Below are 72089 nucleotides of genomic sequence, written 5' to 3'. Positions count from 1 at the left end.
TCCCCTCCCTTCTCCGCCCCCCCCCCAAAAAAAAACAACAACAAAACACTACATGAACAAAATGAGAAGCTTAACAATGAGATAGAAATCATAAAAATGGAACCTAACAAATTCTGGAGCTGAAGAAAACAATGAATGAAATTTAAAAATGCAATAGAAAAAAAAAGTGCAATAGAGAGCATCAATAGAATGGATCAAGCAGAAGAAAAAATCCAAGAAATAAAAGACTTTGAAATTATCCAGCCAGAGGAAAAAGCTTTTTTAATTAATGAAAAGAAAAAATAATAATAATTAATGAAAAGAGTGAAGAAAGCCTATGTGAATTATGGAATATCATCAAGAGAAGCAATCTGCAAATTACTGAGTCACAGAAGAGGAAAGGGAGAAAGAGGCAGAGTTTATTTAAAGAAATAATGGCTGAAAACATCCCAAATCTAGGGAGAGATTTGCCCATCCAAGCTCATGAAGCTCATAGGTCCCCAACTAAATTCAACTCTAAAGATCTTCTCCAAGACACATTGTAATAAAACTGGCAAAAATAAAAGACAAACAGAATCTAAAAAGTAGCAAACAGAAAGAAGCTTATCATTTATAAGGGAATCCCCTTATAAGTCTGTCAGATTTATAAGGGAATCCCCTTATAAGTCTGTCAGATTTATCCAAAGAAAAGACAACCAAATAGTTGTAACTATTTGTTACAACCCAGATGATCCAGATGATCCTTTTTTTTTTTAAAGATTTTATTATTTATTCATGAGAGACACACAGAGAGAGAAGCAGAGACACAGGCAGAGGGAGAAGCAGGCTCCATGCAGGGAGCCCGACGTGGGACTCGATCCTGGGTCTCCAGGATCATGCCCTGGGCTGAAGGCAGGTGCTCAACCACTGAGCCACCCAGGTGTCCCCAACCCAGATGATCCTTGAGGGCATTACGCTAAGTGAAATCAGTCAGACAGATAAAGATAAATAAATACTGCATGGAGTCACTTACGTGTTGAATCTAAAAAGCCAAACTCACAGAAATAGCAGAATAGTGGCTGCCAGGCATGGGTTAAGGGAAATGGGGAGATGTTGTTCAAAAGTCACAAACATCCAGCTAAAAGATGAATACATTCTGGAGATCTAGCACTGAGCATGGTGACTGTAGTTAACAACACCATAACATATACTTGAAAGTTGCTGAGGGAGTAAATCTTAAATGTTCTCATGGAAATGGGAAAAAAAAAAAAAAGTAATTATGTGAGGTGACAGAGGTGTTAATTAACCCTATTGTGGTAATCATTTCACCATACATGCATGTATCAAATCAGCAGAGTGTACACACCTTAAACCTACACAATGTTTGTGTTACTATAACTCAATAAAATTGAGGGGGGGGAAGAAAAAATATGTAGCTCTTGCAGATGCTATATTTTCAACTGCATGTGTTACAATATTTTGAAATAACTTTACATATTCTCCCTCAAAGATATGAACCCACTGAAATGGGAGAAGAAGTAGTATCACTTAGGGAAGAAAGAATTTACAGGAAACCATGTGAAGTTCGGATTACCTCTTATTACAGAACACACCTCTCCTTACAGAAGACTCCTTTCATTCAACATGCAGAAGATTATGACTGGAAGTCAAACTGGCATAACAAGTACGTGCAACCTCCCAAAATTTGCTATTTGTTAGGAATAACAAATATATGCCACCTTCCAAATTAGAAACCACAATAAGGGGCCCCTGGGGGTGCAACCAGTTAAGCATCTTACTCTCGGTTATGGTTCAGGTCACCATCTCAGGATCACAATCTCACCATCATGAAATTGAGCCCCGAGTTGGGCTCTACACTCTGCACAGAGTCTGCTTAAGACTCTGTCTCCCTCTTCTCCTGCCCCTCCCTCTGTGTTCTCTTTCTCTCTCTCTCTCCAATAAATAAATCTTCTTAAAAACTCAAAAAATAAAAATAAAAGCCACAGTAAAAGCAACATTTACTAAATAGCTCAGCTAATATGAATACATGGCAATATTTCAAAGATTATGTCTTTACACTTCTTTCTCATCTTTGACACGACTGTATCTTTATGATTAAAATACCAAACCATTTTTCTGTAATGAGTAGAAATGAGTCATAATAGCATCTTGAAAATTTTGGTAGCATATAGGCTACTGTCAGAAATTCCTTAGGCAAAGCTTTTGGGAGACTCTCTTGCATTTCATTGTCACAAAATCCATTATATCAGGACAGATCTCAGCTGCCTGAGTAACATCGATCTGAGGGTTATAATTTTGTCATAAAAATTTATTCTCGCATGAACTTAGCATAAAAGGTCTCCGTCCAGAAAATAGGAATTGAAATGGATATATTATCACTTGAACTGCTTTTTTGCTCACTTATCCTTCAATTACAAGCCTTAAGTTCACTGGTGTCAAGAGAGGTTAAACCAGAAAAAAAAAAAAATGTAAAACAATTTTTGAAATATGTAAGGGAAATTTGACAGTTAATGTTCCAAATGCATTATTATTGCTACAGTATCACTGAAGTGTGCGACTGGGTCATTTTACATTGTGGATTAAAAGCTTAAAAGACTATTCATGAAACAAAGAAAAATCCATATGTATCATTTCATATGTAAAAGAAATTGCAAGAACTCTGTTCTTCTTGTTTAAAGTCTCCAGTTTCTTTTTTTTTTTTTAAATCTCTGCTTTGCAAAACTTAAATTTCAAGAGGCAATTAAATTTTAATGGGGCAAAGACAGAAGAGGTGAGGAGGTAAGTTTTGAGAATTGCAATCATACTGGCAGTGATGATCATATGAAGAGTAACATTTGCACAGCACTAGATAATTTAAAAATTGCCCTCACATGCATGTCTGCATTTGATCACAGCAATTCTAGGAGTTGTGGGGAGGCTATCATTATCCCCATTTTATATATTAGAAACAATAGCTCCAAGTACTTAAGTGATTTGCATATATAAAGTAGCAAAATGAAACCAGATCTTCACACTTCAAAATTCAAATTCTTTTATTATACCACACTGTCCAATGATCATCACTTCTCTCAAAGGCAAAGAGGAAAAGAATTTAGCTAATTCCTGAGTCATCAATTTAGGTTCTAATTCTCAAACCTTGCTAAAGGCATATCATCTTAAGGACCCACTGGACACTTTTCTAGATGGTCTAGACCAGAGATTCTCACACTTGAACATGTACAGGAATCTCCTAGGAAGATTAAATACGGACTGTGAGGCCCCTCCACCAGAGTTTCTGAAACAACAGGTCTGGGGTGGAACACAACAATTTTCATTTTTAACAAGTTCCCAAGCCATGTTGATGTTGCTGGTCCAGAAGCCACACTTTCAAAACCACTGATAAAGAATAATTCTAAATTTTCCTTCTATTTTTCAATGATTAGGGGTTTTTTTTTCAATAATTTTAGTGATCTTTATTGAGCTATGTAGTTTATTTGCAAAAGTAATTTACTCATAGGTTTTGTCTTCAATTAAAATTGTAGGCAGACCAAACTGATGAAATTGGGATATTTCCATTTCAATTCTTATCTTCTATAAAAATGTCTGTAAAGGGATCCCTGGGTGGTGCAGTGGTTTAGCGCCTGCCTTTGGCCCAGGGTGCAATCCTGGAGACCCGGGATCGAATCCCACGTTGGGCTCCCGGTGCATGGAGCCTACTTCTCCCTCTGCCTGTGTCTCTGCCTCTCTCTCTCTCTGTGACTATCATAAATAAATTTTTTTAAAAAAATTTTAAATGTCTGTAAATAGCAAAACCAAGCATTTGAATAGTTACACATTTCAAATCCATTACACACTAAAATACTTCATTAATATACATTAATTAAACAAAGGATCCCTTCTTTAAAATTTTGTAGATTCTACAGATTTTAAGATAACTGGTTTTATTTTTTATTATTTATATTTTACACCAACGTATTGAATTTTTAAATGTTTTCAGTTTTTATGTTAAATGTCATACCCAAGTCCATTTTTAGAACATAAAAAATGTGACTTCCCCTGAGGCCCAGGTTCACTAGGGCTATATCCAACTAAGGAAACTCTGGTTTGGAAACCAGTGTAAGAATTCCTTTGGCAATAAGCAGTAGCTTTCTTAATAGTAAAACTGAGCAAATTCTGTGAGAAGTATTTGTAGAAGTATTTTTAGAGTTAAGAGCATTTGTTTCATGAAGACCAAGAGAAGGATTCCAGCTGATATGGTTCTCTCGCTGTCACATAAAAAGCTTAGACAGGGTAATGGGATAATATGAGGACTTTCTTATGTTCAGACATCCCTTGATGTTGCCATTTGACAAAGTTCACTTGTGTCCACTCCAATTAATTTTTTACAAAGGCAAAGAAATGAAGAAAGGTAAGGAACACCTGTCTGGCCATTTTGGCAGAAGACTAGAAAGAAAAGGGTCAAGAAGAAAAAAGTAGTAAAATCAGGTTTTTCCTGGCCCCTTCCACAAACTTACGTCCTCTACTAGAATTATATAAATATCCTGCCACTAAGCTTCATGTTAATCTAACTGCCCATTTCATTTAGTCTACAAAAAAGCAGATTTTGAGATGAGAAAGCAAGTCTTTCAGATGAGTCACCTTTGCTCAGACCTTAGACCAGGGAAGTTGCATAATTCGTACATGTCCAGTATATTCCTATTTACCCATTTTTTATGAACTTTATGGAAGTTAAATATCTTTTATTTTCTTATTCTAAACCAAATATGCTTCTGCTATACATTTTGAAAGACTACATAAGATTACAGCAAAAACATTTGATTATCATGCAAGGACTATGAAGTCACTCAAAGGCAGATTTGAATAGAAACTTCACTACTTATTAGCCACAGCCTATCTGAGAAATTCAGTTAATGATACCTATGTCATAAAATTATTGTGAAGACTTAAAAAGAACTGTATAAAACATAAGGGTGACCAACTCTTCCAGTTTGCTCAGAAATGAGGGGTTTCCCAGGACAAGAGATTTTCAGTACTAAAACCACTGAAAAACCCAGTCCTGGGAAAACTGGGACAATTGGTCACTGAGTTGCACTGAAACGTTTCTCAAGGGCTCCTCCTCTCCCCTGCCAGTTTTCTGAAAACTATTTTCACCAAAGAAAATATATATTAATATTTATTAGTAATCACTTTGCTATTAGGTGTTAAATACTTATGTAGGCTCTATCAGTTCAGTTCAAAATATTCTTTAAATGAACTCTTATAGCTAAATGCCATTTTCATCATTCCCATGTTGACAGACGCCAAAACAGAGACACAGAGCAGCTAAACGTCCTACGCAAGGTCATAGGGGTATAAACAGTACAGCAAGGCATTCAAACCCAAGCAGTCAGATTTTCAAGTGTGCACACTGAGCTCTTTCTACTTATTGTAGTCCTCAGACCAGTAGCCTCAGCATAACCTGAGACTTCGTGAAGGAAACTAAGGTCTAAGGTTGAACTAAAGTAGAACTTGCAACTCGAGAAGTAAATTTAAATACACTAAGTCAACTTGAAACTGAAACTCAAACAGTGCTTTCTTATAGCACAAGCTTGGGGGGGTGGTTTCCTCAAAATATACCTACTTAGAATATGACCAAGACTATACCATTTTTTCTAACATAAATGCATAACAAAGCAGGAAGGGGAGAGTACAAAATACCAAAGCATTTTGAAAAGAAACTCTGAGCTGATCTACTTTTTGTGCTGTTCAAGTTCCCGGCTTTCACGTAAAACTGAAAATAGGAGGGAAATCATAATTAGGAGGCTTACTTATGTTTAGCACGGATTTAGAGTTTTGAATATAAATATAAATTAACAAGTATTTAATGTTCTTTTCAAAAACAGGATCTTAGCAGTGATAGTCTATCAAGCACTCTTACCGAAAGCTGAAAGCACAGCAATAAAATCTCATTCCCGGCTGAAACCAGACACACAAAGTCAGAAGTGATGAAGTCATTATCGTTTGCTAGATTAAAAACACTCAGTCTCAATAACAACTGAGACCCAGTTCAAAATAACAGCTTCAGTCTATCAGAGTAAATATTTTATGTGCCAAAATATGTTGGGTACACAGTCTGTACCAAATTATGTGTTTAATTAGCTGCATTTCATCAGATGCCTTTATACCAAGGCTATCTCTTCTATATAACATAATTTTTTCCATATAAAGTGAATAAAATAGTCACTGGAAACAAATGCATTTAGGAAATAAGACCATAATTCTACCTTCAAAATTCCTCAGGTTTAAATCTAAACATTTTTCTCATTTTGTTTTTTTTAAATAATGCATAAATATATTATTTTTTCATTAAATTCAAATTGAATTCTTAAAACTTTAGCTTCAGGTATCACAACTGACAAAATAGGTTCTATTAGAAGGAGACTACATCTCTGAAACTCTGTGCCAGAGACTTTAATCATATTTTATTCTATCTCCCAACAAAGCTATAAAACAGAATAATTAACAACCATATAAAGGAGGAAACCAAGACTCAAAGAATCTAAGAGAATAACCCGTAATTTTCATCAGAGGGGCTGCTGCATCAGGATTTGAACCCAGGTCTGAGAACCAAGCACTATGCCTTCCAAAGGTGACCATAAGTCCTTGTGGTACACCATTCAAGGCCTATAGAGCTGAAAGTGAACTCTAACATGTGACAGTTTAAGAGCAACACAGATTCACAAGGAATGAAAAAATAAAAGGAAGGTTTAATATTCCACCTAGCCACCTTAGACTCCTGCCACTATAGCCCATGGTAAAATGTAACCAAAGTAAATGGTACTCTTCCCCAGTGATGAAAGGTGTTGGGGTAGGTATTCAATGGCTCTACAAAGTACAAGTTCACCTAGGAGCTGGTCAGCATCATCCAACAAGCCAGCAATCCCCCAGCAATTCCCCACCTGTGCTGCAGAACACAGGTGACACAATGGCTTGGACCCAAGTACATGGACCTAAGTTTGTCTGGCTGCCCCAATGAGCAAGTCAACTAGGTTTTCCTCTTTATAGGTTCTACTCCATCTATGGCTCTTATCCAGAGGTGCCAGGCATTCCAGAAACTGAGCTTTCCATACACAATGGTAAACCTCTTCAAGGACACTGCTAAATGTCAGTCACCCACCTCTTTGGCAAACATAGCATTTGAATCCACATTCAATCTCAATCCCACAATCAAGTTGCCTGCTTTTAAGGTCTATAGACTTCAACAACTTCCAACAATATTTGGTAATTAAAGAGGAATAAGATCACATTTTAAATGACATTTGCTTAGAAAGTCCAATCTCCAAAAAGAACATGTCCTAGGAGCCCTTATCAAAACTACTCCCCCTGGCACAGCAGTTTAGCGCCTGCCTTTGGCCCAGGGCATGATCTTGGAGACCCGGGATCGAATCCCATGTCGGGCTCCCAGTGCATGGAGCCTGCTTCTCCCTCTGCCTATGTCTCTGCCTCTCTCTCTCTCTCTCTCTCTCTCTGTGTGTGACTATCATAAATAAATAAAAATTTTTTTAAAAAATTTAAAAAAAAACTACTCCCCCAATTCAAATTTATTACTGAGACCTGGCCCCGTCATGGGGCCTTTCCTAAAGGTTCCAGGCCATCCAAGCTCTCCTCTGTCTCAACCACTCCAAGTTTGAGTTACTGCCTTGGTAAACTTCCCTTCATGGAGGGTTATTCCTGAGCATGCATCTATACTTCCTAAAATCAGCCACTACTGCATGGACTTCTTGTTATTCCCACAGCACCTAACACATTTATGACATAGTAAGGATAAAACCAATCCTGGCAGGCTGCTTCGGCAGGGCCTCCTGGGATGGCAACGCCTAGGTGGAGTGACCACAGTTCAGAATCTGATGTGCAGAAATGTGATGAGGATAAACGAGTTCTGCTAAATAAACACATGTCAACCAGATACACTAAGGTCTGACTTCCACATAAGATTGCCAACTTATTCATCTACTATGGGCTGATAGGGGTTTGGAAGGAAATGGAGAAAGCAGAGTAGATACACTTGAGGTACACATCCACCTCAAGTAGTTGTTATAGAGGCAGAAATACAAAAAGGCTGGGAAAATAAATCTCATAAAATCACACTGTCTCAACTTTATGCATTTTGGACTAGCAGGTAATGCAGGGAAAAAATAAAACTGGCATATGCTTCCCAGTAGCCAACTCTCAGTTTTCATCATTGCTCTTTCCCTTTATTCAAAACAATAAGGTGTCTCTACGATTCTATCTGAGAGAACCCTGGCAATTGGGGGTTGGGGGCAGTAAATGGCCCAAGGGTGAAATTAGTGGCCTTAGAGGTCACATGCTTTCAGAGAGTACTTTCCTTTTTTTAAGATTTTATTTATTTATTTTATTTGAGAGAGAGTATGCAAACATGAGCAGGGGGAAGGGCAAAGGGAGAAGGAGAAAGAGAAGCTCAAACAGACTCCATTCAGACCGCTGAGCCCAAGACACAAGGCTCAATCTGACAACCCTGAGATCACAACCTAAGCTGAAACCAAGAGTCAAATGCTTAACTGACTGAGTCACCTGGGCAGTCCTTTTTTTAAAAGATTTATACATTTATTTTAGAGAGAGCAAGCGAGGGAGGGGCAAAGGGAGAGAGAGAATCTTCAGCAGACTCCCCATTGAGCTTGAATGTCCCTCCTGAAGCGAAACTTGATCTCACGACCCTGAGATCATAACCTGAGCCAAAATCAAAAGTTGGACACTTAATTGACTAAGCTACTCAGGCACCCCCAGAGAGCACTTTCTAAATACGCTCTCTATATACCCACAACCTTATCTCAGGCTCTGCTTTTAGGTGAACTCAAACTAACAGGGAGATCAAGACAGGAGAAATTGCCAAGTCATCCAGAAGAGCTGAAAAAGAGGTTTCTGTGAATCATTTATGTACCACCAAAGATTATCCTTAAGACCCTAAATATCAATTTGTCAGAAATGTTTTGCTGACTATGAATAGAACTTACTTAATTGCCTGTAACCTGTGATTCAGTTGAGTAAATTAATAAAACCATTTGTTTGGTGAAATAGAAAATGCTAAAGAAACTCAAGTGCTGATACTATCACTACTAAAGATGCTAAAGATAACAACATCTTGACACAGGTTATAAAAAGCAGCCTAACCCTATAAAACTGCAAATAATTACCAATAACAAGATTATTTTTATATTTAATATTTTAATAGACTTTTTAAGATTTTTTAGAACGAGTTTAGTTTCATAGCAAAATTGAGCAGAAAACACAGAATTTCTATATACCCCTTGCTCTACACATGCACCACCAATATCTCACAACAGAGTATAATATTTATTACAATCAATGAATCAACACTTGACACATCTCTATCACTCAAAGTCCATATATATATTAAAGTTTCACTCTTGCTGTTATACATTCCATGGGTTTTAGATTTAATTTTAAATTGTAAAATGGTATACAAAAATGAGATCTTCCCCTAAGATGTCATAGTATGTGCTCAGAAAACAGACAGATGCCAACTGAACTAGCTAAAATTCTTGGGAATAGATACCTAGGAACCCTACACAATCCACTGATCAGTTCTTGATGCATTGCAGACATGTGTATCAAGAAGAAGAAAGAATAAGCTCATAGAGAAGTGCGGAACCTCATGGTCATTCCCACTGGCATGACTTAACCATTGTAAAGCCTTACACACCGAATCCACAAACTATTTAAGTACTGTTTGTAAACGGAATAGGAGTTGATACAAAATTAAGACAATCCCAGCCAAATTGGCAAAATGTTTGGTAGCAGCTTGGAAGAAAAGACAGTAGGTAATGATGGCATACTCTTTGAAGAAATGATCCACTACCAGTGCTCCCAATGCCTCCTGATGAATGGAAAACTGCACACCAAGGACTCTAAGTGGAAATAATGATTCAGAAGAGCAAAATTCTGAATATGAAGTTATTTCAGGACTAACAGTGGATTTATTGTGCTCATATTTATTTTTATGTATGTACAATTGTATGTGTACATGTCATAAAACCTATCTAAGTCTAAAAGAGCCTCTTCTAAAAATATGGAACAAAAATCTTAGGGGTAAAAACATTTTAATCTAATTAATTAGCTATTTTCCCTTTCTTAGCAACACAACTGATGGCATCTTAAATTCAATAAAATATGACAAGTGCTTACAAAATTATGGGAAGATCTAAGGGAGCCAAGGTTAGGGAAAACCACCACTGGCTTTCAGAGGTCAGAAGGTTTAAAGAATCACAGAAAACCTCTGATGATGATCTCAGCTGCTGGCAGCACCAAAGCAAGTGACTTATAAAGAACGTCCAAAACTCAAAATAAACCTCATGTCTGTCATTGCCCCTTACCTGCCTACCTGCTGACAGGTAGAGAGGCCCCCATGACAGAATGTGCTCTTATAAGAAGGCACTGGGGAGCTGGTTCCTTCTTTCTGCCTACCACTTGAGGGAACAGTGAGAAGGCAGCAAGCTAGACAGAGAGCTCTCACCAGAAGCCAATCATGCTGGCATCCTAATCTGAGGCTCCCAGCCTCCATCACTGTGAGAAATAACTTTCTGTTGTGTAAGCCACCCAGTCTATAAGATTTTGTTACGGTAGCCCAAGCTAACTTAATACACTAGCCTTCTCTCCTAAAATGAAGTGCAATCAGAAGCTTTAATATCATTTAAAGGATGGGGATGATGGCGAGTTAACAAGAGACAATCTGCACAACTGCATTGAGAATTATGATACATAGGATTATTATTCTCAGTTCTTCACTCACTTCTTTATAAAGTTACGCATCTACACTCTTTTCCACATGACCATGCAGTGCCTCCCACTGTGGGCAAAGTATATATCCCAACCTGCTGCAGTTCCACTTAGCCATGTGATTTGCATGGGACAATGGAATTTTAGTAGATGTGATGCAAGCATAAGTTTTAGATATGTTTGTGTGGTTTAGCCTGCCTACTTACATTTCAGTTGTCTACAAAAAGAAGACCATGGTCCCAGACAGCTACTGGCACTAGAGAAGCAGAAAGGAACCTAACCGACAGCCCAGAGCCAAGGCCAGGCAATCTTAGAACTCAGCTGAGCCACAGACAACCCACAGACATAAAAGGGAGAAAATGTTTATTATTGTAAACTCCCAAGATTTTGACATTGTTTACTATGCAGGAAAAATTACCACAAGGATCAAATATACATCTAAAACAGTGCTTGGCACGTATTAACCGTAATTATTTCAGGACTCTTGTAAATTATATAGCATGATGTAAGCAATATATGTAAGCAATATATTCAGAGTTTTTGTTTAAAAATAATAGCAGGTATGAATAGCAGGGCTACTCAATTTTCTATATCAAATTTTCAATTTGATTTTCTATATCAAATCATATCTAAGCTTGAGCACTAGACATTAGGATTGCCAACAAGTCTAATAGCTGTCCTTGTTCCATCCCCCATCCCTTTCTTGCATGATACAAAACCTTCAGGACTTATATGGTTCTAAACAGTGGGGGAGGGCCAGATTTTCAGACAACTTGTGGAAGTAAATGGACTTCAAAAAATATTTGTACCTTTCTGGGACACCTAAGACCTCAAACTATGTAAGTAATACATGCTGTCTATATTGCTAGAATTTGAGGGAGTAAATGTCACCCATTGTCTTAATTTATATTTATATTCCTAATTACTTAAATTAGAATTAGAATTAAGAGGATTTTACAGGGCTATTTGGAAGTAATAGTGGTTTAAAAAAAAAGGAGATGGTCTATCACCATTTTAATTTAATGTATCCTTAAAAAATGTAATCAGAGTAGTGTAAAAAGAAGAGGATTTGTCTTAAGTGATATACAACAAGTTTGTGCATATGCAATTAAGTATACATCAGAATAAGTATATAGAAAACCATTCAAAGAATAGCATCATTCTTTGAAGTGCAATTTGGCAATACTTATCAAGAGTCATAAAGTTTTTATATCCATGGACCTTGTAATCTCATTCTTAAAACAAATCTAAACCAATAAATCAAAAGACAAAAGATATATTTATAAAGATGTTATATTCACTCCTAATAGTGAAAAGTAAAAATAATCTAAACCTAAGAGAGCTTTAGTAAGTTTTGGTATATAATTTTTAAGAATGTTATGCAATATGTTAAAAATAAGCACTGTAGAATCATAAAAATAAACAAAAAGAATAAACCAAAATAATACATTCAAAATAATGTATGGTTAAAAAAAAAGCCTGAATCATTAAAAAAAAATGTGATTGCATGTGGCAAAAGTTTAGAAATGGAACACAAAGCGTTCGGGTATATTTTACATTCTACGTTTTTATTTATATTCTAAACACCTTTTATGAAAATGAAACCATGAGAAAAACTATGTTACTTTGTGCTGAAAAAAAAATGATGGTCCCTAAAAACAGTAGCAAAGGGTAGAAGGATCCATTTTCAGATCCGTCTAGGAAGGTGAACAGGCAATCGTTCTTGACTTTCACTCCCAAGACCAACCAAAGATACACCAAGAGAGGTATGAAAAATCCCTGAGATGAAGACGAAGGGCTATTTTGAACTGATGTGAGAGGGAAAGACTGGCTTCAGGGAGCACATGAGGCAGTCCAGGAAAGTAAAGAGAGGATAGAAAATAGAATAAAATAGAAAAGGTATTATTGGGATAAAGAATATCCATCCTACACCTATAGCAACTCAGACTTGGTCCAAGGGATCTCAAAAACAAAGGAAAATCAATGGCAGGAGTTACTGCGACATGGTGTGCAAAGCAAAGTAATGACTCCAGTTAAGTTGCTATGCTTAAGGAAGATCCCCACGTAAAGCTACTCTTTCCTGAGGAGCAAAGAGCAAAAGCCCTACATTAAGTCCTTTTTTTAGAGTGAGGAGAGACTGAGTTTTTCACTGCCTAGGCCTCATGCATATACCCTACTCCCACCCTCTGAGCTAATGGAAATGACGGAGGCAGGGGTCTGACCTTCCCCTACATGCTCTGCTTGACAGAATAACCCCGGGAAAAACAAACCCATAAGTCAAAAGGATAGATATTTGAGGAGTACAACTATCTGGATTTTCAGATTCTATCAGAAGCAAAAATACACACACCGATAACTTTAAATCAGCTTAATATTTTTTAAAGGAAAGAATGTATCAATAGGATTAAAGAATATATCATTAGGATTAAAGAATGCATCAATAGGATTAAAAATGTATTAAAAAGAGTGAAGCAGGTGTTTAAAGACAAGATTATAATGTTTGAAATAACACAAAAATGATATGCTTTAAAAATAACACTGCTCAGAAAAGAAGGGCAAAGAAATGAGAAATATAAAAGAAAATTCAGTAGGCATAAGGAATAGAAAGAGAAGTGCTAAAATCCAAATCACAGAAAGAGAAAAATTTGAAGAGGAGTAATATTTGAAGAAGCAATGTAGGTAAATGTTCAATTTTTTTTAAAGAGAACAGGACTAAGATGGAAATAGTCTATAAAGCGGTAAGAAAAAGAAAGAAAAATCAGCACCACATTATATTAAAATTTAAGAATAAGAAATAGAAAAAATTCTAAAACCTAACAAAAGGAGAAAAGCATATTGTACCAAAGAAGTAAGAATCAAATTATTCAGAAGCAACACTGCCCTAAAGACTAAGGAAGTAGAATTTCCAAACTATTAAAGAAAAAGAACTTAGAATTTAGAACTTTATACACAGCCCAAATATAAAACAAATCTAAAGCCTTGATAAACACATCTCAGGAATATAAAGCCTCAGAAGGTTTGCCACGCAAAGATCCATGATGAAAACAAGGTAAATAAAAGGACAAACGAGATGCTGCAAGTGATATGTGAATAAAAGAGATTAAATACCTTGGTCGCTATGCTAAAGTTGGTTGCTATATTAAAGAAAGGGTGAGAGGCATCTCTGGGTGGCTCAGCGGTTTGGTGCCTGCCTTCAGCCCAGGGTGTGATCCTGGAGTCCCTGGATCAAGTCCTACGTTGGGTTCCCTGCATGGAGCCTGCTTCTCCCCCTGGCTGTGTCTCTGCCTCTCTCTGTGTCTCTCATAAATAAATAAATTTTTAAAAAAGAGAGAGGGTGAGAAAGAAACCTATCATCAAAATAAAAGAGGAAACATAGCAGATTGAATTAAAATAAGATAAATTGATTAACATATTCTAAAAAGAGGAAATATATTTATAATAAACCCTACTTAAAAACTTAGATGCAGGGATCCCTGGGTTGCTCAGTGGTTGAGCGTCTGCCTTCAGCCCGGGTCGTGATCCTGGGGTCCCGGAATCAAGTCCCACACATCGGGCTCCCTGCATGGAGCCTGTTTCTCCCTCTGCCTGTGTCTCTGCCTCTCCCTGTGTTTCTCATGAATAAATAAATTAAATATTTTTAAAAAATAAATAAATAAAATAAAAATAAAAACTTAGATGATATCGGTATGTTGAGAGTTACATTCTCACAAGGTATTTAAGAACTCAAACTGTAGTCCACCAAGCTAGTTGATCTGTGAACTGTTCATCAGTTCTTAACAAGTTTCTTGCACTAAGGTGTGTACCAGTTGCATCACTAAAAACACTGCTTAGTCCAGATAACATGATTTTTACATACTTTCTCAATGAAGGGAGTGGTGCTTATTTTAAATTCTATCAGGAGGACCTTATCCTTATGGATCAGTAACAATTTTCAGATGAGCATTTTGAGTAGATACAGCTATTAATTTAAAGGAGAGAAGAAGAACTGGGTGAAAAGAAATAGAGAAAAAGAAAAAAAACAGAGAAATAGTAAGTTGAGATATTTTGAACTGGTCCAAATATATTAATAACTAGCATAAATAAATATTAATAAATTTTAAGAGATAAAGTCACAGTTTCGATTTTACAAAATCTAAAATATTCTGTTTATAAAACCTATTCCTAAAGCATAAGAACACACAAAAGTTAAAAATAAAATGATAGAAAAATAAATATGAAGCAAATACAACCAACCAAAAAAAAAGTTGCTACAGGTATTACTAACAATATATAGAATAAATATCAAAGTAAAATATATTATTAAGGACAGAAAATTCAGTTCACTACTTAATGCAATTACCCAAGAAGATAACGTAGTTTTAAATACATGGTTACTAATAAAATTGCCTGAAAATATATGAAGTAAATTTTATTGGAAATGCAAGGACAGAGTAATAAATCCACCATCATAGTAAGGGATTTCAGCACACCTCTTTCAATTATCAAAAAGTCAAATAGAGAAAAAAGACAGCAAAGATATATAAGATCTGAATGATATATTAAAAAATATAACCTAATAAACATCTGACACTTTGAATAAAAAGTCTCAAGTACAGATGACTATAAAAATTTATCATGAAAAAAAGTTTTTTTTAATTTATCATGAATTAGGCCATAAAGCCTCAACAATTTTACCAAAAAAAGTATACAATTAGACATTATTAGACATTAATAATACAAATATAAATTTTCAATTCCCATTTATTTGAAATTCATTTTTCAAGGCCCTGAGTCATTACTCATGGATTAAAATAAGGTCATAATGGAAATTTTAAAATACCTGGAACTGATTTAAATGGTTTTTAATTATTTACCAAAATTTGTGGGATGCAAGAAAAGCAGTGATTGGAGGGAAATTTATAGCCTTAAACAGGGAAATTTATAACCTTTATAGCCTATAAAATCAAAGGAAAAAATTGAAAGTCTTGAAATTAATGAATTAATTGTCCATCTTAAGAGATCAGAAAAGGAACAGGATAAAACTAAAGAAAATACAAGATAAGGGATCAATGAAAACATGGAGAAGACCAACAAAAGATAAAATGCCAAAATATAACTATTTGAAAAAACTAACAAAATAAGTAAACCTTAGCAAAACTAATCAAGATAAGTAGAGAAAAGTCACAAATGATTTCGGAAATAAAATAAGGCAATTATTACAGGAAAAATTGGAGTTAAAATGATTATAAAAGACTTCTACTTTCAAACAAGTTAGAGAATCAGGGACCAGAGTGACTCATCTGCCAGAAACAACTAAAAAAAAAAAAAAAAAAAAGGAAAATATACGGAACAATAGTTTTTAGATATTGGGGTCATTAACACAACAATTGACAGCAAGTGATGCCAGAGAGAGCAGGAAATTTGAGGGAAGCCCCACAATCACCCAGCGGCTTACTACCCGGGAGAGTTTTCGGACTTCAGCTCAGCAAGGGTCTGCTGTTACCTGTAACACAGTGCTAGTGGGCATGTAATTAGCGCAACCACTTTGTTAAAGAATTTAGCATTATATAGTGGAAGATTTACACACCTTAAGGACAGCTGGGCGGCTCAGTGGTTGAGCGTCTGCCTTCGGCCCAGGGTGTGATCCCGGGGACTCAGGATCGAGTCCTGCATCGGGCTCCCTGCATGGGGCCTGCTTCTCCCTCTGCCTGTGTCTCTGCCTCTTTCTCTCCGTCTCTCAGGAGTAAATAAATAAAATATTTACAAAAAATAATAATAATAATAATTACACAGCCTGCAGCCTAGCAATTCATTCAACTCCTATGTATATACCAATAGAAACTAGCGCCTGCGGATGACTTGGGTGGCTCAGCGGTTTAGCGCCTGCCTTCAGCCCAGGGTATTATCCCGGAGACCCAGGATCGAGTCCCCCATCGGGTTCCCTGCAGGGAGCCTGCTTCTCCCTCTGCCTCTCTCTGTGTCTCTCATGAATAAATAAATAAAGTCAAGAAAGAAAGAAAGAAGGAAAGGAAGAAAGGAAGGAAGAAAGAAAGATAGGACAAGACGTGTAAAACACCGCCCATGTAAAGCACTGTTCACAATAGCAAAAACCTGCAAACATCACAAATACCTCTCTGCAACATCTGCAAACATCCAGCAACCTGGATGGCTGAACCATGCTATACATGCACAGCAGACGGAATTAACCACACAGGGACTTGTTGCCATATAAGGATAACTCCTATCAATGTGATATTAATCTGGGGGGGGGGGGGGGAAGGCCCTAAAGAATAGATTGAACGTGATACTCTTCTTGTAAAGTTAAAAATAACTAAAATAAAGGCCATGTTAGAATAAGTAAAAACAGGGGCAGCTGGGTGACCCGGTGGGTTATAGCTTCCGACTCTTGGTTTAGGCTGAGCCCCACTGGCTGCTGGCTCAGCGGGAGCCCGCGGGGAGAGTAGCCCTCTGCCCTTGCCCCCACGTGCGGGGGCACATAAGCAGGCTCTTTCAACAAACAGATAAATCTTTAAAAGCAAAGAATAAAGCAAAAATACACTTTATCCACGTGAAAGGGAAAGCAGCTTCTTCCACTTCCAGGAGCATAGATGTAGTTTTCCCTATTCCTCCCAGTAAGTGTAGGTAAAAACCCTGCCTATAACTTATAAGACAAACATCATGCTGTACATTACAACCTCATGACATATTTTTTTTTAAGATTTTATTTATTTATTCAGGAGAGACACGGGGGGGGGGGGGGCAGACACAACCTAATAAAGAGCATCTTAAAAATTAAAAAAAAATTTTAAAAACCTTCCAACAACTAATATTATATTTATGATAAAAGATTAATGCTTTCTCCCTTTCTCCTTAAGGTTAGAACGAGACAAGGGTATCCACTCTCACCACTTTCATTCCACATAGAAGGTATAGCCAATGCAATAATGTGAGAAAATTAAATAAAAGCATACAGATCAGAAAGGAAGATATAAAAGTATTCCTATTGCAGAGAACATGATTTTCTACATAGAAGTTCCCAAGGAATTTCCAAAAAGAAACCTCCTAGGTCTAATAAGTGAATTCATAAGGTTGCAAAATACAAGATAAACAGAAATATCAATTAAATTTCTATACACTAACACTAAACACATGTGGACACTGAAATTAAAAATATATCATTAAAAATTGCACAAAAATAGGTATAAGTTTCATAACACATGTACAGAACTTGTACTACAAACTATAAAACACTAATGGAGTAAAGATTTAAATAAAAGGTGAAAAAAAAAATAAAAAAAAATAAAAAAAAAATAAAAGGTGAGCCACACCATCTTCATGGATTAGTAAATTCAACATAGTAAAGCTGTCAGTTTCCCCCATATTGATGTACAAATTTCACACAAATCTACCAAATCCCAGCAAGATGTTTTGTAGATGTAGACAAAGCTATTCTAGAGTTTGTAGGGAAAGACAAGAGAACCATCATTGCTAACACACAAACTTCACCAATTCCACTCCTGGGCGTTCATCCCAGAGAAATAAAGCTTTATGTTAAAAAAAAAAAAAAAAAAAAAGCTGTACAAAAATATTCATGGGAACTTTTTTTGTATAGCTTAAAATTGAAAACAATCTAGTTACCATTTGTTGGGTAAATGGTTAAGCAACTGCAGTGAATCCATGCCATGGAATACCATTGAGCAATTAAAAGGAATGAACTATTGGAACATGAAACAATCTGGATGAGTTTCCAGAGAATTATGCTGAGACAGAAAAAAATTCCACTCCCAAAATGAAGTGGTTCCATTTGTATAACATTCTTGAAATGACAAAATTGTAAAAGTGAGATACAATCTAGGGGTTACCAGGGCTAAGGAGGGATTGAGGACCAGAGGGAAGTTAGTGTGACTATAAAAGTACAGCATAACTGATCCTATTCATGGTGGAAATATTTTATATCTTGCCCGCATCAATGTTAACATCCTGTTTATAATGTTGTAGTGTAATTTTTCGAGATGTTGCCGCTGAGGGAATCTGGGTAAAAGGCACAAAGATTCTCTCTGTGTTACTATTTACAACTATGTGTGAATCTCAAACTATCTGAAGACAATGGTTGATTTTTTTTTTTAAGAAAAAACAATAAAACAATCAATACAGTTTCAGGATGATGGTAATCTTGTGTAGAGAGGCAGAGGATGGAGGTAGGAAAGATCATTTAGTTAGTTGTAGGATTTTGTCAAGGTCTTTGCTTCTATTTAGGGCGGTGAGTTTGCAGGGGCTTATCACGTGATTAATGATAACTAAGTAAATAATTAAAAGTAAAAGATAAAAAAAAACAAAATATAATGGTTTTAAGGTCTGTCTCAGAGTCTTATGTTCTCAATAAAATGTGGTGGCTGGACAATACTATAAATTCACCGAACTCATTTATTTTCCTCTCAGGCTCAGAGAAAAGCTACATTCCCTGGCCCCCTCGTGGCTAGTCGGGCCTTTGTGACTGGGTTCTGGCTAGTGGCATTGGCCATAGCGAAGTATACCACATTCAGAACTGGCTGTCGACCATCCTTCACAATCTGTCACCATCTTTCTCTCCTCCCTATGGCTATGGTGGCAGAGCTGTGCTATATAAGAAGCCTAGATCAATGAGTACACTTGAGAACTACCCAGAAAAGCCTCTTGACCAGGAATAGCTGCACTGGATACCAGAGAAACTAGAAGGAAACATGGGCTAGTTTAAGCCACTGCGATTGGCATTTTTATTTATTATATTTTTGTATATTATATTTTTTATTTATTATATATGTATTATAGTCTAGCCCACTCTGACTAATATAGATGCTTAAAAAGCCCCCTGGTAAGTGATGAGAACTCACAGCAATAAAAACTAGAACTGGCACTTAATTGCCAAAATCTAGAGAAATGGCCACTATTTGTAAAGCCCTTAGAATTGGATTGAGAAGTACAATTGGTGATCCGTGAATGTGTTGGCACCGGGTTGCAGAAAACCTGATGGCTGAAAAGAAGGTGGAAAGATGCTTTGCCCCTCCCCGCTGTCTGCCCTGGCTCAGAATTAGAAAGGCACCGCCAGCCCAACAATGGAGCAACCACTCGTGTGCTGCAGTGAGGCTTTCAACCAGCGCTGCTAGCTCCTCCTCCACTTCTATCCCATCCTCACCAGATTTGAAGAACCCTATAGGGATATTTAAAACTCCTTTGCAACCTTCCCAAATTCTTCACCCTTCCTAATTCATCTGCTCTGAATATGGTGTCTGTTGTTTCTGTCCATATGTTTACACTTCTATTCTGTGTGCATTTACCCCAAAGTAATATCTGATGATGTGGGATGGTTTAAAAGATTTACTTCAGTACTAGTTTAGCCTATGAATCCTTCTGCAACTTGTTTCTTCATTTAGTACCAGGTTTTGTTTTTTGAGGTTTTTTTTAAAGATTTTATTTATTCATGAGAGACACCGAGAGAGAGGCAGATACAAAGGGAGAGGGAGAGGCAGGCTCCCTGCGGGGAACCCAATGTGGGACTCCATCCCAGGACCCCCGGATCACAACCTGAGCCCAAGAAAGACGCTCAGTTACTGAGCCACCCAGGCACCCAGGACCACGTTTTCTATATTTATTCAAAGTGATACCACAGTTTGTTCATGTTAACTGCTATATATATTCAATATACCACAATTTTTACCCATCTCTCTATTAAAATGTTGTATATACATTCTGGCTATTAGAAGTAATGCTCCAAAGAGTATTTTTGTGTGTCTCATTGTGCATGTTTGTAAGCATTCTCTAGGGCATATATGTAAGAGTATAGGAAGCTTAAACTATACTAGATGTAGTCAAGCTGCTGTCACTGTGGTATACCAAGTTATGCTGCAATCAACAGGGTATGGGTTTCTAATTCCCCTCATCCTCAATAATACTCAGTATTTTCAGACTTTTAATGAGTATGAAATGCCCATTCTGAGTAACTTCATTTTTAAATTTTCAGTTTCCTGATTATGAATTTGAGCATTTTTTCATATGCATACTGGCCACTCAGGTTCTAATTATATTAATCTCTTATTCACATCTCCTGTCCATTTTCCAACTAAGCTTTTGTTTTTCTGGTTTATAGAAATTTTCTGCATATTCAAAGTATTCATTCTTACTCAGTTATATGCTTTGAAAATAATTTATTTTGGTCAATGTCTTTTCTTTTCACCTCGCTTATGATGCCTGCCACGTAAAATTTGCATACCAAATTTATCAGGCAAAAATCTTTTCCTTTATGATTTGAGCTTTGTGGGTCTATCCCACTGCTTTATAATGTCAGTTCTTTTTTTTTTTTTAAGATTTTATTTGTTTACTCATGAGACACACACAGAGAGAAAGAGAGAGAGAGAGAGAGAGGCAGAGACACAGGCAGAGGGAAAAGCAGGCTCCACGCAGGGATCCCGAAGTGGGACTCCATCCCGGGACTCCAGGATCACACCCTGGGCTGAAGGCACCACTAAACTGCTGAGCCACCCAGGGCTCCCCAATTACTGCAACTTTATAAAGAGTCTTGATATATGCTAAAGACATTCTCCAGCCCATATTCCTAAATTGTTTTATCTATTACTGTCCTATTACTCTGTAAATAATTACTCTGCAAATTTGCCTTTAAAAAAAGACTTTTTAAGGGACACCTGGGTTGCTCAGTGGTTGAGTGTCTGCCTCAGCTCGGGTCCTGATCTCAGGGTCCCAGGATGGAGTTCCCCATCAGGCTCACAGCAGGGAGCCTGCTTCTCCCTCTGTCTATGTCTCTGCCTCTCTCTCTGTGTCTCTCATGAATAAATAAAAAAAAATCTTTTTTTAAAAGTCTTCTTAATATTTATAGAACAATTTCCTTTTATATAATCTTTTCAGAATTAATAATATAGAGGATGCTGAAAATTAATTCATGTCAAGAAAATTCTTTATTATTTATGTTCTTAAAGAAATGCCAGCACTTATCAGAAAAACATTATGTATTTTTTTTCTATATGAAGTTCTTGGTAGAGGGCATGGGGAACTGCTGGGTTGGGAAGACTAGAGTGACTTCATTTTTGTGAATCCCAAAGATTAGCAACCTATGAAGATCTCATAATAATTAAAATTGTCCATTAAGTATGTTTCATTTAAGAAATATTTAATGGAGGAAAGAGGTAAGATACTTAACATTCCTCTGAGATGTTGCAGACAACATTTTGATATCGCACTCTATTGATCAAGAGTGGATATTTTTTTTTCTGAGCCAAGTACGTTTTCCATTGCAAAAAAAATAAATAAATCTCCTTCAATTCTCTGCTGTTCAAAAAATTTGGATATTGTATTAGTCAGGGTTCTCCAGAGAAAAGAACAAATAGAATGTGTGCATATATGGAAAGATTCATTTTAAGGAATTGACTCATGTACTTATTGAGGCTGGCAAGTCCAAAATCTCTAGGGTAAGCAGGCAGGTGAATACCCAGGGAAGAATTACTGTTGTAGTTTGAGTTAAAAGGCAGTCTGCTGGCAAAATTCCTTCCTCTTCGGAGAGGTCAGTCTTTTTTCTTAAGACTTGCAACTTATTGGATGAGTCCCACCTACATCATGGAGAGCCATCTGCTTTACTCAGAGCCTACTAATTTAAACATTTATCTTGTATAAAAAATATACCTGAGTACCATGATCTAGCCAAATAGACACAAAAAATTAACTCTCACAGGTATTCCAAATGAATTTCATAAAATACATGAAACTGTAGTTGAGATATTTCAGGAAACACTTTAAGCAAGGGAAAAAAAAACTGACACTGAATGTAACTAAATTCTGTAGTATAGGCAAGTAAAGAAAAAACAGCTTTTGTGAATGAACGTGTTTTCTCAGCATTCTAGATTACAGAAAAAGGGAGAAACTGATGAAATTTCATATAGCATATTGTTCTAGAGTCTGAATATCAAGTTGGGTTTTTGTCTCCTGAGTTTTTAGGGCTATGAGAATTGACTTTTAATTATTTCTAATTTGCGAAAAAGTTATTAGCAAGGTCATTCATACCAATATTTTTCCCAATAAATTTTTTCAATTTGAACTAAATCCTTTTTTATCTGAATCTCAGTTGAAAAATATTGGTTATATAAAAATACTATAAAGATTTTTTTATTAAATTGGATATAAAGTTGCTTTCTTGTTCTAGTATTTCAAGAACTGTTGAACACAAAGCTAAAATCTGTCATCTCATGTAAACTCAAATGGAATCATAGTTTTATTGATGTTTAGTAATTATAGCTATTTTATTGCTGTCATATTCCCCATATATTTCTTCTTTAAAAGGAAATACTTTGAAAAAAGGAATCCAGTGACTCCCTGCTTTTCCTGCCAGTTGTCTAATTGACTATAACTGGGCTCTATGGGCTGTATGCATAATATGCCAAATTGTCAGACAATAAAGAATTGGACAAGTACCTATTGTGTGTGTGCTGATGGAGTGGGATGAGTAACACTTTTCAGGTTTCCCAAGGATGAGAAGGCTAGGTCCCCCCCCCCCACCTCCGTTTTGCTCTGTGTCAGTAATTAGCAGACATCCTTACATATTTACAGGTAACTGTTCAAGCTAAGAGCTTTCTGCTTTCTTGGCTCTTTGCCTCATGGAAGACATCCCATCAACAATTTTTTTCAACAACCATCTTGAACTTTGTGTGGACTCTCGCTGATTTACTTTGGTCTGGGTTTTGTTTTTTGTTTTTTCTTTTCTTTGTCTAGTCTTTAAGATTTTTGGCTTAATTTTTTTTTTTAGTATTTATTATTTTTAATTTCTTTTCTTAATCTTTAATCTCCTCTACTTTTATATTCTAAACTTTTGCATCATAGGTTTTAGTCTTTTATGTTTATCGTTTCTCCCTTTTATTGTTTTTTTTTTTTTTTTGGTTTTTTTTTTTTAATGAGATAGAGTGCACATGCAAGCATGAGCAGTAGGGAGGGGCAGAGAAGAGAAAGAATCTCAAGCAGACTCCCCGCTGAGCCCAGAGCCCAATGTGGGGTGCAATCTCACCACCCTGAGATCATGACCTGAGCCAAAATCAAGAGTTGGATGCTTAACTGACTGACCTACTCAGGCACCCTCATTTTTTTAGAGTTATTGATATATTTTTAATTATCGATTGTTTATATCTTTGTTTTATTTTTTTAAAGATTTTATTTATTTATTCATGAGAGACAGAGAGAGAGAGAGGCAGAGACACAGGCAGAGGGAGAAGAGGTTCCATGCAGGGAGCCTGATGCGGAACTTGATCCCAGACTCCAGAATCACGCCCTGGGCTGAAGGCAGGCACTAAATCCCTGAGCCACCCAGGGATCCCCTATATCTTTGTTTTAAATCACCTATTCATCTATCATTTTTTTTAGCTCCTAATCTTTTGTCTTTATTGTGATTTAATTGTCCTATTTATGGTGTTTCTTTTAATTTCTTTCTACCTCTCAAATTTTTGTTGTAATCTCTTCATAGTACTTTACAGTAACAGGTAAAAATCCTCCTATGACAGAAGCCCTCTCTCCAAATAGCTGGAGCAAAATAAAGGTTTAGGTGGAGAGAGTGGAATATTTTAACCCACATTCCTGAAAATATCAACTTTCAGGCTTGATTTCAAGCATAACTAAAATAGAAATTTCAAAAACCTTCATTTGGACCTAGTCTCCATACCTACTCTGTATTGCTACTACATTCTGGACAGGCTTCAGCACCACTACCCACAAGCTGGCAAGAGGTCTTTCAACAGTTTCAACCTAATGACATCCTTCCTCATTCAAGTCCCTCTGAAAAGAGAGAGCACCTCTCCTTCCCAGTCAGCTTCCTGACATCTCACACCATCCAGGCTTTAAATAAACTAGCAAAATCATTTTCCATTTTAAAACTCAATGGAGAGAGAGTGTTTATGAGACGAGGGGGGTTGGAATATAAGTCCTTTCTTGAGGAGACACTCTGTAACATAAATGGTCTGACACCATCAAAGCCAGTGGCTTCAATGAATAACAAGCATCAAATTAAAGCCAACAGCTGTCTTTTATAAACTCCAGTAGACTCCTTGGAGTGTGTTCCTCAACAGCAAAGACTCCTTCTAAAATAAGGCAGATACCCGCAGCTTTTACTATTTATATTACCATTGTATAGCCTTAGCTCCTTTTATCTTGTCAAATAGCAGGAAAAAAAATAATGGCAGGCATTAGTGTGGATAAGTTACATTTATTGCACCAGTCTGATATCCAGTTTAGCACCTCACTTAATCAGAGCTCCTTCTTTCCCGGCCCAAGTCAGTTCCAGGAAGATGATAGGGTTATCATCCCACTCTCAAGCCAATTTTTGAGATGATTTTACAATTTTTATTAACACACCCAAGAATCGCGTATGGGAAAATGAATGATACATGCATAAACTTAACATATGTGTTGACTTAAATGATCTCTCTCTTTTGTTCCTATTTTGCTGGAATCCTTTCCTGATATTTTGGGGGTGATTTCTATTGCTTCAATGTATGTGTAAGGAATTAGAGCAAATGTCACTCACCAAATCATTGTGCGTTGCCTCTTGACTTAATGCCTTTCACAATTATATAAATCCCAAACCCCAAGGTTCAGCCTGGAGCCAAAAACATGCCATATCTACATGACACAAAGGAGCTTAACCTTGAAATGCATCATACCAAATGGAACCCCATTCCCTGCCAAAAGCTTTGCAGGCATCTGTCACAACATTTATCTCCCTTCAAGCCAGCAGCAGTGTTCACATTGGTTTCTAACATTCAAGCTCTGGCCCAAGTCTCTTCCCCTCCATCTTCTTCAGACCTTGTTCCAAATGCATAGACTAGATTTCCTCCTCCTGCCCAGCCTGCCTCACCTTCTTCCATTATGAGCTTCCCTGGTTCACCCTATGACAACTATTGTTCTCACTGCTTTAACATATACAGAATTGGTATATCTTTCAGGGCTATTTCTGAACTCAGGCTTCTGTTCATTAGTACCATAAAATTTTAACCACTTTAGTTTTTAATTATTTGAGGTTTTTCAAATAATACACGCACATGATATTTATTTTAAAAGTTCAAAAGGAAAAAAAAAATTTTTTTAAAGTTCAAAAGGGTATAGAGTGAAAAAGTACATTTTCTGCTCATACTGGCCTGGCCTTCATCATGAGCTCCCCTTTCCAAGGTAACTACTAAAAACAAAAACCATTTGTTATATTTTACAAGACATGCTCCTTTATTCATATAGAGAGATAGCAATCTGGTTTATTGAGAAATGTCAAGTAGATAGAGTTTAAATTGTGATAGCATTATTTTTTCAAGCATTAGATTCAGCTGAGCTCTGCAGAAGCTCCTTTCTTGCCTGCATGACTTCTTCAGCAGATCCTAGGGCTTCCTTGCCACTGTCAGTCAAATTTCATTTTAATTTGTTTAAAATTCCCACCTCATATCCAGTTTAAATCTTGTCTCCTCTCTTCTCCCAGGTGAAAACCTGGCACTGCCAGGTGGGGAGATGCCCTTTCATTTTGTGGAGGGAGAAGGAAAGGGTCCAGATCCTTTTCTGGATCAGGCATGTTGGATTGGAGGGAGGACCAGAAGCATCTTCTACATCACTTCTTACGTCACTGAAAGCCTATGGATCCTTGAGAGGCTCTCCCAGTCTTGCTTTGGCTTCATCTAGTTCCACAGGCCTTAGTAGCCTCTGCTGATAGGGAGATATTTCCGGCGGGGTGGGATGATTTTCTTGGCGTGGTGCCCAGCTTCTCCATGCCTTCCTCTACTCTTGAGAGCCACCTCAGAGAGTGGCATCTGTGCCTCCTTTCAGCCTCAATAAAAAATCTAGGCCCCTGTTATGAGCTGAATTGTGTCCCCCCAGATTCATTTATTGAATTACAAAATTCCAATATCTCAGAATGTGACCGGAGATAAGGTCTTTAAGAGGTGATTCAGTTAAATGAAGCTGTTAGCATGGACCTTAATCTGAGAAAAAATGAGTGGAAAATATCAGAAAGGGAGACAGAACATGAAAGACTCCTAACTCTGGGAAATGAACTAGGGGTGGTGGAAGGGGAGGTGGGCAGGGGGTGGGGGTGACAGGCACTGAGGTGGGCACCTGATGGGATGAGCACTGGGTGTTATTCTATATGTTGGCAAATTGAACACCAATAAAAAATAAATTTATAAAAAATAAATAAATAAACTCTTTAAAAAGGGAAAAAAAAAAAAAAAGAATGGGCCTTAACCCAATCTGACTGGTATTCCTTTAAGAAAAAGAAATTTAGACATACAAAGAGATACCACAAGTGCCCACACACATGGGAAAGACCATGTGAGAACACAAAAAAAAGGCAGCCATCTGCAAGCCAAGGAGAGAGGCCTCTGAAGAAACCAAAGTTGCTGACACCATGATCTTGGACTTCTAGCCTTCATAACTATGAAGATAAAAATTTCTGTTGTTTAAGCCTCCTAATGTGTGGTCTTTTGTTATGGCAGCCCTAGCAAACTGATACAGTCTCTGAATCCTGTACATCCATTTGGACCAGAGGTTTCCTGGATAAACTCATGGCCTGTATCTCAGTTCTCTCTTTCATGCCCCTTTACATGAAGATCCAGTATCCTATAAATTCATATTCCATTTTTCCAAAGGACATGGAGAGCTTCAAGTGGGGGCTGCCCATTTCCTCCTCCCAAGCATATGAGCCCCATCCTTTCTCACTGCAATAGATGACCTCTGCAAGCCTCCTTGCAGAAGTCTCCAGATAAGTAGTACCTGGGTTCAAATTACCTCCAAACCACCTGAGCACCTGTTAAGCTCTCTGAACAAGTAAACTCCATTCCAATGATAACACCACAGTGAGCCTCCACACAGAATTGCATCCAGCCAGGTGAGGAAATATCAGCCACCCTCAGCACCTTCTTCCAACAGCCCCCATCCCTATGAATAAGTCTTCTGAAGCCCCTTCACTATATCTTGGGAGAAGGAACCTTAACCACTGGACTTATTCCTTAATATTTTTACATAAGCATGTTAGGAGGGTGGGGGGAACCCTGGGTTGCTCAGCAGTTTAGCGCCTGCCTTTGGCCCAGGGCGTGATCCTGGAGTCCTGGGATCGAGTCCCAGGTCGGCTCCCTGCATGGAACCTGCTTCTCCCTCTGCCTGTGTCTCTCTACCAGCCCCCATGTATCTCTCATGAGTAAGTAAATAGAATCTTTAAAAAAGTAAAAAGAAAAAAAGCATGTGGGGGCAGAAGTGATGGTTAATTCAGCAGCAAATGGAAGTGTCTGATCATGATTGCTGGCAGCTCTCTTTAGCATGCGGGAACTGAACACCGTTTTGTTCTCAACTTTGAGCCTTATTCACAGTTTGGGAGAAATAGGAAAAACACAATACCACATGCATGTACATATTCCAAGTTTTTATTCAGAGGTGTAATTTGTTTTGACTATAATTGATCTGGTCTTCAATATCATCCCCCACCTTCTAAGGGGTGGTGGAACATAGAATAAACTTAAACCTCTCTGGTTTGACACTTCATCCAATCCTTTCAATAACCCCTTTCAGGAAGTGTTTCGTCTCTTGAGAGAACTGCTCAATCTTTTGCTACAAAAAACTAGTTCAATGACTATCAATGTTTATGTCGCTTTGTACACTTAAGTGTGTCATAGAATAAATTCCTAAAAGTAGAACTGCTGGATCAAATGGCATTCAATAAACTCAAAAAATATTCAACAAATATTTGGAAATATATTTGTAAATAAACACTAACAGCTTGCCAGGCATTGTCAATGAATAAAGAAAAAAATATATACTGCCTTTGTGGAGCTCAAATTCTTATGGAAAAAAAACATACAAAACCACAATAAATAAGTTAGTCATATAGTACATTAGAAGATAGTAACATCTACAGAAATAAGTAAAGAAGAACAAGAGGGAATGGTATCGGGTTTGCAATTTTAAATCGAGGGCTCAGTAAAGGCCTCACTGAGAAAGTGCTATTTCAGCCAAGACCTGAAGCGGTTGCAGGATTTGGCCTTGCATACATGGAGGAAAAACTATTCCAGGCAGAGGGAAGATGCCATGCAGAGACTCTAGAATGAAATGATCACCGACATATTCAAGAAAAAGCAAATAGATCAGTGTGGCTGGAGCAAAGGAAGCAAGAAGGACAAAATAAGAGATAAGATGGAAGAGATTCTAGGGCCACATCATATAGGGCCACATAGCATGGGAATTGGGGCTTTTATTCTTAATAAAACGGGATGCCAATGGGGGGATTTAAGCAAGACATGTATGTGACATGATCTGGCTTTTGTTTTAAAATACTTAACTCTGTCTTGATGACCACAGCTTTGTAGTACAACCTGAAATCTGGCATTGTGATGCCCCCAGCTCTGGTTTTCTTTTTTAAAATTCCCCTGGCTATTTGGGGTCTTTTCTGATTCCACACAAATCTTAAAATAATTTGTTCTAACTCTCTGAAGAAAGTCCATGGTATTTTGATAGGGATTGCATTAAACGTGTACATTGCCCTGGGTAACATTGACATTTTCACAATATTAATTCTTCCAATCCATGAGCATGGAATATTTTCCCATCTCTTTGTGTCTTCCTCAATTTCTTTCAAAAGTGTTCTATAGTTTTTAGGGTATAGATACTTTACCTCTTTGGTTAGGCTCATTCCTAGGTATCTTATGCTTTTGGGTGCAATTGTAAATGGGATTGACTCCTTAATTTCTCTTTCTTCAGTCTCATTGTTAGTGTATAGAAATGCCACTGATTTCTGGGCATTGATTTTGTATCCTGCCACGCTACTAAATTGCTGTATGAGTTCTAGCAATCTTGGGGTGGAGGCTTTTGGGTTTTCTATGTAGAGTATCATGTCATCGGCGAAGAGGGAGAGTTTGACTTCTTCTTTGCCAATTTGAATGCCTTTAATGTCTTTTTGTTGCCTGATTGCTGAGGCTAGGACTTCCAGTACTATGTTGAATAGCAGTGGTGAAGTGTGGTACTGGCACAAAAACAGACACATAGATCAATGGAACAGAATAGAGAACCCAGAAGTGGACTCTGAACTTTATGGTGAACTAATATTCGATAAAGGAGGAAGACTATCCATTGGAAGAAAGACAGTCTCTTCAATAAGTGGTGCTGGGAAAATTGGACATCCACATGCAGAAGAATGAAACTAGACCACTCTCTTGCACCAGACACAAAGATAAACTCAAAATGGATGAAAGATCTAAATGTGAGACAAGAGTCCATCAAAATCCTAGAGGAGAACACAGGCAACACCCTTTTTGAACTCAGCCACAGTAACTTCTTGCAAGATACATCCACGAAGGCAAAAGAAACAAAAGCAAAAATGAACTATTGGGACTTCATCAAGATAAGAAGCTTCTGCACAGCAAAGGATACAGTCAACAAAACTAAAAGACAACCTACAGAATGGGAGAAGATATTTGCAAATGACTTATCAGATAAAGGGCTAGTTTCCAAGATCTATAAAGAACTTCTTAAACTCAACAGCAAAGAAACAAACAATCCAATCATGAAATGGGCAAAAGACATGAAGAGAAATCTCACAGAGGAAGACATAGACATGGCCAACATGCATATGAGAAAATGCTCTGCATCACTTGCCATCAGGGAAATACAAATCAAAACCACAATGAGATCCCACCTCACACCAGTGAGAAGGGGGAAAATTAACAAGGCAGGAAACCACAAACGTTGGAGAGGATGTGGAGAAAGGGGAACCCTCCTGCACTGTTGGTGGGAATGTGAACTGGTGCAGCCACTCTGGAAAACTGTGTGGAGGTTCCTCAAAGAGTTAAAAATAGACCTGCCCTACGACCCAGCAATTGCACTGTTGGGGATTTACCCCAAAGATACAAATGCAATGAAACGCCGGGACACCTGCACCCCGATGTTTATAGCAGCAATGGCCACGATAGCCAAACTGTGGAAGGAGCCTCGATGTCCATCGAAAGATGAATGGATAAAGAAGATGTGGTTTATGTATACAATGGAATATTCCTCAGCCATTAGAAACGACAAATACTCACCATTTGCTTCAACGTGGATGGAACTGGAGGGTATTATGCTGAGTGAAGTGAGTCAATCGGAGAAGGACAAACATTATATGTTCTCATTCATTTGGGGAATATAAATAATAGTGAAAGGGAATATAAGGGAAGGGAGAAGAAATGTGTGGGAAATATCAGAAAGGGAGACAGAACATGAAGACTCCTAACTCTGGGAAACGAACTAGGGGTGGTGGAAGGGGAGGAGGGCAGGGGGTGGGGGTGAGTGGGTGACGGGCACTGAGGGGGGCACTTGACGGGATGAGCACTGGTTGTTATTCTGTATGTTGGCAAATTGAACACCAATAAAAAATAAATTTATTATAAAAATAAAATAAAATAAAATACTTAACTCTGAACTGAACCTGTGTTGAGAATGGACTTTAGGGAGTGGAATGGAAGCAGGAGGCCATTGCAGCACTGCAGCTGAGAGATGTAGTGGCTCAGAGACCTGAATGGCAGTGGTGGAGGTCCTAAAATGTGGTCAGAGGTTACCAAATTGCCCCTTCAAGTCTTTGCAGCAATTTCTTTTCCCACCAGTAAAGGAGACTTCCTGTGTCCCCACACACTGGCCAATGCAACACAGTAACAAACTCCTGAGGTTTCACAACACTGGAAGTGAAAAAGCAGCAGCTCGGGTTTTTTTACTGAATTCGTGTTTTTCCATTTGTGAGTGAGGATAAGTATTTTTCACATGTTTATAAAGTATTTTTTTCTTTTTACCTGTTCATGCCCTTCACCCATTTTTCTAGTGGGTTTGTAATCATATAAAGTTATGTATATAAAGTTATCCTAACTTTTTAAATATTAAGGAAATTAGCTTTTTGTCTTATCTGTCATCCTTTCTCAGTTTGTCATTTTCCCTTGACTTTTTCTGTATTTTTCCCATGTGGATATTTTTGATTTTTATATACTTAAAATGACTGATCATTTCTTTTAAAAATAACTCCTTCAGGAAAACCTTTCTTGTCCATCAATAGATCCCAAAATCTCTTCAGAATCCAGTGGTTCTCTAAGTTTCCAAAAGAATGACCCCTGTGCTGAAAAAAATCTGGAAATAACTGTAACCCTAACTCCCTCCCTAGAGACTTACCATACACCTGAGCATGGTAAGAAAAATTAGTAAAGAAATGTATTTGCTTTGCTAACCCTGCGTTTCGCAAACTTACTGAAATACAAGCTATATCCATCAGCCCGCTTTTCCTTTTATTCTCTATTAAATTCCATGGAACTGGTTTTACCTAAAACATGATTTTAAAAAGCCACATTAAACATTCTAGAGTCTATACAGTGTCAATCCAGCCAAGAACAGTGACCCTGGATTGCATTGTTTTGTCTACCCTCTCCCTCCCTCCCTCCACATTGCCCTGCCCCCCCACCCAGACCCTATCACCAGTGAACGTGCAGGGCCTTACAGCACATGTATTGTGTACAACCTTACTCTTGATTTTATCTGACCTTTCCAAACTCTCTCACTTTCCTTCTGTCCTATTCTCCTTAGCCACTTATTTCTTAAATTTTATTTATCTCATTATTTTGCATTTATACATGCATATAGTTGAGACTCTTTCTTATATCCTTTCTAGAATAAGCAAGTATAAAGAAACAAATTCCATCTATATAGCAAGGATCTTGGGCAGACATATGAAGTGCTGAGAATATAAAGATAAGTCCCTTAAAAAGGAGGAGACTGCCACAGTGAGTCTAAAGTTTAAAGGAGGATAAAAATGAGGATTCCTAACTTCAGCAGCATATCAGGGTTCAGGAATTGCATGGTCCTCAATAGTAATTGCCCCTTCCTGTCCTCATGTGTCACAGGGTGGACAGGGGTAGGGAGGTCCACCAGAAAGCATGCTGGAGCCTCAGCTGTGGGTCAGCAGAAAATGGGCGAAAATTGAGATTGGAGGGAACCAGGGCTTTGGGAATTGGTGTAAATTAGGGCTGGTCCTCAAGGAGGTCTAGCAAGGTGCCACATGATAGTGCCCAGCGGAGATCCAATTGAATGGCACTGTAAAGGCGGTAGGATATCTGCTGTCTGGCTGTGCATGGCCAGAGCAGTTTAAATAGGACTACAATGGCCCAGGTTTCAGGGGCAAGAGACCAGCTCAGGAAATGCAGAAGAGTAGAGTGGTTAACAGCAGGACCTTTGGTGCCACATTGCCTGGATTCAAATCCTAGTTCAGCCATTCACTGGTTGTGTGGCCACAGGAATATTACTTATCTTCTCTGAGCCTTACTTGCCTCATCCTTTGAAAAAGGGTGGTTAACACCATAAGACTCAGAGAGCTAGTATCCATCAGGAGCTTAGAACAGCGTCTGGCATAAAGTGAGGACAAAGTGGAAGAACCCAGCAAGAAGCCCGTTAGGCTCAGGAGAAAGCAAATGGAAGCCAGGGGAACTAAAGAATGCAAATAACCCATGCTTTGGGTTTTGTTTGCTTATTTTGGAATGATCAGCAAGTTGGGAGAAAGGTCCTAAGTTTAAGCACGGCAGGATACAACCAATCTAGACTAATCATTTCAATTCAGTTACAGGCCTAAGACCAAAGGAGCAAAAATAAACCATTCAAATATTACTCATCATCAGGGCCACTGTTTTCCCAGATGGCACCTTTTCTGCAAATTGGAGGATGGGGATTGGGGAGGAGTCACTTGCCCAAGACATTTCCAAGCCATTTGATAGGAAATTAGTGTCATAAATATACGATGGCTCTGATGTGAACAGATTCCCTGGCATTGTGCAGTGTGCATTCTACACAACCATACACGGCCTTCCTGCTCCCACTGGAAGTTTGTTTTCTTGTCTTTATGCAGTATGTTGCATCTTCTTTGTCATACAAAGTTTCAAAAAACAGGAAAAAGGAGAATGAACCATGTTAATCTTTGCTCCTATGTAGTAGTCTGGAATACTTCAACCCATCTGAAATCTGTTTCGCTTGAGATGCGACTACTTCCAAATGCAATTTTTTAAAACAGAACTTAATTCAAAAAGTTCAAGTTGTTTAAAAGTAAGAAATGTTAGATATGATCTAATGTTGGAAAAAGCAATGTTAGTAACTCCTTCATTTTGAAATAAACTTCTGGAGAGGTTTAACAAAGGCTGAAAGGCTTTAAAAACATTTCCGCAACAATTGAGGTCCATGAAAGTATATGACAGGGTTTGAAGCAGTTTGGCTGAAACAAACACAAACTCAACTTCTGGTTTGGGTAGAATCCCCCCCCCCCCCAAATAATTTTCCTTTCATCACAAACTAGAAAACCTCTTTGTTTCATGTATCCAGCTGCGCACCCATGGGCATTCATTCTGGTTTGGTCTCGGCTAAATGCAGAGAAACACAGTGGACCTGTTTCAAGTCTACGCTGCCAAGTCGTCATGAATTCATCACTATACTGTCACAAATGTCCTCCCACGGTGTTTTTCATTGCCTGTGGTACCAAAAGAAAGGAGCCAGTATTGTTTATGAAATGGCTGTGAAACAGATATTTGATTCTTTTTTTCCCTTAGAATCTGTTATAAGCCATGGAAGCAAAGGAAGGAGGAAGAAAAAAAAGAAAAGCAGTCACTTCAGTCATGTCAAACAGAGAAGGAAAAAGGAAAAAAGAAATAGAAGGAAAAAGTTGAAAGAGAAAAGAAGAAAGCTAGAGGAAAAGAAGGGAAGGAAAGAGGGAAACAATCTCAGCTCTCCAGCCATATACCTGGAATATAGACAGACCCTAATTTGGAGGATGATTTCTCTCTCTCTCTCTCTCTCTCTCTCTCTCTCTTTCCTTTTTTTTTTTTTTACTTTTTATACCATATATGATAAATGTCTACATCTTGTTAAGCTGTGATCACTATCTTTACTACAATATAAGCCTCACAATTATCTGAGACTTTCTTTCCCAAAAGTGTGCTATTTAGATTTTTGTCTAAACCTCTGGGTAACCAAAACAGGAGTTAAGTTTGAAACAATGTTGGAGGAACCAGAACATCCCTCCATCCTACTCTGTTTCTGGGGCCTGAACTAGGATGAGCAAGCCACACCCCCATCCACAATAAAAATTTCAGGAGGCACTCACTCTCAGGCTGTGACCCTGCACCCACAGGAACCTGCTAGTGGGCACCTGCTTACATGTAGTGCCCAAGTGGCTCCCTTGCCTCACCAGAGTCCTGACCTGTCACCTGTTCCCACAACAAATGCTCCTCAGCCCAGGAAGTCATCTCAGCGCCCCTTCTTTTACTTCTACCTAAAAGCCAGTTGCTGTGGCTCCTCTCCCATCTGAATCTCACCCTATGCCCCTGCTTCTTCCCATACCACCCCAAGCCTTGCTCCCACCTAGCTCAAACAAGCTGCTCTGTCCTTAGGAATCCACAGCTGAGTTTTGAACAAGCCTCCAAGAATTTCAGATGTTAACAAGTAGTCCTGGACCTCACTTCAGGAGGAAAAAAAAATCAGTCAGAAATTTCCTTTGTTATCCTATAAAACTGTGAAATCATATTTAGTGACATCATGCCTTAGGAACCATCCAAAGTCCTATCCAAAACAGATTTTTATCTAAGCAAAAGATGAAGTCTAACCAGATGGGCCTTTCTAGTTAGTTATTGATCAGATTACTTTATTATTAGTTTAAACTCCTGGGGCACTGGGGTAGCTCAGTTGATTAAGCATCTGACTCTTGGCTTTGGCTCAGGTCATGATCTGAGTCCTGAGATGGAGCCCCACATCTGGCTGCGCTCCGTGCTCAACAAAGAGCCTGCTTGGGATTTTTTCACTCTTCCTTTCTCTCTCTCCCCCTCTTCCCTGACCCCACCCCAACTCCACACACCTCCCACTTGTGTGTGCTCTCTCTCTCTCCCAAAAATAAGTGCATAAATAAACAAAAATCTTTAAAAAAAAAAAAACTCTTGACCGAGATTTTCTAGAGGAAAAGCCCTGCTGAGGGCTTGCTTCAATCACCCAGAGACACTCCTTCTCCCCACCCACTCTACTTTCTTAATCCCCTACAAACCATTGCACTTTCCTGGGCCTCTCTTAAAGAGAAGGGTGCATCATATCCTTCAGGTGTACTGAAAAGCAATTGGCTCTTGCTAGACATAATCAAATGACTCTGGGGAGAACAAGACGACCTATGTGAAAGCAACAAGGCTCCGGTGAAGACCTGCAGGCCTCATGGGCACATAAGCAGAGCGGCATATTGGCCAGTGGCTCTCCTTCAGCACCTGCCTACCACATCGCTACAGTGGGGCAGCCGGCACTTTGCCTGCGTCCTCTAGAAGCAGCCTCTGGATTCTGAACACAATTCTTCCTTTGATTCTTGTGATGACAGAGCAACAGCAAAATGCTGTGGCAATCAAAACTGCCTGCAAACAGCATATTAACCATTCAGAGTTTTAATTGAGTTAATCAAGGAACGTCAGCACATATGCTCTCTGCAGTTCTTGTGTAGATGAACCCTTGATGCTGTGTCCTTGAGACTTTGCTCCTTCTCTCTTAAAAGTCCTTCTCCCAGCCCAGATTCTGGTTCTCACAGGAATGACTTCCACATGGGATGAGGGTAGACAGGAAGATGTGCCAGACATTTACAAACACCTTCACATTTATGTTTCCAAAGAACCGGGCCAGACACATCCCGGGGTCATCACTCTGCAGATGAAATTGATACTAAGAGAAGTTCCGTGTCCTTCCTAAGATCACTAGGTTAGGAAAAGGTGGAATTAGAATTGGAACCCATGTCTAATCTTGTTAGACTTTACACTCTTTGTACCCTCTTCACCCCTCTCCACCACTGCTTCCTCCCATAATGCAATGCTACCAGTACTCCTCTCCAGAATGCAGTGCTTGGTTGACAACTTGGTTTATTTTTAAGAGCCGGGTCTTGACCTTTCCTATCTGAGCTCCAATCATTGGAAATTAATGCTCGACAGATCTTCTGAAACTGCCTTATGTAATCCTTTTAAATTATGATAAGAAAACTAAAGTGCAGTCATTAAGTCACTATGCCCCAAGTGAGCCATTAAAGTCAGTGCCTGGAGCAGGACCAGCACTGACTCCGCTGCAGTGTGTTGGCACCCCCACAGTGCTTTCTAGATCTTGCAAGGAGAAACCCATGTCCTAGATGTGGGGAGCTGATTCTCTCAAGCCCTCAACTGGAGAGGTGAGGTATGGTGTGGTGGTAAGGGACAACATCCATACATGTCAGTCATGTTTGGCTTCAGAGTTTGCAGTTTCTTTTCAGCAGAACAGCTCTAATCATCTAAACCCATAGGGAAAACATGCATCAGAGTGAACAGGAAATAGAGTGGTCGGCTCTTTTCCAGGTGGATTCCTGCATCTTCTAGGACTTCCTGACTCTCTCGTTGTCAAACATCTGCACGCCTGCCTACAGCAGTACCAGACCTAAACTACTCCTCAAGTCACCACCACCTCCACTACCCTCAACTCCTTCTAACCTATTTTTCAACAAGTTCCCTTGGTCTGAGCCAACCCAGCTATATATAGCAGCCCCATGATCACACACCCTCTGCACAACTTTCCAGCTCTGGCCCCATATTCATGCCCCAGCTCCTCGATGTCTGCCTCCTCCCTCCTGTGTCCCCTCCCCCAGTTCCTCTAAGATGGGGTCGCAACCACAAAGGTCTTTGAGGGAAGGGAAACGCGTCAAGTTCTAGGTGCACGGTGATGGGAATGGTAGAAAGTACAGCAAACTACAAAGTTCATGGCCCACCTAAATACAATTCAAGTTTTAAGAAATTTAAAGTATTTGTTCCAAGTACTTCTACAGCCTGGATTCAGTAAGCACCCATTTTGAACCCCTGTTTGTACTCTAATCTGCAGGCATTACTTTCTTCAAATCCTGATTCAGAGTCAAACGCGTTTCGCTAGTATTGTCTTTACTTCATCACCACTCCTTTACATTCCCTTAATTATATGGAGATTTTGTACCATATTCTCTGGCTTTTGTATTCTCTATATCTTAAGGGCAAGAACAGCTCACCTTTGTTTCACACCTCAACTTTAGACCAGTCCTGCCTCAAATTTAGTTACCCAGAACCTTCAACATAGATAGTGTATAGTGTGCAAGTCTGATTGAAAAACAAACACAAAACCTTATTTGGGGCAAGTCCTATTCCTAAGTGTGTAGATTTGTGTCACTGGCATCTTCCGAAATTCCTAACAGTGGGGCAGAAGTTAATTTTCTGCATCTCCGTAGTTCAGAGGAGAGGGAAACATTCTGTTGTTAATTTGCACCAATACAAATAAACCATATGGCTTTCTGAATGACAGAGTCACTAGGACACCCAGCCAACTATGCCTGGACCATTTCTCACTTGTCTCCCAGAAAGCTGTCAACGTAGGAGGTTAACCTTAACGACCCACGAGTCCTTCTGTCATCTGCTGCCCTCTAGTGCACAGAAAGGATATAGCGGACAGTGTGGTCAGGAACCCAGAACTCCCTGAGGCCTATCCCCAGAGCTCTGACAGTCAACAGCTACATGGGAAGATCATCCCTTCTTGGGTGGTGTTGAGTTTGGGTGATTATAATAAGAAAAGAAAACAAAAGAAAAGAAAAGAAAGAAGAGAAGAGAAGAGAAGAGAAGAGAAGAGAAGAGAAGAGAAGAGAAGAGAAGAGAAGAGAAGAGGAAAGGAAAGGAAAGGAAAGGAAAGGAAAGGAAAGGAAAGGAAAGGAAAGGAAAGGAAAGGAAAGGAAAGGAAAGGAAAGGAAAGGAAAGGAAAGGAAAGGAAAGGAAAGGAAAGGAAAGGAAAGGAAAGGAGAAGAGAAGAGAAGAGAAGAGAAGAGAAGAGAAGAGAAGAGAAGAGAAGAGAAAAGAAAGAAAGAAAGAAAGAAAGAAAGAAAGAAAGAAAGAAAAAAGAAAGAAAGAAAGAAAGAAAGAAAGAAAGAAAGAAAGAAAGAAAGAAAGAAAGAAAGAAAAAAGAAAAAGTTTACAGAGACATTGATCTATGGTTGTCTATTGTGGAAGACAAAGTGTTGAAGTAAAATAAGTAGGAATCAATAACTCATTGGTGAGATAGGAAAAAAAACAAAACAAAAAAAAACAAGTTGAGAGGAAACCAGGATGTGGTCTTCATACCATGCAGCAAACAATACTTTTTTAAAAAGTATCTTTTAGTGGTGTTTTTTTTCTATAATATAAAAGTATATAAACTTCATTGTACATGTTCTTCTTTGTTACGACACAAGTTTGTGTTCATCTCAGGAAATGTGGATATGTAATGGAATCACTCAGAAACCACCTTCCACTGGCAATGTCGTGAGAATATCATTCTAGATGTTACTGAATGTATGTAATTTATAAATAAATATAGGGTCGCTTTTTGCATGCACTTCCACAACCTGCTTCCTTTCTGCCATATTCTGAGGCCATCAAAGGTGTGTATTTTGTGAATTTATCCCTTACCTGTGCCAGCCATTCGGAGTGCGGGCTCCTGAGTGTGCTATACCAGGCAAAATTACCCGCATTTCTCACCTAAAGCCCCCTCTCATCTGACTTTTCCAGTCGGCTTAAGCAAGTGATTAATCACAGTATGTCATTTTATTTTCCAGGTGGTAGTTAAAATAATAAATGTGGGCATATGAATACTATCTATTTAACGTAGCTGTATTTATCATGGATTTAAACTGTATGGATATGACAACCTAATCCTGCTTTAATAAATCTATTTTTTAAATCACACCCATGAAAGACTTTGCTCCCAAAATTATGGAAGAGTTCTTTAACGCACTTGAGAGAAAATTTCAAATGTAACCAATCTGTACTTACCCTGGAAGTGAAACATGATCATTGTTTCTCCAGGCATGTATGGTTTGCCCCCATGCGATAAACCCAACAAGGAAAAGAACAGCATCTACTTAAGAGAAAGCCGTGATGGTGGGGCTGAAAGACAGCATGACCAGATTTAATGTTAAAGCAAAACTAAAAACTCCAGGATGGCACTTAAGTGAGCGTGATGGGAACGTATTGTTTCCTTATAATGATTTTAAATGGAAATTACAATTCAATCACAAATAAAAGTAAATTGTAGACAGTGAGGCGAACAAATCTGTTTCACTCGGATTCACGGTGATTATCAAATTAGCAGCTACTCATTCACCACTAACCATTTTCAGTCTTCTTGGTCTCTCTAACAGCCCTGAACTGCAGCTTCATGGTGATTGCAATGGTGGCAGCTCATCAGGGCTGTATTTTAGCTGTGCTTTTATCTTCCCTGTTTTTCCTTTTCATTGCTTGGCAAGGTAAAAGAAAAAAAGATCATTAGAGAAGTGAAAACTAGTGCTTGCACCTGTTTTTAAAAGTTGTGCAATACCAGTTGAAGGCCTAACATCTGGCTCCAGGCCGTCTCAAAATCCATCTTCTTGCACTCTCCCCTCATTTACTCCACTCCAGCCACACTGGCCTCTTGTTCTTTCTCCACATGCCAAGCACACTCCTGCCTCAGGGCCTTTGTACCTGCTGTTCCCCCTGCTAGACCATCCTTCCCATCTGCATCTACAAACCTCACTGCCCCTCTTCATTCAGGCCTGAGTTCAGATGTCCCCTCCTTCAAAAGATTGGCCTTCCCCAACTTAGCCTTCCTAAAATAGCACCCCTGTCACTCTCTACTTCCTCAGTCTGGTGTTTTTTCTTCCCAAAATGTCTATCACTCCCTGATGTAATATTATATGCCTACTTTGTGTTTCATTATTGAATGAGCCCAGTATCAGGGAATGCTGGACAGAATGTCCAGCATGGGTCTGGGACTCCATAAAATGATCTCACCAGGACATTTTGATGTACACCTCGGTTAAGAACCTGGTTCAAGGGACTTTACAGTTTCTGGGATCCTGTGGTCTGGATTAAAATTTCAGTTTGACAAGCATAGGGCATCACAGCTGTAGGCCCAATCAGAAACACAGGAACCCATTTCCCAAGGTTACTGTGACATTTGAATTTTTTTTTAATTTTTATTTATTTATGATAGTCACAGAGAGAGAAAGAGGTAGAGACACAGGCAGAGGGAGAAGCAGGCTCCATGCACCGGGAGCCCGACGTGGGATTCGATCCTGGGTCTCCAGGATCGCGCCCTGGGCCAAAGGCAGGCGCCAAACCGCTGCGCCACCCAGGGATCCCTCCTGTGACTTAAAACAAGAAAAAAAAAAAAAAAAAAAAAGTCGGTGAACTGAGGCTCCGACTCCAGCGGCCAGACTCCACCGCCCAGAGAGGTCTTACAGCAAAAGCGGCTGTGATGGGAATCAGTCCTCCGGAGAACATGACACAGGTCACCAGGGAGGGGACTTCAGAACGCACAGGTGGGGACCGTAGACTTCTATTTATAAACGCCTCTGGCGGGCTTAACTGGATCAAGAGTGACACCTAGTGGAAAAGCTCTGTTTTCTAGCTCCTCCTCCCCGCCCCTCAACAAGTCAAATTCTTTTAGTTTAAAAAAGTAATTACTCCGCAGCATAACCGAGGCACTGTCATAACGCCAAGGTCTTCGAAAGTTGCATCCAAAACCGCGTAACATCAGGCTCTGTAAGAACAACTGCAGAAAGGGGACGGGAAGACTGGAGCTAGTCTTGAAAGTTTGTGTGTATGAAGAACCTGGTAGAGAGAGGCAACAGGAAAAGAAGGAAGATAAATCTTTGTCCCAAGTTTCTTGAGCATGACATGAAATTTTTCATTAGACAAAGAGAATAATTTGACCAGGAATCTGTGAGTAGGACTTTCTGGATTGGAAGCAAGGGAAAAGCAGTGGCTACTACTTCTGGAAACCCTGCTCAATGGCCTGGCCTTTGCGTGGGGTCCAGGAATCCGCTCTTGCCCGCAGTCCATGAGCTTCTGCAATTCATATGTCCCAACACTGGAGCTAGGCCACCTGGATGCCCTCTCGGGCTTCTAACCCCAGATCCTTTTCCCATTTTTTCCGGCCCTAAAATCAGGATATATGACCTGACACCCAGTCGGACCCTAAAACAGAGCCCTTGAACTAACGACTGCTACAAGAAATTCAAGATACTCACTGCTGTACTACATAGATGTGTATTTGCACCCTTAAAAAATTTTTTTCAAATTTATTTTAGAGAGAGAGGATGCCCATGGGAGCAGGGAGAGGGGACAGAGGCAGAGGGAGAGAGACAGAGAATCCCAAGCAGATTCCCCGCTGAGCACAGAGCTGATGCAGGGCTGGATGTCACAACCCTGAGATCAGAACCTGAGCCTAAATCAGTCAAGGGTCAGACACAACCTGCTGAGCCACCCAGGCGTCCCGACGTGTATTTGCTCTTAATGATTTTATAAAAGAATTAACTCTACCCCCTAAATGGCCTCCGGGATAATATTCTGCTTGGCCACCACCTCCCCACGACTATTTGCGGCTACTCTGGAGAAGGACTTTACCAGCCCTTCAGTAGAGTCTCTGTGCCTGGTGCTACCTGCTTTCTCTTGCTCAGCCTCTTTGCTGCGGTCCAGGTTTTAATCCCTCCTCTTGTGTGCTCCCCTCACTGGCCTTCTCCCCTTGCGGGGACCCCAAGGCCGGCTCTCCATCCCAGAGTGCTCCCACCCAGAGCCTCCCTCCCAGCTGCCTCACAATGATTCCTCTGAAACTCACTGAGTAAACATCAATTCGCCGTGAAACAGCTCCCACTCGAGCGTCTCCTTTCCACTAGAAGCGTGCACTTTATTACTCCCATGCCTGGCCTGCACCACGCAGTCGGTTTGCTCTGGCAGCCTCGTTGAGCCTAATGGCATAATTCACTCCTGTTTGTTTAATTGGTTAAATCAGATTAAAATGTGTTTTTGGCAGGGGTAGAGTGTGCTCACTTGTGTGTATTTTAATTTTCACACACACTCTCAATGCTGAGACCCAGAGGCACAGTTTAAAAATTAAAAGTTTACAAAGCCGTGCTGATGACAGTCAACAGCAGTGAATAGGCTTCACAGCCAGCAAATACTTAAAATAAGTTTAATTATCTTGAAGAACTACTGCTCTTCCGGGCCCCCGAAGAGGGGACCCCTCCCTTCTCCGAGCTTCCCAAACAGCTTCACCAGCACCACCAGGAAAGCTTCATGAAAAAAAACAGTCCTGGGCCCCATCCCAGACCTCCTGAACTAAAATCCCTGGGCAGAGACCTGGAATCTCTTTTTCCACAAGCTCTCAGCCAGCCCCACATAGTTTCAGTCCCATGTTTGGAAACACTGCTCTGAATCACTGCCCAAAGCTCACCTCTTTCAGAAAGGTCTGGTAAAGCAACCTTTGCCAGTATTTCCCAGTCTAAGGACATGCATACTGTCTTGTTTTTGCCCTATCCATGTACCACCAACTCTGCAGTTTACCTAATATGTGCATATCAATTGGCTTGAACTTTTGTTAAAAAAAAATGGATTTCATTTTTTTTAAGTTTTATCACTATGATAAAATCATGAATTTAATGTATATTTTTTCTAGTACACAATGTAATAAATATATATCATGAAAAACTGTTTTAAAATGCTTTTCCCGGGATCCCTGGGTGGCGCAGCGGTTTAGCGCCTGCCTTTGGCCCAGGGCGTGATCCTGGAGATACAGGATCGAATCCCACGTCGGGCTACCGGTGCATGGAGCCTGCTTCTCCCTCTGCCTGTGTCTCTGCCTCTCTCTCTCTCACTGTGTGCCTATCATAAATAAATAAAAATTTAAAAAATAAATAAATAAATAAATAAATAAATAAATAAATAAATAAAATGCTTTTCCCTGTAGCAATATGCATGGTTTGTGTGCCAGTGGGGTTCACCTACCATACCTGAGAAAACACTGATGGAAAGAAATAATCTCTGGTCCCACCTTTCCTTTCAAAGAGGGCCCTCAAGAAAATTATGAATAGGAGAATTTTGTATTGTTCCATTCTTCACCCCCTCCCCTCCTTCCTTTCTTTAATCAGTAACCAATAAAATCACTGGAGGTTGATGCAGGTATCAGCAATTCTAAACCAGGAGTAAAACCCATCATGCCATTTCCCCTTCAAAAGACATTTCTCTCCAGTAGGGAACTCCCATTACCCTCTACTACCTCCATGGGGCTACCTTGTATTCATTGATAAATAGAGGGTAAAAAGGCCACTGAAAATATTCTCACAAGTACAAATCAGAGCCAAAACGTTGATTCTTTGACTCTAGAATTCCAGAGAATACCACCCTCCAAGTCTGTCCTGTACTCGTGTTGGACTGCCACACCTGTACCACCATGGCAGCAGGCCCTGGTTTCTTCCTTTCTCTTCGTCCCTTCTTCTTCTCTGCTTTTCCCTTTCAGTAGTTAAAAATAAATGACATTTTTTTTCTTACTTTGAAAAATGTTCATGTGAGGAAAATTAGAGAAAGTAATTAGTATACGTAGACATTTTTAAAGCTCTATAACAATCATAGAGATGCTTTTAACCCTTTAGGATACAGATTCAGAACCCTTCCTAGAATGTGTGCCAGGATATTATTCATAGGTTGATGTGTGCTGGACTCACTGCCAAAAACGGTGCTTTATTCTCATTCATTTCCAAGCCAGCTCTGTGTTCTGAGCCTGAGGTTCCTAGCCTCAGCACTTGATACACCTCAGTTGCAGAGCTAGAAATGGAAGCTAGGAGGCACTAGAAGGCTAAGGCTTCTGGCCCCGAGTGGAGGAGGTCTGAACCAGGACAGGAGGTTCCCTAGGGAGGAGGCCAGTGGCAGTGGGTTCTGCAAACCCACTTTCTTGGAAAGACCCATGCCCCACCCCCAGGCAGCCCTCAGGTAGTGACTTGGCTACTGCAGAAGGAGGACTGAACCCCAGATTTTTGGCCTTATCCTACAGTGTAAGATCCTTTTACCCAGTTTGGTGAAGGAAATGGAGCTACCATATTAGAAAAAGGATAATGAGCACCTGAATGGCTCCCACGGAGACCTGAACAGTCATAGCCTCTCTGTTTGCTGTACACCATGTCGTAGTCAACTGAGATGGAATTTCCAGACAGTTCTAGTGAGTGGGAATGGGCCAAATTTAGGTCATGTAAAACTGTTAAAACCCATTGACTGGGAATTGAGAGGGGCCTTTTAGGAAATTGGGGCTTTTTATGTATATGTTTAAGGAGACATTAGGGCAGCAGGGATCAAATCTGGACCGGATTTGTCAAAAAGAAGGGGAATTTGGTGACAACTATCTTAATTTTCACCTTGAAAGGAAAAAAATTGAAGTGGGGGACAGTTGTCATCAGTTTAAAAAGAGAGTAGCAGTCATCAGTGTTAAAAAAGATATTTTAGGTTATAGAGTAGCTTTGTCTTTATCTTGTTCCAAACATGATCAGAATGGCCTTGTACAGCATTGTTTATGTTCTTTAAACATTGTTAATTTCCACTTGGCAACATCATGATCCAGCTGCTAGTAGAGCCATTTTTTTTAACTTTCCTGAACAAAGGACTGTATTATTTCTTAGACCAAATTAATATTCATTGTATATATACACAGATGGTTTTTTTTAACAAATATAGGAATTTACTATACATACTGTTTGAGAATCTATTCTACCTAATACTATATCAGCAAGAGTTGTTTGTGACAGTATTCATATGTGTCGTTTTATTTTTTTTAATTTTTATTTATTTATGATAGTCACAGAGAGAGAGAGAGAAAGAGGCAGAGACATAGGCAGAGGGAGAAGCAGGCTCCATGCACCGGGAGCCTGACGTGGGATTCGATCCCGGGTCTCCAGGATCGTGCCCTGGGCCAAAAGCAGGTGCTAAACCGCTCTGCCACCCAGGGATGTGTTGTTTTAAAGGGAAATAATGGGGTTCTGTTGTGCAGATGAGCCACACATATTTAACTAGTCCCATACTGCCCAACATAAGAATGTTTCCTCTGTGTGTGTGCAGGTGCAGGTGCAGGTGCAGGTGCTGGTTCAGTTGGCCTACCATAACAGAGTACCACAGACTGGGTAGCTTACGCAACAGAAGTTAATTTCCTCCAGGTTCTAGGGGCCAGAAGTCTGAGATCAAGTTGTCAGCGGGGTTTGTTTCTTCTAAGGCCTCTCTCCTTGGTGTGTAGATGGCTGTCTTCCTCTAGTGTCTTCATCTGATCTGCCCTCTGTGTGTGTCTGTGTTCTAATCACCTCTTCTTATAAGGACACCACCTGGATTAGAACCCAATTATGTGACCTCATTTTTATTTCAGTTTACTCTGCAAAGGCTCTACCTCCAAATACAGTCACATTCTGAAGTACTGAAAGTTAGAACATCTGCATGGGGCAAACATGGGGAGAGACACAGTTCTACCGTAACTGTGTGTGTGTGTATGTGTGTGTGTGTGTGTGTGTGTCTATGTGTTCATAATTTGCAATCAATGTAGTAATGGACATCTCTGTATCTAAGATTTTTCTGTATATCCACAGTAGGATCAATTTCCAGAAGTGGGCTGGCCAAATCCCACAGTTCTAAGGCTTTTGGTAATATTGCCAAATTGCCCTTTAAAAAGTTGTTATAATGCACACTCTCACAAAGCGGTATAGGAGAGTGCTTCAATATACTTTGTAATTTTGCTATTATCTGCTGTTCCTGATTTCACATTTGGTAGATTTATCCACCTCCATGTGAGTTCAGGTGGTCTAAACATGTTAGTGAGACCAAAACCATCCACTTAATTGCTTCCTAAGAGTTTTTATCATTGGTTAAATAAACAAGTCAAAGAAAATGCCCTATTGATAGTAAATCAGGACTGATTTCCATACACAGAGGACAGCATGTTCAGGTTTATGCTGACAGAAATAGTTCCTTGATTGTATCGCAAGCATTTACACTTTGGTCCTCTATGACATTTCAATAAATATTTGTTGACTTTCTTTTAAACACTGTCTGATCCAATTAGATTCTTTTGGTTGCAAGTGACAAGAAAACTCAATTCTAAATGGGTTAAGCAAAAAGGGAGGGGGGAATTTACTGACTCGTGTAACTGAAAGCCCTGGAAGGCAGTAGAGCCACAGGTGAGCCCTTCGTCCTGAAATTAAAGACTGCCACCAGGTTCCACCTCTGTTTAGTTGCCTTTGGACTAGCTCGATGCCTAAGCTCTCTGTGGTGGCCTCTGACAGCCTCAGGCTTTGTCATCATAGTCATAGGATGACTGTAGGAAAATCAGAAGGATTAACACTAGGCAGGAAAACAACACCACCATTCTGACTCTCCTAGAAATCTAGAGCTGGTAGGAAATCTGGAAAATCCTCTAGTCTGTTTTTCAAAAGGTGTTTATTTTATTTTGTTTTGTTTTGTTTTGACGAATCAAAGTTCTTTTGCTTTCTTGGGGTGCCTGAGTAGCTCAATTGGTTAAGTGTTTGCCTTTGGCTCAGGTCATGATCTCAGGGTCCTGGAATGGAGCTGCACCCAGCATAGGGCTCCCTGCTCAGTCTGCTTCTCCCTCTCCCTCTGCCCCTCCCCCTGCTTGTGCTCTCTCTCCCAAATAAATTTTTAAAAATGTATTTTATTAAAATATCTTGGGGCACCTAGGTGGCTCAGTGGTTGAGCATCCACCTTTGGCTCAGTCAGTGATCCTGGGGTCCTGGGATAGAGTCCCGCATCAGGCTCCCTGCATGGAGCCTGCTTCTCCCTCTGCCCCTCTGCTAATGTCTCTGGGTCTCTCATGAATAAATAAATAAAATCTTTAAAAAAAAAAAGATCTTTTGCTTTCTTCACCCAAGATCTCATGATAAAGCCAAATACATAAAATAGAATAAAACCAAGCTGCTTGTGTTGAAACAAGGTGGGGACCCTAAGCCCCAAGTATTTCACCCCTCTCTTTTTACTCATCTTCCCTGAACCTCTTACAAGAAGCACTGATCACTTTAGAGTAGGGAAAATGAGGCCCAGAGCACAAACATGGCTTGCCCTAGGACTCACAGCCCATGAGTAGAAGAGCCAATGGAACTCTGGTACCCTCACCCTGTCCCTGCCTTGCTGCTTCCCTCACCTCTGTTTATTTCTCACTGCCATTTTGAATATCATCTTTCATTTTTGACTTAGCACCTCTGTCCCACAAAGAAAAAAAAATGATAAACAGAATTGAAAGGCTCAGTTGCCCACCATGTGCATTTGTGCACAGCCCTCGTGCCTCCAGCCGTAGTGGATCACCAAGACAGGCTCAGAACCAAGCAGGTTCAAAGGTACATTGAGCTTCTGTATTCCTCCAAGTCCACTTGAGGTTTTTATTTTAAATCATCAATAAGATGCCAAAAATCAGTGTTTCTCAGGGTATAACCTAGGGACATTGTGGAAACTTTTCTAAGATCCCCGTAGGAATTCTTGAGTTTAGAAGATATTTTTGGACAGAGTGCAAGATGAACAACAGGAGCAAAGTGAGCCAAAACAAGAGTCCTAGAGATAGTTGTCCTGTGAGAAAGGAAGATTGTGGGTTCAACTTTAAGGGATAGAAACATTTTTCTTTAAAGCACAATTGAAACTTAAAGCCAATATGGAGAAAGAAATGAAAAAGGTGACCAAATTTACACAAATGCAAAAGGAATCCTAAGTGGTTGAAAATAAATATTTTCAATAACTAAAATAAATAGAAATAAAATAATAATGCCATCTATGTCTGGTAAGAAGTATACCCTAAAATTTCACTATTATGTTTCATATAACCACAATGATTTTCATATCACCATTGTTACCATATCACCATTATGTTTCATTTGCATTTATAGTCAAAAGATAGATATGAGGGACTAATGTAATTCACCAATATATTCTCTCTCCATCCGCCCTCATCCATCTCTTTCTCCCAGTTTTAATTAAAGCTTTTCTTATGCAGAAGATTCGAGACATTGAAAAAACTCAGAAAACTGCATTAACAAATTTTCCAAATAAAACAAAATAAAAAGGTAAAGGTCATTGGGACTCTGGATAACATTAACAGCTCCATATATACAGGATCATGGGTTAGAGCCAAAGGATGTCACAAGATACCAGGATGAGAGCAAGCCTCTCCTTTGCAAAGAACAAATTTTGGAGGGTCTCATTAAAGATGACTCTCCCTTTATATGAAGGAAAAGAATTCCCATCAAAACTATGCTTTCCAGAAAAACCCACACGAAACCTTTTCCATTGTACACTGGTATTCTGCAATTAAAAGCAATATTTAATTTTTTGAAGCTAGAGATATAGAGTCTCTCCAAATGTTCAAGTTATAAAAGGAAAAAATTTTCCCTTGAACATAGAAGAAAAAAATTAGAAAACTAAGTATATTTGTATATATCCTTTTCAGATCTAAAATCACTCTGTGAGATTAGTAACATAGAAATATATTAAACCTATTATGATTTGTTTATAGAACCTTGAGGTCTAATGCACAGAGAAATATGATTATCAGGAGAAATAAGTTGGGTCAGGGAGACATTCATTGTTTTCACCTTTGGATTTGAATAACCAAAGAAATTAACTCATAGCCCCCTGTGACCACCCACTTTATTGTTCACACCTCAGTTTTTGGTCACCTGGTGTTATAATTTTACGTTTACTCATCCATCTTTTCCACCACCAAACTCAGCAAAGGCAAGGAGTGTATATTACTCATTAAGGATCCTGAAGGTCCTAGGAGATGCTTGTCCCTCAATAAATAACATAGAAACAAAGGTAGAAAAGCGATCAAATGAATTATTTTAACGCCCCTTCCATACTTTGATTCGCTGCCATTTTTAACTTTTTTCCAAATTAATAAAAGGTTAAGTATAACTTCCAAAGAAACATTGGGTTAGAAGATTGAGAGCATGGCCAAATAAGGATTAGGACTGTGGAAGAAAGTTCTAGAAGCATTGGATAAAATTAATGTATCCCCAACAATACCTTTTGCTTTTCTTCTTTGCCAATTTAATGAAAAAGATCACTAGGCCTAAAAATGCAGCATTGTCAGGGGAATGGCAGTTAAAGACAAAGAGGATATACCAGAAGAGGGCACTCTTACCACAGATATTTACATTTAACATTTTTTGAACGTTTGCCCCACAGCAGGGCCAACAGAGAAAGCACAGCATTCTTTCCTAAGGAGCTCATAATTCTCCCAGCCAAGCAAGGAAAAGGAAAAACACCAAGGGTAAAAAATTAGAGAAGAATGCCAAAGGTAATGACCATGCTCCCTGGCCATTGCAATCTGGAAGCAGAGCTTTATATGGTTCTCAGAGGACTATTTACCATCTCCTCACTGAGGCTAAAAAAAAAGGAAAGGAAATGGGGGGAAAAAAAAGACAAAGAGAAACTATACGACTATACCAGCCAACCCACATTCTGACCTGCATTAACCCCTCCCTCTGTATTGCCTTTCAACTCTTTTTATTTCCATGTAGTAAAACAAGTCATTTCATTGTAGGGCTAGACCAAACCAGAAGGTTTGGGGACATTTGCCAGAAATCTATAGCAGTAAGTATTAGTGTCATACGTTTTTAGGGGAAGAACAGCCGCGTTCTCCTTGCTGCCCCATGGAGAATGCCTGTGCCTGGGCTTCTAAGCTGTGGAAACAGATGAACCCTATCCCTTCCCTCATGCTTCTCCGGGACAGTTATGGACTATAGAACTTTTGGTTCTCCTCCTCCTCTGACAGCTGTCATTATACATGATTGATCCAGAGATTGGGAGATAAGTACCCATCTCATCCTGTCCCCAAAGCCCAATCTTCCTCCAAAGCCAGCTCTGTTTGGGGATTTCATTTGAGTACTGGCCACAAATATGCCCTTCTCCTAGACTCTGTATGACTCCACACTTCCAATTCAATTGCCCCAGCCTGGTGCCAACCCTCTTCATTCCTGCGGGCTCCCAGGGGTCCCCCTGTTCCCGTCCTGGTCCTCCATGGGTCTTGCACACTGCACTGGAGTTCCTTTCCTAGAAAAAGAGCTGATCCTGGAGTACTTCAACTTCAATGGCCATCATTCTTCTCATTGCTTATCCCAGCCACATTGGCCTCTATGTTGTTCCATGAACATAGCCAAGCTGCTGTCTCAGGGCCTTTGTACTTACGTTTAGAATTACATTCTTCAATACCCACATGATGCGTTCTCTCACTTCATTCAGGATTGTGCTCTAATATCATCCCTTCCCTGACCATGGGTATCCAAAGCAGCTACCTCCTGTATTATACTCTATCCTCTTATTCCTCCTTATGCTGCCTTATATTTCTTTATAGCAGTCATCACTCCCTGACATTATGTTACATGTGTGATTGTTTATTTCTGTCAGCTCCCCAAGGGCAGAGACCTAGTTTTGTCTTGTCCACAACTATATTTGCAGTACCTGTCATTTTGGGTGTTCCCAATAAGTATTTGCTTAATTAATTAATTAAACCATACCTTTCATCCACTCAGTTCCTTCCTCCATCCTCTGAGGTACTCTTCATTCATTCCAGAATTAAAGCAAACCCCATGGCATGGCACTCAGGGGGCATGATCTGACTCTCCCCTCCTTTTCTGGCCTGATTTCCTATCACACTTCCCCCACCTGCAATAGATCCTGAACTGTAGTCAAACCTACTGATACACCCTCCACTCTCATGCCTGCTGGCCTTTTCTGCTCCCTGTGTTCCATCACCATTTGTTGAAATCCTCCCAGTCTCTCAAAAACCTTCTGACGTGCTACCTCCTCCCGGTGGAGACTTCTCTATTCTCCCATCCCAGCCGTTGGCAGTTCTGTCCTCGGTATCAGTTTGTGCATCTCTTATATTATGTCCCGTGTTACAAGTTATTTCTCTGTTTCACTTTCTCTACTAGGAGACAAAAGAGCAGAGCTGGATATTCTCTCTTTTAACTCCCAAGTGCACAGAGCAGGGGTCTCAAACTCAAATGCCCACGGAAGCTAGGCATAAAGTGAGGTGCATGATATATCGGTCTGCTTGGGTTTTCATAACAAAATACTACAGAGTGGGGGCCTTAAACAACAGAAATTCACTTTCTCATCATTCTGGAAGTTGGGAGTCTAAGATCACAGTGCCATCAGGAGTGGTTTCTGGTAAGAGCTCTCTTCCTGGCTTATAACTAACTGCCTTCCTCTCCCTGTGTCAAGGTCTTTCCTTTTCCTCTGTAGACACATAGTGTATGAGAAACAGCTCTCTGATGTCTCTTCCTTCTCTTATAAGGACACGGGTCCTAAGCATCTCCTTAATTAAAGGCCCTGCCTCCGCATAGAGTCACATTGGGGTTAGAGCTTCAAAACATGAACTTAGGGGGACACATTAGAGTCCATACAATGGGCCCAATGGGAGTTAGGGAAACTGGAGAGAAACTTCCATGGGGGACCTGCTCCTCAGGCCTGACACACAAGCCTCATATTCCCCACCCTTCAGGATGTGAAAGAAGCTGAAAAGCTAGAGCATTTGTAGGTGAAAACTCTTGATTTTAAGTTGTCAGTAACTTATGTTAAAACGTATGTTTAAGCTATTAAGAGCAAAACAAATGCTGTCCGCTGGCAGGATTCTTGGTCCGGGGACCAAGGACTGGCAATATTCCGGATTCTGCTGGGAGTACCAGACCCATAGCAAAGCCTTGTTAAATGTTTTGTGAGGAAGTGGCTCACTGAGGTATGTGTGTGCCATTGTTTGGGAAACTCTGAAATGAAGATGACGTGGTAGGGGAAAGTCCGGCTTCTCACTGACAGCAGGACAGCCCAGGCCTCCCCCCACTTCCCACGTGTCTGCCCACTACCAGGTCCGCAGCCGCCACCCAGCCCTCTGCTCCCAGCTCCCCTACGCAGCCTCTCAAAGCTGGGCAGACCCTCCCTGGGGGCTGCAGCTAATGAGGGAGCCAGAGGAACTGCAGTCGGTTCACAGAGAGCCACAGAAGAGATTAGAGGTCTGAGAACTAAAGATCAACCGAGGTGAAAGGGACCAAGGTAATTCCATTCAGAGGCCAGAGGGTCCCAGGGTTAGCCAGCAGTGGTTTTCAAGTATCCAAGAGGCTCGTGCCCAGGACAGTAATGAGCTGTTCTCCCTACTGAGAACAGAACAAACAGAAAACAGACTCCAAACGCTGCATGGGGAAGCCGAGGTCTCTTTCCCTAACACAGGCCTTTGTAAGCACTTGTGTGTTTGAATGGGCCTTTATAGTGGAAAAGTTCTTTTTTTCATTCATTATCTCCCTTCAGGCTATCACATTCTGTGATTCTAAGAAAGTCCTGTCAAAAAAAGGTTGTTCCTAATGAGAGAATGAGCCATAAGGTGAAAAAAAGACTTTCATCTGCATATGGTGGTGATGTACTTACGTCTTACACGTTGCTCAATGAAGAATATAGTATTTCCGTATTAACCTATGAGATTCCCTCCGTACAGAAAGCCACAAAAACCCAAATGTATTTGGTAATATGTTCAAGGTCATAAATGACTGTAAACAGCCACATTTCCCCCATCATATACTTTCCAGTTACATGCCAAGTACAGGTTTTCTCGAGTAAATGAGGAGGGGTAAAGAAGATACATAAATAAATAGATACACATAAGCAAACAAACAACCTGTTCCTTAAGAAGTGCAGAGTCATGATCCTCCAGGGAAGAGATGATCTGCCCTCCTAGGACAGCTGGACATTTTCTAGGGGCCACTGTGGTGACTTGCATTTTCTTAATTTGCTCAGTGAAAGGGAGAGCAGGGGTAAGCTTTTGTCTCAGGAAACTCTGGCAAACCTGGAGCAGCACGGCAACATTGATAAAGTCCTGGATGTTTCCTATGGGCTTTCTCTCCCCTGTGTGGCCCAAAGCCCCCTGTCCCTGGACACCTTCACCCATAGTGAGCTCTTTTTTAGCAGGTGCACCCACAGAGCAGACTAACCAGACAAGAGGCCAGCTTACTATCTTTCCTCACAGGCTCCCTCTGACGAGGAATTCCAACCAAAGTGATATGGCCTTACTCCTCTTTCGAAGAATGCCCATTGTCACGTAACTCACGGGAATGAATCTGGAGGATTTCCAGGGTTTCAGATAAACACATGCCCTCACACTGCCCACTCAGGTAAAACCTGCCTGGTTAGTCTAAGACATTCGGTCGTTCCCTAACTCCTCTTTCCTCCTCTTTCTGCCACCTCCCGAGATTTATTTCTTTACCCCGATAGGGCCTACCTATACTTTTCTCCTTGGTGGACTTTTAAAAGCACCTGGTATGATATTTTAATATGACTAGTTATTAATAAGAACAAGAATTCCCACATTAAACCAAAGAGAAGTGTTTTGTTTTGCTTTGTTTTATGTGATAGGACTATGTCCGAAGGGTAAAATAAAGAAAGAGGATCTTATTTAATTACAGGTCATAAATTACGGCTGGACATTTGGAATCAAGGATGAGTACACCAGGAATTTGAAAGCCTGACAAGCATGAAGAAGGTATTTGAGACCATGAATTTAGAAAAAGCTTAGGGGCAGTTTATCTTATTGCTGGTTATTTCTTCCAGGGCTGTTAATGCTCAGCGCTCTGGTCCTCTGCACTGGCCTCACTAGCATAAAAAACGGGGGGTGGAGGGTGGGGTAGGATGTTGAATCCATTTTTCATGAGCAGAAATTACTCCTTTGAGATTCTGTCACATAAATTTGGAGCCAGACAAGCTGGATCCAAATCCCAGATCTGCCATTCGCTCTGAGAACCTGGCCAAGAAATGTCATCTCTAAAATAAGGACGAGAATACCAACCTCCAAGGTTGTTGTGAAAATTAATTTGTATAAGATACATTATATCCATAGCAGTTGTTATCACATCTTTTGAGAAGTGGTGACTATTATTATCATTAAAATAGTAATAGTAGTAACATTTTCACTCCTTGTCGCCTTCTGGAACACACCTCTATGGTTTCCAAACTAACTTACCTTGAAAGCAGACATCAGCAACCTGGAATATTGTGGCAAAGGCAGTCCTGGCATTGGCTCAGAGATTGTGCTTCCAGTGTCTTCCACTGAGGTACAGAACTGTGTTTACTGTATCCTAGGCAACCTCTTTCTATCACCCTTCCTCCACCTTCCAGCAAACCTGTCCACCTCTACCTTGCCCCAAGGCCACTCCTCTTCTCATTCTCTCCTCTTTAATCAAAACTCTTTCCTTCAGGACTGCGATGTTCTATACATGCTCAGAGAAAGGTATCATCAGTTTCCTCATCAGCCAACTGAAAGAGTGAATGAAAAGCTCCTCAATGCACTAGATACCCAAGAGGTCTTGATAAACGTGAGTTCTCATTCCTCATCTATGAAATGAGAAATCTGGACAAGATTACCTCTGAATTCCTGGGATTCCACAGAAATTTTGTGAATTAGCCAGTGTATGTTTGCATGCTGGCAAGAAAATATTTTAACTGCCCATAGTCCTCCTAGTTGAGACTAATCTGTAGTTGGTAGGTTAAGTGATATTTAAAGATACCCAGAGAAACTGGATCACCCCCAACCCACACACAAAGGCCAGGACTGTATGAAGCTCCTTACCACCCCACTTCTAAATGGTGGCTGGCCCTCACCCTAAACATGAATATGGCTAGAGAATTAAATTAGGGTTACCACCTGTTAAGAATGTTTATGCACAGTCCAAGGAAACATAGGTCAACTTCATCCTACAGGGACCCTTTGATCAGAACCTGCGACCTCAGGTTGTCAGAAACATGACAGGTTTTTTTAACAGAATCTAAGAAAAGTCCAGGCACCCCCAGGCTTCTGGTAGCATCTACTGGATTCAGGCTGGGGTGACCTGACCTGAAGATGGCATTTGACATTAAGTCAAGTTTGGAATTCGATGGCTGGTTTGTAAACAGGGGACCATCTATGGGACTGGTGGCTCCATAAGAGCCCAGTAATGAAATTATGCGCCTAGGATACACAGCTGGCAGTTACACTCTCTATGGATCACTTCAGGCAGCAATAAAGATAAAGTGCTTTATAATGTATTCATTCATTTCAGTAGTCAGTAGTAATGTTAGAAAGTGGTTCCTATCAAGAAAAGGCTGAGCTGCATTTGAAAAGGAGAAATGTGTTTTCTTAAAGGGATTATTTTGGAGAACCAAATGAACATACGTGAGATGCTTCATTAAATCATAAGTCAGTTTGGCAGGTGATCCTAATATGCTCCTGGCAAAAGTGGGAATTGAAACAGTAGAAACAAATGAGCTACAGGTGTGCCTTGTTTTTGTTTTGTGTCTCATTTGGATTATTTTGGGCTACATCAAATATATTTCAAAAAGTTTGTAGTAGATCATCCCAATAAACAGATTTCAAGTTTCTAGGAAGCATCAGACATTTATTTGATGGACACACAAGGGACAAAATTTGGTTTCTAGGCTGTCCTCTTGGAGACTCAACAGTTTTCCAGTAAATCCCCCTATTCCAAAGCTCTTCTCTCACCCCTGTCTTCCATGGAAAAGAGAAGTCACACAGGTAAAAAAACTGGACCCTTCAAGTAAGGTGGAAAATACTGAGATAACCACCCAGAGAGGGGGACTCTCCTGGAAGAGGTTGTTTTGATCCTCACAAAGAAGATAAACCTATAGAGTGCCACGCTGGCTCCCAAGACTTGAAATCCTGCCAATCACCATCTAAAGTGCCATTTCTTCTAAGCAGATTCATGTTTAAAGCTAACTCATCATCTTCCTTTTCCTTCTCTCCCCAAATTAACTTCCTTTTTGAGCTTTCCTACTGCACTGATTTAATTAACGTATCTTTCTTGAGAACCTACTATGTGCCAGGCACTGTGTAAAGGGCACAGTTAAAAATGAGGCATCTGCCATCACATTTTAGTAACAAGCAAACAAAAGAGAAAATAACTGAATGGCTAAATACATAACATATTGTTAGATGAGGAGACCTACTAAGAAAAGTCAAGCAGAGTAAGGGGAAAGAGAGGAATGGGGTAGTCAGGGAAGGCCTCTCTAATGAGGGTACATTGTAGCAATCTCTGTGAACCTTCAAGAACTTTAGGGGAGAGTAATATTTTCCTGTTTTGTGTATTGATTGAAATTTCCAATTTCCGGGGAGCCCGGGTGGCCCAGTGGTTTAGCGCCGCCTTCAGCCCAGGGCCCGATCCTGGAGACCAGGGATCAAGTCCCATTTTAGGCTCTCTGCGTGGAGCCTGCTTCTCCCTCTGCCTGTGTCTCTGCCTCTCTGTCTCTCTCTCTGTGCCTCGCACAAATAAGTAAAAATAAAAATCTTTAAAAAAAATCCCAATTTTCCAAACCACAAAGGTAAAATTAAGTATGTGGAAAGGCAAGGTAGGGACCGAAAGTGAGGGAGCAAGTCAGGTGAATAAATACCTGGGGGAGGAACGTTCAGGATGGAGAAACTGGCCTGGACACGGGATTTTGCTTGCCTCATTCAAGGAACAGCAAGGTCATCTGTGTGGCCGCAGAAAGTGAGCGAGGCGGGATGATGCTCCATGCGTTTTCTCAGTTCTTACTCCCCTCCGCATGGAAGCTACAGGTGCCTTTTACTCATCTCACCCTATCCTTGCTCCATTCAGTTCTATTTGATTATCTTCTCTAAAGGATGACTCTCTGAAATCACTCTCTCCTGCTTCTCCCCGTGCTCTCATCTACATTCGGGCTGTACTCATTTATGCCTGGATTACTGAAGAGCTTCCTAACTGGCCTTCCAAACTCATGCAGCATCTATTGCTCTAATCACTTTAAGCTTCCAGATTAATCTTCCTAGAGCATTGCTTTCATCATGTCTCTTCCTCCCTTGCATAAAAATGGCTTAGCATTACCTATAGGATAAAGCAGAAGCTCCTGAGCATGCCCCTCCTCCATTCCTGCCTCGATCTGCCCTAACCTCCATCCTTTAGTATCTCTGTTCCCACCTTCCCAGTTCCTGGGACCTCCACCTGTCATGCCATATAATCGGGGTCCTCACTCTAAAGCCTTGAAGCCCAGCCTACGGCCCACTTGAGCCTACTCTGAGAAACCCATCCCAGAAAAGATTGCCTCTTCCCTCAAACACCTGGCACACTGAGTCATCAATATATCTCCAGTGAACTGCTTAATGTACAGCAGTATATAAGGCCCATAGCTTTCTTCTTTGGTTCTAGCTCACCAATTAGACTAAATTCATTGAGGACAGGAACCATTTCTTCTACATCCTGTACATCATTTGAGCACCATGGATATACAAGTCACATTTTATATTACATGTGGAAAATAAATCCTAATAAAGGTAAAGTTCTGAGTTGGTAGGCACTGGATTGGGTAAGAAAAATAACATAAAACGACCACATTGTATCACTGAAGCCATCCTTTTCCTACAGACAAAAGGGGCTATTTATTCAATGCCAGGTCATCTTCCTCGTAATTCAAAGGAAGGAAAGCTCAGCAGCATGGTCACAAAAATCTTATTTTGTTCATAACCTATATTCAGTAACTAACTGTCTATAAGTAATCAGATAGCTCCCATAATTATGTTAAACAGTGAGAATATGTAACTCTACAAATTCTCTAGGGAAGTGCTATCAGTGTGATTGAACCAAATGTAAAAACTGCATACACACACTGAAAAACCGCACACACTTACATGGACTTCTAGTAGGTAATGTTAACAGATCTGAAGAGCTTTATAAAAGTGCAGATACATTTCTTCAGTCTTTAATACCAATGTCAAAGGCTGGACAATAGCAATGCTTTTCCCACACAGAAAGCTCACATGGGTGCCAATAAAAACATAAGCAGAGTTTATAAATCTTGTATTATGGATAAAATATAAAATCTCATTCTTAAGTAGAAAGGTTTCCAACAAGAAGCTAATGTAAAAATTCTTTTCACCTTTGAATGCCTGATGGCCTTGCACAGAGTTGCCCAACAGATCTGAACTGTCTGGACAATATTTTATGTGTGTTCTTTGAAGTTAGCATCTGCCAGGGTCTTTGAAGTCCTATCTTTCAAAATCATAATAGTCATAATTAAGTCAAAAATAAGAGATGCAAGAATTCTGTATTCAATTCATATTTCACCTTGTTTCAGCAAGGTGAAGCACTTGAAGAGAAGGGTGGGTGTGTAGGTGGATGGGAGGGGTTGGGTGGCAAATCATTAACTTTGTCTTTCCTCCTACTTTTATTCCCGGAGAGTCTGCAGCAGTGGTTACACCATCCAAGTGAAGGTTCAGGACAAGACTTGCCCGTAGGGATGGTAGGCAAAATCCTTACTTGACATGGGATACAGAAGCCCTGGTACCCTCCAGGTCTTCCCACTAGCCAAAGCCTGGAATTCCTTTATTATTGGATAATGTGTCCAGCTTCCTTCCTTCTCCGGGAACCTGCAAGAATTTTGAGGAAAGATAATACCTTAAGCTGTCATGTATACCTTAGGGCAAAGGTTGAACTTCTGAATTTATAGGGCCAGGCAGGGCTAAGAGGGGACGGAAGCAAACAGCTCCAGTGAACCCCAGCTGCGTGGAGCCGTGTATTGTGGGCGCGCTGCTACGAAGCCTTTCAGCCTTTCAAAAGAAGCCAAGAAGCCACATCTTTATGTGCAGTCCTCCCCACCCCCACTTTTGCTGTTGACAGCTCACTCTGGCTTGTTAAAACACTGCACAAACCAGACCAAACCCACCTGCAGGCCAGCAGTGAAACATGTCAGCAAGCTCAGCTCAGTACGGTGCATCAGAGAAGTGAGGGTAGAGCCCGCACCCACCTGGAAACAAGGGCAGGAAGGAGGGGCAGTGCTCAGAGACAATCCGAAGGTCTGAGAGTGAGTTGAGTGGTTCTGCCAAAGGCGGGCTCTGAAGCAGCTTGCCCCATTACCAAACTGCACAGGAAAGGGAGGGACCCCACAAGGAGCCTCCAGAGGGCTTGTACACAGCAGCTTTGGCCACAGCCTACCTACCTCTGCTCCACCCTTTGTTCAGGACCCCCTTGGGACATTCCTGGGCACGTTGAAAAATATCTAAATTATGGCTATCCTAGTATAAAGGTAAATGAACCAGGCTGGATTATATTCTTTTTCTCCTTCTGATTTTATTTTTTTAAAGATTGTATTTATTTATTCATGAGAGACACAGAGAGAGAGGCAGTTTGCATAGTTTTTACATGTTAACTCAACACTTTCGTCAATATCCAGAACCATAAAGCCAGTCAGTTGTGAGAACACAACAGAAGAAAATAATAGCCAACATCTATTTCTTACTTTTGCCAGGTACTTTTCTAAGCTGTTTACATACATTAACTCCTTTAATCCTCACAGCAATTCTCAGGTAGGTATGGTCATTATTCTTGCTTCATGGATGAGGAGATCCAGGCTCAGAGATGGTAAGTGACTTGTCTAATATCGCTTAAATTGTAAATGGCAGGGCTGGGATTTGAACCGATACAGAGCATTTTTATGGCCCATGTTTTGTGTCCACAGTAATATAGCTGCCTCCCAACAGGACTACTGATTTGTCACATTTACAGTGACCTGTGCCAATAGCTAGTAACCAAGAATTTTCATCCAGCATGTAGCCCAAGCATTGCTGAGCTGGAGGCAGGGCTGACTTTAACCCTCAAGCACAACGGACTGGCTTTATGGTTCTGGATATTGATGAAAGTATGGAGTTAACATGTAAAAGCTAAGCATTCTCTGGTCGTGAAGGCAATAGCTTTATAACGACTTCCTTAAGGTAACTGTGCAAAATTCAAGAGATAGTTGAATATCTATGCAGGCTTGCCTTGGCTAATTTTTAATCGTATGCTGTCTTCCTTCTATCAGCTTCCTGATTTCCCCCACTTGTCTCTAAAAGAAGTTCAAAGTGGAGACTTGGACCTTGAAACTTACCCATGTATCACGTTTGATATCCTGAAGAGATATGGTCTTTTAATAAATAAATATGCCTTGCATCATCAAGTGCCTAGCAACTTTCAAAGCACTCAAGCAGTACACAATGACATACATTTGAAGCAACTAAAAACAAGAGAGAACTTGAGAAAACTTCAACCCACTGGGAGGACCCAGAGCACCAGTCTCCCCTGTTGTCCTGGGATAATAATCGACAGTGATTTCTGCTGTCGTCTGTAGAGTCATAGAGGGAAAAGGAGTCTCTCAAGTTATCAGCCCGTCCCTCATTTGGTGACGACACAGCTGTTTCCTCAAGGTCATGTTGGTTAGTCTCAAGCTCTCTATGTCTAGTCTTGCCACCTCTGTCATCATTTTGCATATATTGCTTATTCTGAGTCCTTTTGTATGAATTTATATCTCTAACACTAGAATTGTTGCAGCTAAAGACAGTCATAGACTTTTGTGCAGATTTTAAATTATTTTGGTGGAAAAAGAAAGTGTTATTCAAAAATACTTGTTAAATGAATGTATGAAAGTTCTTTCAGCTTTCATTTCATGTTATCTTGTGATCTCATCAAATTCTTCCCCCATTTAACAAGCAGGAGGAGGAAATAGAAACCCTCATGTATTATCAGGTTCTCAGCCTACATGTAGTCCATATGGTTCATAATCACACTTGGAATGAAGTATTTCTATTTCCAAATGTTTATAGATACATTAAAATGAGTGTTGTTTGATTTCAACAGAGCTGACAACAACTTATCCAATGCCGCATGATTTGGTGATTCCTGAAGACAAGAGCAAGGGAGGTCATGCAGAATTGTGAGCTAAGCTGAGCTTGTATCTCTTGCTCTCTCTACATAATATACCTTTAACTGCTCAAACTACAAAAAAAAAAATATTTATTCTCATCTAATCTGAAGGAATGCACAACTTTAAATCTCTTACACCAGCCAAGAACAAATGCATTTTTCAAGATACATCTTTACTGTAGTCTCATAGTTCTGTTTCCAAAAAAACCAATAAACAAAAATCTCTTATTCATTTGCAAAATGCTTGAAAATCAGTAATCTCTCCCAGTAGAATTAGCTTACTTTATAGTGAAGGTGCTAAAGACAGTTTGAGACATACTATGGAATTTTATATAATTCACATTCGATTCAATTGTTGAATCCAGTGAGCCACGCTGTGTTCCTAATGTTCAAATAGATGTCCAAATCTCTCTTTGGACCAAAATAAACCAATTGGTTGCATCCAAAATAGCTGTTTTGTTAAAAACCAGAGTCATTTATAAGCAGAATGGTTATTTCCTTATAGCAAAAGAACAAAACCCGTTACTAACCTATGCTCATATATGATGTTCAGCTCTGTTGGCCCAAATGCAATTCCTGAACATAAGCCATGTCAGCACTAAGTGCTGAATACAGGCTAATATATGGGTTCTTTTTAACTGGACTATTAAGTCCATTAACATTTAATGAAACAATTTTAACTTTATCCACAAAAACACTCACAATGCCTTTCCATCAACTCCCTAAAGGCAAAACAACATAAATTTAAAAGAAAAATAACTATGAAGCTTTGTTAAGTGCAGATGATTTCCATAGGACAGGTTAAGTCCTGAATTTCTGTCTCAATGCAGTCCACATTTGATTTTTACTACAAAGATAAACTCAAACTGGCAATTACCCTTTGCTAACCCTACCACATAATCTCAGCATGAAAACGCTGCCATTTTTCCTGCTATAGTGCAATGTATATAGAATTAACTAAAGTAATTTCATGAAGAGTCTTAGTAATCCATTTCAGATTTGTGCTATGAGACATTATCTTTAAAAATACCATGTTAATTATTTTCCCTATATTCAATTTGGCTTGAGTGACAAAGATCTAGAAACCAAAGTCCTTTACAGAGATTCACTGTCACATTGACACGGAGATACATACAGAATACAGGAAACTCAAATTATTCAGTCAGTTGTGCTTTTTTCCCTGTTACCTTCGACACATACATATGCTAGTTTTAACTTATGTTTGTTCTGAACCTATGTCTGGATATTTCTATACGTATGGTTTTTTTTCCCCCGAAAGGCCTATTTTGAAACCTCTAAAGTAGAGAAAAAAGTGAAATTGATCCCCTTAGTAAGCTTTTTAAAAATCATTAACATATTCTTATTCACGCTTCTTAGCATGATGCTGCTATCTGGACAATTCTATAGACTTTACAATTCTATATCCACTCCTCCAAATTTGACCCCTTTGAACGGCTCTCCCTCAGTTAAAAAAAAAATAAAGATAAACTACAAGCATCCATGACTTAGAATCATGTTTATGGCAAACTTATTTAATAATCTAATGATTTAAAAATAAATCATTTTTTTAAACACCTGCCTTGAAAGACCTCACGTGGCAGCTTCGGGGATTTGAATACCTTTGAGAAACCTGAACATCTAAAGGAGTTAGTGGGACTGATGCAGTTGAGGCACTGAACATTTGACATGGCAGTTGTAGAACTTGTAAATGTACCACAGTAGGAAGCAGCTTTCCATGGACTTCAAAGCAAACGGCAGTTAATTATCTAGCTTTCAGGAGCAGCGTGGACTTACCGTGACAGCTGTTAGGCGAGGACACATGGGCATCTCCACAACTGAACATCAGCTCGTGTCATTGTTTGGCTTGGATCTCTTTGGAAGGAAATGCTTAAGGTCTCAGCTTGGTTCAATTCAAATTAGTCTAAGAGTTTTCCCAGATGGTTTCTCAGCACAAGCTTATTTTTCACCCCAGAGCCTGTGCTTCGCCATCACCTCAGATCTGCCGTCGACATGCTGTTTGCATATGCTCAAGCTCCATTTTTAATGCTATGCATGGGACATATCCATTTGAACTTTCTCTTCCCTGTTATTATCGTGAATTCAACCTGAGGTTCTTGTGACTTTGGTGAGAAAAGAAATGCTTCTGCTTTTTAATCTCTCACTCTCTTTCTCTCTCTATATCCCTCCCCCTCCCTGTCATTCACCCTCCTCATTTTTTCACCGACAGAGAAGATTGACTGTTTCTACCTGGTGTCTAACAGGTGGGATATCTTGGGGTGTTCTTCATGGCTGGCTAAATATAGTGGGTCCAAGTATTATTTGACTTGCATGAATCCTAGTGGGGCCTGGCTTGTCCACAGTTTCCCAGAGCATCAGCTTCTATCTATAACCTGATTAGTCTTCAGATCAGCCATGACAAATTCCCAGAATAACCAAGCTCATTCTTGACCTCTCCTAACACCACCTCCCAATCGAGGGTGGTGGTTACAATTGTGCTCTTTGCTGCGTCTAGCACCATTTTTAGATCCTGAACTCATCCTTCTTGAACAATGTCAGGTCGTCCATAAATACAAAGCAAAAAGAAAGTAAAGAACATATTCCTTGGATTACATCTGCTGGAGATAGGGAAGAATAAAATTTGAAGGGGAAAAAGTAAGGGATCAGAAGCTAATTAGGAAAGAATTGGGAAAAGGAAAACTTTTCCCAAAAAGGAAGAAAAAAATGAAGTACCAAAGTGATATGACCTAAACTCACTTCACCCCTTCTAGAAAAATGTCTGCCTTGAAGTACTCTAAGTTAGTGAGGTCTTGCTGTTAAACTTGAAAAGTAAAAAAAAAAAAATAATAACACTTGAACAAAAATCCTCAGCAATTGCTGACCTCTCATTGCCATTCACTTCAATCAGCCCCATACTGTTTCTTGACATGCCCAAAGTCCCAAACGAGGCCTTGCTGATTTCAAGCAGTTGGTAACTATGTGCAATATATGCAGAATCATCTTCTGGGGACTCCAAAGACTTAGGACTCTTCTAGTCCCTCCACCTCCAGGAAACAAATATCAATTCCTTTCATCTTTCTAGTATGCCAAATGTTTTCAAGCTGCCTGTAAAACGTGTGATGTGAGTGATTTGACAAAAATATTATACAAATTTATTAATTATCTTTGAACATGTTTCTTTGCAGTTTTCAGTTCATTTTATATTAAGTGCTGAGCAGAAACTGGCTTTGTTTCTTACAGCCAAATTACACAACATGCATAAATCTTTAATGTTCTTGGTTTCCTTTAGTGATTTCGCTTTCTTCCAAAAGTATCTGAATACCTCTGAAATGCATGCTGGATAAATTCCCAAGATGCCAGGCTGCTGGCCAAAGTGCTCAAAGGTGATAGGCTACAGCTGCTTCCTTCTTCCTAAGGAAAATGGTACAGAGATACAGGTCACTGGATACTTGACAAATGTGTGATTGCTGAGTGTGCAGGCCCCTGTTTTCTAAGAAGATGCTGAGTAGCAAACTGCTTTATGGAGAGAGTATGTAGTTAACCAAATCTAGGTTTCCTAGTTTAAATAAGGCAATTGAGTGATCAGTGAATCATAAAAGCTGAGAATGGGAATGTACTTTAAAAATCACATGGTCCTGGGGTGGTGGGTGGCTCAGTCAGTTAAGCAGTTGACTCTGGATTTCAGCTCAGATCATGAATCCAGGGTCCCAGAATCAAGCTTCACTTTTGGCTCTGTGCTTAGCGAAAAGTCTGCATGAGGATTCTCTCTCTCTCTCTTTCTCTCTCTCTCTCTCTGTCTGCCCCACCCCCCACTCACACACACTCTCTTTCTCTCTAAAATCAATCAATCAATATATTTTTTAATCATACGGCCCAGAGATCTAATCCAAGAATACCTGCTGTATAATCCTACCAAGTGATCATATGTATGAACACCTCTGGACCAAGAAATCTACTCTGTGTTAAAATAGTCTATATACATACACTCAATTGTAATTCATATCAGACATGGACAATCTCCATAATATGTAAAGAGCTTCTACACTTCACTAAGAAAAAGGCCAATAGTCCAATTAAAAACAAAACAGGCAAAGAATATGTAAAGAAAAATAAATAGCCATGACTATAAATTGAAAAAGAGGGGCAGCCCGGGTGGCTCAGCGGTTTAGTGCAGCCTTCAGCCCAGGGCGGGATCCTGGAGACCCGGGATCAAGTCCCACGTTGGGCTCCCTGCATGGAGCCTGCTCCCTCTGCCTGTGTCTCTGCCTCTCTCTTTCTCTCTCTCTCTCATGAATAAATAAATTTTTTTAAAAAAGTAAATACTTTGTTCTATAAAAATAAATAAATAAATAAATAAATAAATAAATATTGAAAAAGAGACAGAAGAGGGGTGCCTGGGTGGCTCAATTGGTTAAGCATCTGCCTTCGGCTCAGTTTGTGATCTCAGGGTCCTGGGATCTAGCCCCATATGGGGGCCTTTGCTTAGCAGGGAATCTCCTTCTCTCTCTCCCTCTGTCCCTCCCACTCCCTCCTCTGCTCATGCTCATGATCTGTCTCTCTCAAATAAAGAAATAAAATCTTTTTTAAAATTAAAATAAGAAGATAACTTCACTCATAGTAAGAGAAATGCAAATGAAAACCACACTGAAATACAGCTTTTCAAATATTCCCTATATTCCTGATTTGACTATAACTTTGTACAATTTCTGTAGAGTAAAATTTAGTAATTAAAGTAACAGATGCATATACATGCTTTTACTCATTACTTCAACTTTTGGGGATTTTTAAAGATGCAAAATGGTCTACTTACACAGGTAGCCACTGCAGTTATTAGTGCTAACAAAAGATGTAGAAATAACCTACTACCCAAAGATGCAGTTGAATAATATATTCATGCAATGGAGTACTATGCAGCTGTCAGTAATAATGGTAATAAGGCAGCTCTTAAGGTTCATAATAGAAAGTTCTCCAAACTTTATTGTTTAAAGAAAAAAAAAATCAAGATACCCTCAGCAAACTAGGAATAGAGAATTTCCTCAACTTGATAACAAACTACTATTAAAACAGAAACAAAAAACAAAAAACAAAAACCCTAACATCATACTTAGTGGTGAGAAACTTAAAGCTTTCCCACTAAAATCAAGAAGACCTGCTTTTCAACATCACACTGGTAACCCTAGCTAATGTAATAAGATGGTAAAAAGGAAATAAGAGGTATACAGATTGGGAAGAAAGAAATAAAGCTATCTTTGTTCATAGTTAACATGATTGCCTTGCAGAGAATTTGAAACGATTGTCAAAAAAAATACTCTTGGAACTAATAAGCAGTTATAACATAGTTGCAGGATACAAGGTTAATTTACAAAAGTTGATCACATTCCTATATGCCATCAATGAACCAGTGGACTTGCTTAAAACACATTGCTGTTTACTTCTGTACCTCCCAAAATGAAATATTTGAGCATAAATCTAACAAAGTATGTACAAGATTTATATGAGGCAAACTGCAAAATTCTGGTGAAAGATATCAAAGAAGGGGCAGCCCTGGTGGCTCAGCGGTTTAGCGCCACCTTCGGCCCAGGGCGTGATCTTGGGAGACCCAGGATGGAGTCCTGCATCGGGCTCCCTGCATGGAGCCTGCTTCTCCCTCTTCCTGTGTCTCTGCCTCTCTCTCTCTCTCTTTCTCTCTCTCTGTCTCTATGGATAAATAAATAAAATCTTTTAAAAAAAGATATCAAAGAAGAACTAAATAAATGGAGAGATAGCTCATATTCATGGGTAAGAAGACTCAGTATTGTCAAGTTTTCAGTTCTTCCCATTTTGATTTATAGACTCAACACGATCCTAGTCAAAACCCGAAATGGTTATTTTGTGGATGTTGGCAAACTGGTTATAAAGTTTATATGGAAAGACAAAAGAGGGGTGCCTGGGTGGCTCAGGGTGTTATGTATCTGCCTTAGGCTCAGGTCATGATCCGGGTCCTGGGATTGAACCCCACATCAGGCTCCCTGCTCAGGGAGGAGCCTGCTTCTCCCTCTGCCTCTGCTGTTCCTCCTGCTTGTGCTCTCTCAGTATCTCTCTGTCAAATAAATAAATAAAAATCTTTAAAAAAAAAAAAAAGGAAAGGTAAAAGATCAGATAAACTGAAGGTCAAAGAAAAACAAAGTTACAGGACTGACTTCAAGACTTATTATTAAGTTACAATAATCAATATATATAGTGTGGTATAACAAAAGAATAGACTACTAAGTCAATGGAATACAAAAAAAACAGAAATAGATCCACACAAATATAATTAACTTATCTTTGACAAAGGGACAAAAGCACTAAAATGGAAAAAAATAGTCTTTGCAACAATTGGTGCCAGATCAACTGGACATCCACATACAAAACAATTATTCTAGACACAAACTTTACACCTTTCTGAAACATTAACTCAAAATGGATCATGGACCTAAATGTAAAACACCAGACTATAAAACTAGAAGATAAGGAGAAAATTTGGATGACCTTGGATTTGACAATAACTTTTTAAATACAACACCAAAGCACAGTTCGTGAAAGAATGAATTGATAAGCTGTACTTCGTTAAAATTAAATTTTTCTGCTCTGTGAAAGATACTGTCAAGAAAATGAAAAGATAAGCCACAGATTGGAAAAAAATATTTAATAAAGGACTGTTCTCCAAAATATGCAAAGAACACTTGAAAGTAAACGATAAGAAAGCAAACAATCCAATTAATAAATAGGACGAAGACCTTATGAAATCCCTCACCAAGAAGATATGCAGATGGCCAATAAGCATATGGAAAGATGTTCCACATCATGGAAATGCAAATTAAAACAGTAATAAGAAAATATAAATAAATAAAACAGTAATAAGATACCATTACACATCTATTGGAATGGCCAAAATTTAGAACACTGACAACAACAAATGCTGGTGAGCATATCAACAACAGGAACCCTCGTTCTTTTGTAGTGGGGTTGCAAAACTGTACATTTTGGAAGACAGTTGGGCCAATTTCTACAAAACTAAACATATTCTTACCATGATCCAGCAGTTACGCTCTTTGGTATTTACCCAACAGAGCTGGAAAACATGTCCACACAAAAACTAGCACGTGGATGTTGACAGCAGCTTTATTCATGATTGCCAAAACTTGGAAGCAGCCAAGACATCCTTCAGGAGATGACTGGACAAATAATCTGGGGTACACAGTGGAATATTATTCAGTGCATAAAAGCAATGAGCTATCAAGCCACGAAATGACATGAAGGAAGCTGAAAAGCATATTACTGAGTCAAATTTGGAAGACCAGTGGTTGCCAGGGTTAGGAGGAAGGGAGGGATGAATAGGCAGACACAGAGAACCTCAGAGTGTTGAAACCATTCTGTGCAATATCGCTCTGCTGGATACGTGTCATTACGCACCAAACCCGTAGAATGCACAGCACCAAGACTGAACCCTAATGCAAACTATGGACTTTGGATGATAATGATGTGTCAGTGTAGATTCACTGACTGTAACATATGTGCCAGGGTGGTGTGGGATGTTGATGGGAGAGACTGTGAGTATGTGAAGATGAGGGATATATGGGAACTCTGTACCTTCTGCTCAGTTTTGCCTCAACCCTAAAACGGCTCTAAAAAATAAAGTTTATTATTTTTAATTTATTTATTTTAATTAATTAATTAATTTTAAATTTAAATACATAACAAAATGTATAAAATGTTCCCATTACATAAAATTGGGGAAGGGATTACCAATATATTCATTTCTCTTTCCTTTTTTTTGTAAGACTTTATTTATTTATTCATGAGAGACACAGAGAGAGGTAGAGACATAGGCACAGGGAGAAGCAGGCTCCCGCAGGGAGCCCAATGAGAGACTCGACCCTGGAATCCTGGGATCACACCCTAAGCCAAAGGCAGAGGCTCAACCACTGAGCCACCCAGGCTTCCCTATATTCATTTTTCTTTTGCATGAAATTGTTACCTGTGAAGAATGGGACAAGGGTTAGAGGAAGACTTTTCACCATAGAGCTTTTTATACTTATTTTTAAACCATTAAAAAAAGTACTCATTTGAAAAAGTAAATAAAATAATTTAAAATATATGAGAATGGTCAATTCCATCCCTTTCTTATAGTCCATTAAAAAAAATTTCAGTATTGAAATACTACCTCAAACAGTTAACTCTTTTCATATTTGTTTTTAATGGAGACCATCACACAATGGTCTAGCCCTAAAAATTTGGACCAAAGCTTCAAACTTCTTGAAACCAAAGTATAAACAAAACCTGATAAAATCTCCAAAAGAGAAAAATCAAATCTTAAAAGAATGTAGGTACCTATGAGCCTCCACTATGTTTTCTTTTACTGAAATTTTACCTTAAATATCAGCCATGAGTCTTGATTATTTATTTACCATTTAAGGTCTTAACTTTTAAGCCTCCAATTCCAAAGATTTGTGGGCAGGGAACATATGGTACTGTGTCGTGGGCGTGCTAGAAACACCCAGCTGTCCTCACTGGCTGAACATGTTCTTTGGGAACTGCTAGTTGCAGGCCTTCTGGACCTTTAAGGAATTTTTCTACTGACCTCAAAAAAAAAAAAAAAAAAAATCCAAACACTTCTTCTGGATGAATGCTATTTCTTTTAGAACCGATTTGTCCAGGAGATCTGTCAAATTGTTGTAACTGATATGTTTGATAACTGTTCTTCTGCTTGTCCCTTGGGTGGTTAGGACCTTTTTTACAGAAGTGTCCTTATGAGATTCACAGACAGTGGTCACAGACTTTCTGAATTTGATTCTAGCAGGTGGCAGGGCAGCTCTGCCTCTCTTTCCTTTGGGAGAACCCACTTGCCTCCAGAAAGGGCTGCCTTCAGCTGACACCAACAGAACCTGCCAAAGAGTTCACATGCTGGTTTTTTTTTTGATAGGCCCAGCAAGGTTAGATGCTATCACCACTCAAGGTTTTGGCCAGGCCAGAAGCTGGGTGCGTCCCAATGATGTACCGTGACCAAACTGTTTGGGCCGTAGCACCCTGTTTGGCATAGAATGGTGCAGTATCAAATTCTGGCAACAGCTTTCAGCTCTGTAGTATTCAAGGAAGATCCTGGGCTGCAGAAGGGGTTTTCCTGATGCAAACTGACAGTGAAAAATCTTCAGCTCAAGGTCAGTCTGCATGCACAGATTCAATTTACCCACCAGCCCTTGATTAAAAATCTGTTTCTGGAATATAGATGTTAGCAGACGATAATTCCTAACTACTTGCCAATGAAATTTAACGTGGTGGATCCTTTAATACATTTTTAAAGCTGTTTAAATCCAAATCAAAAATCATCTCAATCATCCAACAGAACAAAATCTGAAATATTTTGGGAACCAAAGATTTATCTAGCTTTCACACACACACACACACATATACACACAAGTCCAAAACTAAAGAACTTCAAGATCATCAGAAGTAAAAATGAAAGCAATCAGAAGCATATGTTTACAAGCCACGTAACATAAAACAGAAGTGAGGAAATATTTTAAAGCTCAAAGGCTATATTGATTCGTGTAGAATGATAAAAATGTCTCTTGTTCTCGCCTTTTTAAAAATGCCTAAGATACATATTTGGGGGGAAAAAACCCTTAAATACCCCTTAAAAATTTAAGTACCAGGACTGAGTAAATTTCTATTTCTACACAAACACCTCTTTAATTTATAAATGACCACAAAAGCACTAGGTATTATGGTTCTAAGAATTATAACTTACTGTAATTGCTCTGTGTGCAAAATAGTGATACCTCAATGAATGGATCTTCTGAAAACATGTTGCTTTATCTTAATAAACTTTGGATTTTTTTTAAAGAAGTTTGTTTTCAAAAATCTTCAGTAATCATTTCAAGCAAAGCTGTACACACAAACTGTATTCATGTATGACAAAAATACCCCAGGACACAGAAGCTACTGCCTCAGAAAAGAGATATTCACATATTGAAGGTGAACAGTTTCTTAACCTCTCAGTTTCATCATTTTGTGTGCAAAATGGAGCTAATAATACCTCCTGCACAGGGCTGTCAAAAAGATTAAATACGATTATATATGTAGTACCTATCCCTCGCTGTGCCTCATAAAATTAGCTCTTAAAATAAATACCTCTTCTGTAACCAGAATTTATTTTTTTCTCTAATTATAGGTGGAATATTTTGTCCTCTGTAAAAGGAATTTCATACAGGTAAAGATATTTTAGGAGTTTAGGACTTTCCAAGAAATCATTAAGCCTTTGTTCCAATGACCCCCTCCCTGGAATGAGGGTAAGCAACGGGATCTATTCTAGAAGCTGCTTAGGAATTACTAAGGGTAAAGGGCTGTATGTCCTTTGACACCAGCTTCTTTAGGACTTTGGAACCTTCTTGGCTCTTCTTCACTTGAGCTCTTACTCCTTCTCTCTGTGCTTGTGGGCTGGAACCTCTCTCAGGCTGCTTCCAACGTTCATCCATCTCCTACCTTCTGCCCCTTTTTCTCTTCTTAGGGATTCTTCAAATCCAAAGCCTCATTTATTCCTCCATCTTCTCTGTATCAAAAGGAGAAGCAGATAGGGAGGAATTATTGACACACTGACTATCTGAATTGGCAGTGAGTGTCTCAAAGGTCCCAAATTCTGAGGAATGCTCTGATTCCCACTTAAATTCCAGGGAGGCAGTGCAGTTTAAGAAGACCCTGACATGGGGCACCTGGGTGGCTCAATTGTTCAGTGTCTGCCTTTGGCTCAGATCATGAT

At 39.6% G+C, this 72089-nt stretch overlaps 2 long non-coding RNA genes across 5 annotated transcripts; one reads left to right on the top strand and one right to left on the bottom strand.

The window, feature by feature from the left end:
- Nucleotides 1–36172: 36172 nt before the first annotated feature.
- On the bottom strand, nucleotides 36173–54854 carry LOC144293739 (uncharacterized). 4 transcript variants are annotated; one of them, XR_013360976.1, is made up of 7 exons: nucleotides 54598–54854; nucleotides 45737–45922; nucleotides 42403–42551; nucleotides 41250–41396; nucleotides 39917–40042; nucleotides 39579–39692; nucleotides 36173–36491 (listed from the first exon to the last, which is right to left on the bottom strand). It is a non-coding gene; the product is annotated as an uncharacterized LOC144293739 (long non-coding RNA). The 4 variants fall into 4 exon arrangements; XR_013360973.1 differs by lacking the exon at nucleotides 45737–45922 and having other exon boundaries at nucleotides 54598–54836; XR_013360975.1 differs by lacking the exon at nucleotides 45737–45922 and having other exon boundaries at nucleotides 39579–39663; nucleotides 54598–54835.
- On the top strand, nucleotides 54711–61957 carry LOC144293740 (uncharacterized). The gene is made up of 3 exons (XR_013360977.1): nucleotides 54711–54949; nucleotides 60438–60794; nucleotides 61250–61957. It is a non-coding gene; the product is annotated as an uncharacterized LOC144293740 (long non-coding RNA).
- The last annotated feature ends 10132 nt before the right edge of the window (nucleotides 61958–72089 follow it).

The sequence above is a fragment of the Canis aureus genome, chromosome 22 (genome assembly GCF_053574225.1).
Source record: "Canis aureus isolate CA01 chromosome 22, VMU_Caureus_v.1.0, whole genome shotgun sequence".
Lineage (NCBI taxonomy): Eukaryota > Metazoa > Chordata > Mammalia > Carnivora > Canidae > Canis > Canis aureus.
Note: the sequence above shows the minus strand (reverse complement) of the source record. Positions and strands in the feature narration are given on the sequence as shown.